This window comes from Loxodonta africana, chromosome 13, assembly GCF_030014295.1.
Source record: "Loxodonta africana isolate mLoxAfr1 chromosome 13, mLoxAfr1.hap2, whole genome shotgun sequence".
Taxonomy (NCBI): domain Eukaryota; kingdom Metazoa; phylum Chordata; class Mammalia; order Proboscidea; family Elephantidae; genus Loxodonta; species Loxodonta africana.
In genome coordinates, this window is record NC_087354.1 from 41,965,550 (window position 1) to 42,033,056 (window position 67,507).

The window sequence follows — 67,507 nt, forward strand, 5'->3', positions numbered from 1 at the left end:
AGAGGGCCCAGTTGCTGCCAAGGGCCTTGTGGCAAGGATAGCATCAGAGCCAAAAGATACTCCCTCCTTACAAGATCTCTAAGTGTAAATGGGCTGTAGGGAGTGGGTGCTGACCCCTGTAGCTCACTCAGGGCCCTCCCTGCAGCAGTAGCTCCTTGGCTGTCCACGGCAGCCTGTGAGCCAGGCAGAATATTTCCACTTATTGACCAGGAAACTGAGACCCAGAGGTATAGCACGGCTTGCCCGAAGTTACATGGCCAGTGAGCCGGGGAGTTGGCCCTGAAGCCCAGAGCCTTGGTTCTCAGCCCAAGACTCTTTCCCTCCAGGGAAGTGTTTCTCATTAGTGTTACTCCCCTGGAAGAAAGGATGCTGGCAGGAGCCAGGTGGATGCCGAGGAATCCAGAGGGCTTGTGGGAGGGGAAGGAAAAGGGCAGATGTCCTGGGCCTCTGTGGACACCACAGCCAGGGCAGGAGAGTGCAGCTGCAGCAGCCGCGGGGCCTCCCCCATCACTCACTCCCAGCCCCGTTAGCCTCCAGGCCCATCTCGTGGTCTCTGCTCAACGCTGTCCCCTCTGCCAAGAATACTAATCTTCCTTTCTGGTCAGACACAACTCCCACGTGAAGGTCCCGCCATTTCTCCAGTTAAGATGAATGGCTTACCCTTTAGAGCCCCACGGAGCTTTGTTTTCACCTCTTCCAGGTGCTAACTCATGAAGCTTGGTTGTGAGCTCCCTGAGAGCAGGAACTACGCCTGACCCTCCTGTGTGTGCCTGGTATTCACTAGGCACTCAATATGTGAGTAAGGGAATAAGTGGGCGGTGGAGTGAATGACTAAGTGAGAGAGCCAGCAGGGAGGCCCTTGATCTGGTACATGGGAGTGGGAGGCTGCAGGCAGGTTCCAGAAGGGGGCAGTGAAGGACTGGGTGATGAGCTGGTGGTGAGTGGGCTGAAGCCTCCACCCCACCCTGCAGGGAATCCCACACCCAGTGGGATGTGGTCCTCCTCCCATGCCATAGGCTTGGCCCTGGGTTTCTACAATGGGCGTGAGGCCCTTGCGGTCTAGCTGTGTCCTGGACAGGAGTGGTGGCTGCTCTCTTCCCCTGTTTCTAGGGAACGATGAAGCCAAAGGACATCCCCTGAGACCAGCCTAGCTCTGGCCAGCCCAGCCGCAGGCCACATGCGGATGCACAGAGTAGAAAAACCTTGTTTTATTCAGCCCAAACCTGGGCAATCTTGCTCTGTGGTATGGCCAAAATATAAAAAACAAAAACCAACAACCAACAAAACAAAGTTTCAGAGAAAAGTTAAGTACAAAAACGGGGTTGGCATCTGGAATCCCTGTGGGTTTGGTCCACGTGCGCTCCCTGAGGCCGGCGGAGAGGGATGCCCCTGACGTCCAGCTTCCCCTGCCTGTGGGTTGGGGGGCTGGGCCCCTTGGGCCAGGTTTATTCTGGCAGGAAGCTGCCTGGGGAGTAGGGCCTGCTTTGGGAAGGGGAGAGATTGGTTGTCTGTCCGTCCGCTCTGAGATCAGGACCTAGGGAAAGAAGACAGCAGGGTCAGTGGCAGGCTGTGCAGTACGTGTTCCGCCCCAGCTCTCAGCAAGGACCTCTCTGCAGCTTCCCCAGCTGGGGCTTCCCCCCAGTGACCCCAATGCCATATGGAAGGGCGGGCGCGTGCTGCCACTTTCCTCGGTAATCTGGGCTCAGGGGAAGAGGCCGCCCCTTGGGCCTGGCTCTGAGAAGAGGTCTCGCGATCTCTCAGGCACCCGGACCCCGGTCTCAGCACACCTCCTCCCCAGGCCCTGAGTTGCAGATTATTTTCCATGCCATTATTAGCAGAGCCACTACTGTCTGGAAGCATATTTTCTTCTTTTTTCTAACTCAGTACTTTTTAAAAAAGCCTGCCCTTTCCTCTTCAGAAACATGATCGAAACCCACAGGCGTCAGCCCCTTGGCCTTTCTGGGAAAGCTCCGTTGGGCTTCCTGTGCATGCTGGCCGGGCTGCCTGCCTGCGGTCAGGGCCACAGAGCCGCTGTAGTAAACCCCTTCCAAGCACTTATGTAAACGGCTTGGAGGAAGGGCCTCAGCCTGCCCTGCCGCCCACAGGCCCCAGGGGAGCCAAGAGGTGGGGCTGTTTCTCAAGCCTGGCCAGCTGCAAGGGGCTTCACGATTGCCCATGGTGGCGCCTGAGAAACGGGGCACTGTTTCCATCCACCTTTCCCAGCCGCAGGCAGATGGAGGCCCGAGACAGATGCAGGCTCCCTGCCTCCCTTAGCCCCCCTTTTTTCCCCTGCCTGCTCTTTCTTCCTTCCTCCCTCTCTTTCCCTAGAATTGGTTCCCAGAAAACGTCCACTGAATGTTGAATAGCTGATGAGACAGGCCCTGTCAGCGTGGGAAGGGTCCTGATCCAACCTAAGAGCCAAGCTCCCAGGGATGGGGCAGGAGTCAGTAGTTCTAATGCACTCTGTGACCTAGAAAATTCTGATCTAATTCTATTTCTGAGGAGCCTAATCTCTGTATTGAACTAGAGACTATGGTCCTTGTCTCTAAATATTCACGGAGCAGGGAGAGGCTTGTGAGCCATTAGGGTGGTGGTAGCAGCCGAGGCTGAATGGGCTGTCTCTAAATGGGCCCTGGCCCTGGTCACAGGCTGTCTTGATCCTGGTCACACATTGAGTCCTGACCCTGGTAAGACTGAGCCCTGACCCTGGTCACACCCTGAGCCCTGACCCTGGACAGACTGAGCACTGATCCTGGTCAGACTGAGCACTGATCCTGGTCACACACTGAACCCTGACCCTGATCAGACTGAGCCGTACCCTGGTCAGACTAAGCACTGATTTTAGTCAGACTGAGCCCCGATCCTGGCCACACACTGAGCCCTGACCCTGATCAAACTGAGCCCTGATCCTCGTCAGACTGAACCCTGATCCTGGTCACACACTAAGCCCTGACCCTGGTCAGACTAAGCCTTGACCTTAGTCAGACTGAGCTCTGACCTTAGTCATAGGTGAAAAGCTCTCTTACTACTCATAAATACATACTTTTAGGGAAAGATACGTTTCTGGGCCTCAGAATCTCTACTTTTTGGAAAGGAGTTGCTTTGACTTGAGCGAACATTTTATCTGGAAATGTCTTAATTTCTCCTTCATATTTAAGAGACAGTTTTGCTGAATATATGATTCTTGGCAGGCAATTTTCTTCCTTCAATTTTTAAAATATGTCATCCCATTGCCTTCTTGCCTGCATGGTTTCTGCCGAGTAGTCCAAGCTTATTCTTATTGGCTCTCCTTTGTAGGTGACTTTTTGTTTATCCCTTGCTGCTCTTACAATTCTCTCTTTATCTTTGGTTTTGGCAGTTTGATTATAATATGTCTTGGTGACTTTCTTTTAAGATCTACCTTACGTGGAGTTTGATAAGCATCTTGGATAGATATCTTTTCATCTTTCACGATATCAGGGAAGTTTTCTGACAACAAATCTTCAACAATTCTTTCTGTATTTTCTGTTATCTCTCCCTGTTCTGGTACTCCAATCACTTGTAGGTTATTTCTCTTGATAGAGTCCGACATGATTCTTAAGGTTTCTTCATTTTTTTAAATTCTTTTATCTGATTTTTCTTCAAATATATTAGTGCCAAGTGATTTATCTTTGAGTTCAGAAATTCTAACTTCTATTCGCTCAATTCTGCTCCTCTGACTTTCTATTGAGTTGTCTACTTCTGTAATTTTATTGTTAATCTTCTGAATTTCTGATTGCTGTCTATGGATTTTTCCAGCTTATTAAACTTTTCATTATGTTCCTGAATAATCTTTCTAATTTCTTCAATTGCTTTATCTGTGTGTTCCTTGGCTTGTCCTGCATAATGTGTCATTTCCTTCCAGATGTCTTGAAGGGTTCTGTATTTTAGACTTTTGTATTCTGGCTCTGGTAATTCTAGGAATGCACTTTCATCTAGAAGATCCCTGGATTCTTTGTTTTGAGGCCTGTTGAGGTGATCATGGTCTGTTTCTTTATGTGACTTGATATCGACTGTTGTCTCCGAGCCATCTATAAGTTATTGTATTAGTTTATGCTTGCTTACTGTGTCGTATCTTCTTGCTTTGTTTTGTTTTGGTATACCCTCATGGGTTGCTTGACCGAGCTAGCTTGATTATTTTCGCCTTTGGAGCTCTGATGTCCTGTCCCCAGCTGGCTAGAGCTATTATCAGGTATATCAGTCTAGGAGTACATTCAGTTTTCTTGTATGAATTCAGCTCAGGTTTCCAGGTAGCTGATATCAAGTGTGTGGTACAGGCTCTGCCCTACAGTCTTAGAGGGGCAGGGGTGATTGGCGTATATACCAGTATCTGGTTGCAGCAGGGGGTCACGCTCTGAACAAGGCGGGGGGCTGAGAACCGACCCCCGAGTGTCTCTGAGAAAAGCATGTCCCTGTTCCCTAGAGCGTGCAGGTGGGTGGGTTCTGCAGACGGACCATGGGCACCCAAAGTTTTGGGTTGTAAGGACTGGGAGGTACCAGTTATCTTTGGACCTCTGCTGCGGGTGGCTGGGTGACCTGAGTGGAGCTACCAGTCCTTAGGTCCCTGATGTGGGTAGGTAAGGACCTTGTTTAATAGGCAAAGCAATGTCAAACATCAAACACCCACCTCTCCACCGCACAGCTGAAATGGTTGGAGTCTGTCAACAAGGGCCTATTCTCCCAAAATAGGCCCACACAGGTCCATGTAGAAGGCAAAGGTGCTCTAAGTCCATGGACGGTTTATGCCTGGACAGGAGCCGCTTCTGTCCTGAGCTCCCCCGGTTAATGGAGCTAGCAAATTATCTTTTCCCCCAACTGCAATTTTTTTCCTTCCCCAAGGCTGGGAGGATGGCTCTAGAGACTTGAGCAAACATTTTAAATCCACACTGAGTGGGGTGGGGTGTCTCTGTGTATGTTTGTAAGCAGGGGGCCCCCTTTGCAAAGTATTCCACGGAGGGAATTGGAGGGTGACTGAGAACAGCCAATCTGAGGTAGCTCTAGCTGAGGGGCCTGGTCAATTTATGAGCTTCATCTACAAAGCGGGCCCAGGGCCTGATGACAGTTCATTAAAACCAGCATGGCTTCTAATCTAGAGTGCTTAATTCCATCCACTTGGTAATGTGCTGTGATCAGAGCTGCCATTCATTGAGCTCCACTGTGTGCCATGCCCTAGAACATGCATAGAAGTCAGGCCTTTACTTCTTCAGAACAAGCCTATGTGGGAAGTACTTATAGTTGAGAAAAGCAGCGAGGCAGTCACAGGACTGGGATGTCAGGGCCCATGTGCATCCACCTAATTATGCTGCCCCCTGCAGGCTTTCACTTGAGAAATCTTAGGGAGCTGAACACTTAGGCCCCAAATCCACACCACAGACTGAGTCCCACCACATGTTCTCAGCGTGGGCCTGGTATGGGGCAGGTTCTTTCTACCAAGTGGTGGGCTGTGCCCAACTGCAGCTGTGTTGGGCCATCAAGGTGACACAAAGTGCAAGTATCTTCTGTGTTTCCCAAGGGTCTGCCTGCTTCCCAGGTAGAAAAGGGGCTGCGCCAGGAAGGAGGCAAGCACTTACTGGACAATTTTGCAGTTTGTTGTCGAAACGTAGCGACCTGTATAGTGGATGTTGCATCTCACCACGTTGTTGGTGAAGTCTGACTCCAAAACAATGTACTTAGGGTTCACGTGCACCTGTAGGAGGAGAGGACAAAGAAAAGGGATTTAGTTGGGGTGGGGGTGCGCTTCACCTGGTCACCTTGGAAGGTGGTGGACAGGCAGACAGACAGACCCAGAGGAGGGATAGAGAGAGGGAAACAAGAGATACTGAGATAGAGATAGTATACAAAAAGGGAGATGTGGAGAGATGCAGGAAGCAGAGAGGGGGAAGACAAGACAGCACATAGTCACAACATCACCGGGCACCCTCACAGAGGAGCTGAGGGTCCTCCAGAGCCAGAGCCTGTGTCGGGGGGCCTTCCCTGGGCAGTCAGGGTCAGAGAGGCTGGCTACTACCCAGAGGACACAGCTGTGAGTGAGGGACTGAGCAGAGATTCAATGCCTACCCTGTCCAACTCTGAGATTCACATCCTTTCACCAGGCAACCCATCTAGAAGGCCCACTGAGGGGCTGTCCAATGCCAGATGGCATGCCCTGTCTTGGAACCCAGAGCACCCACGACACTTAATGAGATGATGGGCCTAAGCTCTGCCTGTGAATTTTATCTGAAAAGGAACTGTTGGGACATATTGGATAATGTCCCCCCAAATTCATGTCTACCCAGAACCTCAGAATGTGACCGTAATGGTCTTTGCAGACATAATTAGTTAAGGATCTTGAGATGAAATCATCCTGGATTTAGTGTGGGCCCCAGATCCAATAACTGGTATTCTTAGAAGAAGAGGAGGGGACACAGACAGAAACATAGAGAAGAAGGTCATGTGAAGAAGAAGGGAGAGCTTGAAGTGACGTGTCCATAAGCCAAAGAATGCCAGGGATTGCTGGTAACCACCAGAAGCTAGGAGAGGAACAGGTTGGTTTTTCCCTCAGAGCCTCCAGAGGGAACCAGCCCTGCTGACACTTTGATTTTCGACTTCCAGCCTTCTAAACAGTCAGAGAATAAATTTTTGTTGTTTTAAGCCACACAGTTTGTGGTAATTTGCTAGAGGCTAGGAAACTAATAGAAGACACAAGGAAAACCTTTTAAATGTTTCCCTAATTGAGGTAGGACCTCATGGGGCTAGGGATCAGCTTTATTTGCAAAACATTTAAGGATAGATGTAATTATGTTACTTTTAAGTCCTAGGAGATACTCCTTAGGAGCCCTGGTGGTGCAGTGGTTAAGCGTTTTGCTGCTAATCCAAAGGTTGGGAGTTCAAATCCTCCAGCTGCTCCTTGGTAACCCTATAGGGCAGTTCTACTCTGTCCTATAGGGTCGCTATGAGTTGGAATCAACTTGACAGCAATGGGTTATGGGTAGATGCTCCTTAATGGCAGGACTGTGTATTACTTACCTGGTTTGTAGCAGCAGTGCCTAGAACTAGAACTCAGAGGGCCTTCATATGTGTTTGAGGGCTGGATGAATGAGGGACAGGCATACACCTGACAACCCAGACTGTGGATGAGGCCGGGCAGAGGTCACACGAGTCTGCTGAGAAGGGCTCGGGGGGGCTGCACAGCTGATTCCTGGTCATTGTGTTCTGAATGCAGCCTTCCCAGGAGCCTGCGTTTTATGCCCCACCTTCCCTGCTCTATCTCTCCTGAACTTCTACGTGGAGCCGGTCCAAGGGAACCGGTAGAATGATCACCACCTTTACTTTGCACCTGTATTGAGGAGTCTGAGGTTTGCCTTTCCCAGGTGAGGTCATGACCAGCAGGCACCTGCACAGCCTGCACAGCTGGAACAAGTTGGGCTGTGTGTCCTGAACATGCTTTTCTACCTGTGCCCCCACCAAGGGAAGGGGAAGGAGTGAGCATACACTGGGGTAGGAGGGACTCGGGCTAGATGGACTCTTAGCCACGGAAGTCCTCAGCTTTGCAAGGGTCAGTGTGAGGAGCTCTTGGGGAAGAGCTGTGTTCTCTTTCAGATGGCCAAAGCCTGCCTTGCCTGGAGACAGGGGACGGACCACATGGACTTTCCAAGTCCTCGTGTGCTCTCCACTCCTCTATTGTTTAGAGAAGACAGGGTCTCCATCTCCTCCATCATCGCCAGCTGGGGCCGAAGGCTCCTTGGTGTCTTTATGGAAAGAGAGGCTGTGCCTACCTGAGGCGAAGACCTTTACTGGGGAAGGGTATACCCAGGATGATACCTCTGCTCAGCAGCTGGGGATGAGGAAACTTGCCCAGAGGCTGAAGCATATTTCAGAATTGGGGGGCCATTGAGCAACATGTCCATCTGGTTGGAGGAAGTGCCCCAGCCCAGGAGACCCACCTTGAGGATGTAGTTTCCGGGCTGCACGTCAGTTATGTCAATCCACTGGCAGTCGATGTCTGCATTGTAGGTGTCATAGCAGCCTGGGCTCAAGCCCTGGGAAAAGGCCCAGATAGAGAGGCTGGAGAGCTGCTCACCCCTCAGAGCCGCCCCACGCCCACCTCGCCCGTCTGTGTCCTCCTTCCTCTGGACAAGACAGGCTGCTCAGTGTGGGTCCTGCCACCTTCCTAGGCCCACTGGGTGGGTGGATGAGGGAGAAGAGAGAGAGAATAGCCCTATGGGAGGAATAAAATGAAGGAGGGAAGGGTGCTTGGGATAGATGGATGGAGAATGGATAAAGAGACAGACAGATGGACAGACATTTTGTGGATGGATGGACTGATGGAAAGACAGATTTGGGTGGATAAGTGGGCCCATGGGACATCATGGCATCCAGACTTTATCAGAACGTCCTTTCTTTCCATGAGCAGACCCCTCTGGGCAGGATGCACAGGAAGGGCCTAGGCAGCAGGGGGCAATCCCAGCAGGGCCCTGTGGTGCCATGAAGGCTGGCGAGAGGACTCTCACTCTGACTGGAGTAGGCAGGAGCCTTGGCAGTAGCCTGTTTCCAGCTGGGCTCAGCCCAGGCGTTGCTCTCCTCCCCGCAGGCTGGGCTTAATCCCCAGCACTCCTGTGCTGTCTGCCTTGCCTCTGTAGCCCAACCTGGGTATGAGAGGTGCATGCGTAGCGCTTGAGGTTGCCAAAGTCACAGGTGCTGTCCTCCAGGCAGAAGCTGGCCTTGTGACCTTCGGCCACCTTCTTGCCCGTGGCTGCGTCCAGCAGGTCGTAGTGGCTGAACTCGTCCATGCTATGGTAGTGTCTGGAAAGGGGGAGGAAGAGGAGAGAGATGAGGGCCCAGTCACCATGGGCCTCCCATCCTGACCCACCCTGAGGTGGGTCCAGGTGACCCTGCTGTGACACAGCCTCCTGACCAGTCTGGGCTCTTCCATCCCCTATGTCCCATAGAGCAGCAACTTTGATGTTCCCCACCTAGCCAGGCCACCCTAGGACAGCACCTCTTCAGGACTTCTCACTTCCTTTTTGGGTTCCCCACCTGTACTGGCCTGCCTTGGGCAATGCCCTATATTCCAGACATTTCCATCCCCTATCAAGGCTGATCCATCCATGTCCCATCTTGTAGGCCACCGTTTTTGTAAGACTTCTTCAAGAAAACTCCTGCCCCAGTGACGTGTCCTTGGCAGAGAACACCACACTGGGGCCTTCAACCAGCACCTACATTTTCCAGAGCTCTAATGGGGGCAGGGAGGCAGGCCCCAAGGGCCCCTACCCAGAAGAGGAGCGGGAAGGAAGCTGGCTGCCCCCTGCCCCCTACTCACTGGTGACAGCTGTGCCACTCCCAGGTGTGCCGAGGCCGGTTAGGGAGGAAGTCCGCCGTTCCCTGGTTCTTGACGCGCTGGGGGAAACGTAGCAGCACCCGCACGTCATAGTCAGTGGCCTCGGGGGCGTAGGCTGTGCTGTGGGGACAGGTGAGGAGACTGAGGAGATGAGTGAGTGGGGTTGGGCTCCCACAGCCCTCACCCCCAGGCTCCTGGCCTTGGGTCCTGCCCGCTCGGCAAGCCTCTCACATCTCACCCCTCCACAGTGACTGAGGCTCAGGTCTCTCCCTCTCCCTCTTAATCCCCAGTGGTTCTGGCCATCCCCTCCTCTTTGGCCTCCACCATGAAATCCTCCTAAAGCAGGTGTCCATCAGGCCTGGGGTGACCCTCTGAGGGCCCCTGATGCCTGTAAGTGACTCTCAGGCAGGGATAGCCCATTTGAGGTGGGGAGTGGGCATAGTAAAGTCTTTGGAGGGCTTTTTAAAAACAGCCCTATCCTGGGAAGTCTGATAAATATTTCCTCCTGCAGACAAAGACCCTAATTATTGACCAATGTCTGTCTGGCACATCTTGAGTGTGGGCCTAAAAACCAGGCATGAGCTCCTCAGTGTCAAAGCCTCTTCACTTTCCTGGTCCCCATACACCTGGGCTCCAGCTTCACACACAGGCCCTCAAATAGGCTTGGCTCTTTCTCTGGGACATACTTTTACCCATGTAGTTCGCTCCACCTGGAACTCCAAAGCTCACCCAACCTCCTAGGTCCATTTCAGGTCACCTTCCTCCAGGAAGTCTGCCCTGGCTGCTCCCCTTAGAAGACTCTTGACTGCGTGGGAGCCCCAACGAGGCTGCCTGCAGCACACCCTGACACCACACGTGCCTGGCACTGGGCGGGACGGGACCAGGCCACCTCTCCCTGACTACGTGCTCACGGCCAGCCACCCGTGCTTTTCCATTGAGCAAGCACGGTTCTAGGGCAGACTGCCTGCTCACATTCACTTGCTGACCTAAAATGCCCAACTGAGACGTGCCTCGTGAGAAGGGGAGAAGGGAAAGAGAGGAATGAGGGGAGGCAGAGAGGGAACACACACACACACACACACACACACACACACAGGTGTGCCAACAGGAGGGCTGGCTGAAGGCTCCTTCTTGGCTCAGGGGCGGTACATTGACACTCACTAAGTTCTGGGTCCTAAGGCCAGAGGAAGGAGGTGGCTAGCCATGGGGATTAGCCTGCTCTCTGAGAGGATGTCTGGACAACAGGCAGCTCAGACTCCTGTCTGCCAGGACGAAAGGCCCTCAGCCTTGTGTGGAGGAGGGCTGGAATCTGTCTGTGTCTGGTTGGAACAAAACATCTTCTTTCCCTCTGTTCATTTAAATCCTACCCTTCTGTTCAGCTCAGCACACCGTGGGAAACCACCCGGGTCTAAGTTCTAGGCCCAGCTTGGCCACAAACTCGTGGTGAGACTTGGAGCATTTCCCTTCCCTTCTCTGGGTTCTGTGCACAGTGTGCAAACTGGCACCCGTTCATGGACCACACTTTAGATGATCTTGGAGGGCCCTCCTGCTCCAGGACTCCAGTTCTGTGGGTTTTCTAGGTCTGCAGTCCTGTGCCCAGCCTCCTTGGATGCCTCGGCCCTTGCCAACCTCTCCCTCCTACTTCCCACAGCCCCAGCCTGTGAACCCCTCATTTTAGTTCTTATCTCACTCCGCATGGTTTGATTCTGCCACTGGGGCATGAGTGAGGGGCCACTCTCTCCACCCAGACCAGGAAATCCCCCGGGACAGACCCCAGACTTCCCCCTCCTCACCCCATCTGGAAGGTCATGTCAGGGCACACAGGATGTTCCATAAAAACGTAGTGATACTTTGGCTTTGTCTCAAGCTCCTCAGAACTGGACGGGCTGCCATTGAGGTTGTAAGTTCCTCATCGCTGGAAGAATTATAGCAGGAATATTATGCTCTCTTCCCAAGGACAACTGAGATGAGACAAGACCTGAATAGGTAGGCAGACTGAGTGGTTCTCAAAGTGTGGTCCCTGGACTGGTGCCAGTTGATACACTGTTTGTTGCCAGTCTGTGATGAGATAAGAAACTTGCACTAGAATGTAAATCAACTACATCACTAACCACACTGTTTAGTTCAGCTGACTTTTTTTTTTTTTTAAGTAAGACTTTCTCAATGAAGGAAGCAGTGAGTTGAGTTACATTCTGGTGCAAGCTCCTTACCTTGTTACAGACAGGTAATGAAGAGACTGTGGCAAGCTATTCTCGCTTTGGAAAAGAGGTTCTATATATGAGAAAACGAGATTCTAAAGGGCTTCCCAGACACTAAAAAAGTAAATGTAGAGTATGGATGTTAAAAAAAAAAAAAAAAAAAACCAGTAATTAAGAAAAATAGGTGATTTTAACACAGAAAGATATCAACAAAAGAAGTACGTAAATGTGATCTTTAACTAGTTCTTTTAGTGCAGGGAGATGTCCCCAAAGCACACACATCTGAGCAGAATATCAACTGCTAATAAATTTAGAAGCGAGCTCTACAGGAGGCAGATTCTCTCACAAATAATGGAGAGTTGGCTGTGCTCAGTTTCTGGGTTTGCGTAAAGTGGTCTCCTTCGCCTCTGGTACAACACATAACTGAGGCCTCTTTGTCCCTTGTGCTTTCTGCCCCTGTTGTGACCCAGGCAAAGACAGCCTGGGCTGAGTTGGGCCAAAGCCACAACTGTCCTCTGTGGAGATACTGCCATAATCCTGCCCTCTATCCTGAAAGTTTGTCCATCCTACAGGACTTCCCTGGGTCCTTGTGTGAGCACTGGAAACCTAGGCTCCTTGTAAGGAGCCTTCTTGTTAGGCAGCTCCTACCTGAAAGATTTCAAATCCTTTCACTGTTCTTCAGTTTTCTCTTCTTGTAAATGGGAGCAATACATACCTTCAGGGCTGGCAAGGAGATCAAAACGCCGCAACAAAAGTAAAGGTCCTTGTACTGTGGTACATACAGAAAATGCTCAATATTTACTTGTTCCCTTCCTGACTTCTGGAGCCAGGCAAGGATCATAGATAATAAGGTCAAGGTCCTGAGAGGCTCAGGCACTTGGCCAAGGTCATGCAGCTTGTGAACAGCCTGGCTGGCATGAGCAGTGGTTCTGGGTGACTCCTGGGGTCTGTCTCAATGCTCTATGCTTCAACCTCAGTTCCTTACCTGGCCAGACACTTCTCCTCCGCAGCACAGCGCAGGGAATACAGATGGGCTCTCTGGACGTATGTGGAAGCTTGCACATAGTTGGGATCTGGGACCAAGTCAGGAAGACCTGGAGTGGGGAGTGGAAGAGAGGGAGGAAGAAAGGAAGAACATGGCATTGGAGGAGGTCAGGCTGGCCAACGCTAATGCCCAGAGGCTTCTCTCAACCCCAAATAGCCTTTGCCATTCTCCTTTCTCTATGCAGGCTGTCACCTCCTCCAGGAAGCCTCTCCACCCTGACCTAGGTATGCAGTTTGGACCATTTCCCCTGGGCGCTTGGTCCTGGGCTCAGGTGTCGCTGGATGACAACAGAGCTCCATAATGTAGGAGCTCCTGAGACCTCCTGGAAGAGCTGGGGCAGGAGCAAGACCTGGGAGATTACACAGACTTTGGAGAGCAGAGTGAGGTAACGGTGTTCTCCACAGGGCGAACAGCATAAGCAATGGCCTGGGGGCAGGTCTGAGTGAACCAAGTGATTTCCTGATAGACACTCCCCTCCACATCATTTATTCCCCAGCCTCTGGCCACCAGCCTCTAACTGCCTTCTCCTCTCACCCCAGGCAGATTCATGAACCACCAAGAAAGCCCTGGGCTTCTGGCCTGGGGTGGGTGGCAGAAGGCTCGTGGGCACAGCCAGGTGAATTTTGGTTGGCAGAAGTCAGAGTGGGCAGGAAGGAAGGGGCTGGAAGGAAAACACTTCCTCAGGCAGGCTGCTGACAGAGCAGAATCCTCAGCTGGGCACCCAGCCCGATCCTCTTAGGGCTTCTCTCTGCCTGGCATGGTCCCTCCTCCCCGACTTCCTGCCATGGGCCCCCCAGACCTAAGCACACCCTCCCATGTCTGCATCCTCTGCCCCTGACCAGGGAGGGCCTCGCTCTCTCCCCTGCAGGGCCCAGGGTCAAGTGCCCTGGGAAGGTCTGGAGACTGCTGCAGCCCTCGTGGACCACTCATTCCCTGGGCTGCGTTCACCCTGCTCCCTGCCCCGCTCCCCATGACAGAATTGGTCCAAATAATTAGGAAGAAGAAACCAAACTCGGGTGTCCAGGCCCCTTTCAGCATGGGAATAAAGGCGCAATTGTCTTGATGTTTGGGAGTGATGGGGCAGTGGTGAGCCAGCAGGTGGGCACGGGAGACTCCAGAGCCCTGGCTCTATCCCAGTTCAGCCACTGACTTAAAGGGGATTGAGCCTGGGGCATCTAAGTCACTTCCCCTCTCAGGCCTCAAGGATTCTGGTAGGTAAATGACAGGGTAGGGTGAAATGAGTTTGTAAATTCCTCTTAACTTTTTTCAAGTGCTCTGCTCTTGGGAGGCAGGGGGAAGGGGAGGGCAAACAATGGGGTGGGGGTGGGGGGGCTTGAGGCATTCTGACACTCTTCTACCCCCCTCCCCTGGTTTGTCAGCATCAGGTTCAGAGATGAGGCAGAGGAGGTGAACTCTGGCTTTGAAGGCTTGGTCGGAGGCATCTGCCTGCACCCCTAGCTGCCCCCTCACACTACACACCTTGGGCCCCCAGACTCTAGCCTTGTTCTCCCTGGGTCTGGGCCTCATGCGAGGGCCGGGTCCAGGCAGCCAGCATGATCTCACCTACTCGGAACGAAGCGGCAGCTTGGAGTACAGGGTTGGGTGAGGATGAGGTGGTTCCTGGCGGATGGGGGCCGTCTTGGCGAGCCTCGGCCCTATTACCCAAGCCCCCAGGAATGCCTTCAGTCATTTCCCAAGGGCTCTCAGGCCCTCAAAGAAAGAGGCCACCTTGGTGTCAAGCTGGGAGCTGGTTCCCACCCTTGGTCCTGAACAGCCTCTGGAGAGGGGTGAGGAAGAGAGACACACCCCATTTACCATCATCAAAGTGCTTTTTTCTCAGCAACATGTGGGGGTGGGTCAGCTGGGCCTGAGCCTCCTGGGACCCAGCATTCGGCACCAGACAGCTTGCCTTCCCTCCTAGGCCCGGTTTCAATAAACACTGCACAGATGGCTCCACAAAGCTTTTCTGGCCCAACCCTGCCTGTCTAGGCCAGTCCATGAGCTGTGCAGTCTAGGGAAGTTGGGTGAGCCAGATGAGTAAGAGGCCAGGGGTCCTCAGGGCCAGTGAGGGCCAGTGGTTCTGGGCTCTGAGCCGTGAGCCTGCTCACAGAGGGAGCCCTGATCCTGGCCGTGCACTGAGCCTTGACACTGGTCATACACTGAGCTCTGGCCCTGGTCACACACTCAGCCCTGACCCTGGTCACACACTGAGCCCTGACCCTGCTCACATACTGAGCCCTGGCCCTGCTCACACACTGAGCTCTGATCCCGGCCATACACTGAGCCTTGGCCCCGCTGACATCCTGAGCCCTAACCCTGTCACACACGGAGACCTGACCCTGGTCACACACTGAGCCCTGATCCTGGTCACACACTGAGCCCTGACCCCGGTCACACACTGAGCCCTGACCCTGGTCACACACTGAACCCTGACCCTGCTCACATACTGAGCCCTGGCCCTGCTCACACACCAAGCTCTGATCCCGGTCACACACTGAGCCTTGGCCCTGCTGACATACTGAGCCCTAACCCTGTCACACACAGAGACCTGACTCTGGTCACACAATGAGCTGTGGGCCTGCTTACAGAGGGAGCCCGGGCCCCAGTCACACACTGAGTCCTGACCCTGCTCACACACTGAGCCCTGATCCTGGTCACACACTGAGCCCTGACCTGCTCACACACTGAGCCCTGACCCTTGTCACACACTGAGCCCTGACCCTGCTCACATACTGAGCCCTGACCCTGCTCACATACTGAGCCCTGACCCTGGATACATACTGAGCCCTGACCCTGGTCACACACTAAGCCCTGACCTGCTCACACACTGAGCCCTGACCCTGCTCACGCACTGATCCCTTACCCTGGTCACACACGGAGCCCTGACCTGCTCACACACGGAGCCCTGACCCCAGTCACACACTGAGCCCTGACCCTAGCCCTACACTGAGGCCTGATACCTGTCAAGGACTCTGAGCCTTAGACTCACTGCTGTTTGTCCACAGATGATGGGCTAAATCTCTGTATTTAAAAAAAAAAAAAAGTCTTAAAAGGAGTTGCTTTGACATCATCAGACTTTCTTAATTTTAACTGAGCGGGGTAGGTTTTTTTTGTAAGCCCAAACCTGGGATGGGCGGGAGCATTTGTAGAGCACCCCATATGGGGAGTCAGCAAGAAGAGACTGACAGCTTGGGGCTGCTGGACACAATCTGAGGCCTCAGCCTGGCCATAGATGATCAACTTCTCCTCTTACTGTTGACGAATTGCAGGGCCAGGCGGGTTCCCTCTGTCAGGGAAGCTGCTTTAAAGATTAACGGCTTAATACATGACTGTTCCAATCCTCCACATGAGTGCTCCAGGCCCTGTTTCTCCAAGACACCAGGAGACCCCATGCCTTTGGAAGTGCTGGAGAAAATGTGGGCTCAGAGAGGACGATGAATTTGCTGAGGGCCACAAAGTGAGTTGGGGCAGCCCCAGGAGGAGATCCCAGGTCCTGACCTCCTTCCGGGACTCCTCCTATCATTTTCTTGATATAAAAATCAACTTTTTGGGGGGTATAACCTATACACTGTCAAATTCACAGATTTCAGGTGTACAGTTGGATAAGTTTTGACACATATATACACTTGCTTTACTACTACCACAATCAAGCTACAGATTGTTTCTGTCACCCCAAAAAGCTCTCTCCTGCCCCCTCCCATTCAATCCCGCTTCCCCTTCCACCATTCCAGGCAACCAGTGATCTGCTTTTTAATCACCATAGATTAATTCCGCCTCTTCTAGGACTTCATACAAATGGAATCACTCCTACAGCTATTTAATTTTTTCTTTGCTCCACCATCTCTGACCATCACTGGGGCCTTCTGTGGCCCCCTAATTGCCCCCCTCCACAACTACCCTCTCCCTGCTGTGTTCAGCCCCGTCCCTGTCATACCCTTATTGGCCTGGGAGGCAGCAGCTCTGGAAAGCTGCCGGAAAAGAGGGCAGCCTTGGGAGTTCAGGCCTGTTAGGGATCCCCTGCTGAGGTCCCAGGGAACAGCGGCCCCCTCCCTCGGCTGGTATGTTTTTCCAGGAAGGAACAAGGCCTCCTTCTCCCGGCCTGCTCTCCCAGGGGGCATTCCGTCAGCAGCCAGGCCTGCAGACTTGGGCTCGAGGCCCCCTTTGTCATCGTCATCAGGCTTGGGCGTAGTAGAGGGGGGAGGCTGTGTGATGCTGGGAGGGAGATGAGGGAAGGCTTGAGTGGGGAGTTGTGGGGTATAGGGGCAGGGGTGTCATTCTGCTGTTTTTGGCTTGTGGGGTAGCCAATGTTGGGTGAAGTCCAGTTGCAGCCAGACAAGTGTCATCACCCCCATCCCAAGAAGTGTGCATTTTAAAGAGAGATCCTGGAGGGAGGGTAATGCTTATCCCAAAGGCAAGGAACCAATGAAGGGATTTCAGCCATCAGTCATGGGGATGTCATTTTCACGGGGGCAAGGGTCTCTTTTCAGCATACACAGATTCATCTGGCCCTTGGGCCTGCAACTGTAGACTCTGTAAAGTGGGGTCCATTGAAGACTCCTCCCAGATCCTCCCCATTTTTATAAATGCAGAGAACTGAATTCATCACAATTCATTTCAAGGCAACTACCCATTATCATTGGTCTATGCAAGGCTCCCCTCTTGTCTTATTTAAAACATTTTCACCTTGTTCCTAACTTCTGACCCTTAGACACGTCCTTGAACATTTGTGTATCTGTATAAAGTTTGCAGTGCATTTGGGGTGGGTGTGTGTTTTCAGGATCCCCTGGGTGTACAAGGAGCCCTAGTGGCACAGTGGTTAGGAGCTTATCTGCTAACCAAAAGGTTGCCAGTTCAAAGCTACCAGCTGCTCCTTGGAAGCTGTAGGGGGCAGTTCTACTCTGTCCTACAGGGTTGCTATGAGTCGGAATTGACTCGACGGCAATGGGTTTTTGGTTTGGGTGCGCAAATGGTTAAGCACTTGGCTGCTAACCAAAATGTTGGAGGTTTGAGTCTACCCCGAGGCGCACCAGAAGAGAGGCTTGGTGATCTACTTCCAAAAAATCAGCCCTTGAAAACCCTAAGGAGCACAGGTCAACTCATCAGGATACACAGGGGGTCCTGATGAGTTGGAATCAACTTGACAGTAACTTTTTTTTTTAAGTAAATTATATTGCCATATTGATCTCATTCTGTTTCCTGATTTTTTTAAAGTTAATATAAATATTTAAAATATATTTATTTCACTGCTTGTCGTTGCTAAATAGGATTCCACAGTTCACATCTGCCATGTCCCATCTACCCAGTCTCCTGATGATGGGCCCCGGGCAGCTTCCAACTCCTCGCTCCACAAACATGCTGCAATGAACTGCTTGTGCGTGTCCCCTGTGTACTTGGGTGAGGATATACATCTAGCTCCCTTTCTAATCCCTGGTCCCCTCCAGTCTTATGCAGCTTTCTCCCAAGCCCCAGCTCCACTGGAAGGGGGTGGGGTGATGGATGGGTCTGACCATCCGAAGGGTGGTTGGAAGGTCTTGCTCAGGGTACCTAGGGAGGCCCTGGTCAACATCAGCATCCTGCCTTCTGCTCCCAGGAGGTAGACAGGATCCTGATCTACTCTGCCATAGACCTTCTTTGTGACCCTAGGCAAGCCTGACCCCTCTCTGGGCCTCAGTGCCCCCATTTCTTCAGTCTAATTGCCCTCCACCCCACTCATGACCTGCAGCCCTGTGCCAGCCCCCTGTGGGCATACTTCCCCAGGAGGAACATGCTGACCAGGGGGGTCATGCACATAGGGGTTCAGGCTACAGAGATCCAGGCCAGAGGTGGGGTGGGGCAATGAGTCACAAAGCAGCAACGGACCCTGAGATACCAAAGCCAGGCTGTTGTGCTGAGGAAGGGCTGGATGCAAGCAAATCAGGTCCCAAGGCCATTCCATAGGCAGCCACTGACCTGGGGGTGGCCCCTTTGGCCTTGACTTGCCTTTTCAGTCCCTCCAGGGCAGTGAAGACTCATACCTGGGTAGAAAGAACCCGGGCTGTGCATTCCTGTTCCGGCCCTGGGGCTTCCCTTTGAGGGATCCAGGGCCTCAGCAGGGCCACAGACTCTTGGAGTCCAATGTACTCAGGACAAACCCCTGTCCTCCGGCCCCAGGCTGGACTGGAACTGAAGAAAGTTCACGGGCCAACCTGTGGGAACCCCAGATCAGCGACTGTCTTCCCGTCCTGGCAGGACCTAGCTGGTGCTTTCTCATGGGTAAGACTTTGGCAGGCCGGTTCGCCATCTTGTCCACCCTCCCCATTGTGCAGTCCCCTCCCCTTTCTGGGGCTCTTTAAGCCCATCCGGATGATGGGGGAGCTGGACAAACTGTTCTTTGAGCACAGGTTTGGTGGATCAATACATGCTTGGAGATTAAAATACTGTTTTGGAGCTATTTAGTCCATCTCCCAGCCTTGGGCAACAGCCGGCGCCTTCTTACAACCTCTACAGATACTACTTTAGCAGTCAGGAAATTCTCCCACTGTCTGACCTAAATCCTTCCTGCTTCATTAGAAATCTGTTCCCTCCTGCTTGGCGGGTGCTGGAGGCTGCCCTGGGAGGAGCACCCTGTGGTTACATTCCTGCCGCTGGCCCACACCATCACCTGTTTCCCTCCTGGCTTCCCCTTTCCTGTGGGCTCAATAAACCTCATCTCCTTCAAAATCTTTCCTCCCAAGCCGGCTGCTCACGAGAAACAGATGATGGAAAATGGAATGCAAAATAGCCCTAATCTCTGGAGCCCAGGGCTGGAGAATAAACACAGGCCAGCAGGAACCGGTCAGTCGGTTGTGAAATATGTGCTGAGCGGGACGTTTTGGCTAGCGCCACCAGACTCCAGAGGAGCCCCCAGGTGGAGAGAAAGCAGAAAGCCCTCCTGAGTGCTGCCTGGAATAAACACAAGCCAGAGAGGGCCTCCCGGGCTGGAGCTGGCAGCTCCTCGCGCCCCACACAACTATTATCTAATAATCAGGACATTACATTGTCAGCGTCGGCCCCGGTGGTGCCACACCTGGTTGGTGAGCAGGCAGGACAGGGGGCCATAGAATTCACTTTGCTCCATCATGACGGGGCCATGCCAGCCCGGACCAATGAGCTATGGTGGCTGCAAAGCTGGCTCCAGAAACTTCCAATGGCTCCCCGTTGTCTACAGAATCAAGCCCAGACTTCTCAGAGTGGCAGCTAAGGCCTTCTGTGGTCTGGCCTCAACCCGTCCTTCCAGATCTCCTCACCCTGAGGATCAGTGGCAGTTCCCCAGCGCAGCCCCACCTTTTCTATCCCTGGCGTCTGACTCCATGATGCCCTTGTCCTAGAATCCCTTGCTACACACAAACACACACACACACACACACACACACACAATCTTTAGGCCCCAAAGCCCACCTCTCAGTCCTGATCACCCCTCCTCCATGGCCCTGGACCCCTCTTACAGCACACATCTGCCACCCCCCCGCCCTGGACTGAGAAAGGCAATTCAATGGCAGTGATTCCGTCCTCATGTCTGGGCTCAGAGAGGGATCTGTGAGCATTTGTTCAATAGAGCAAACGGCGCGACCTTTGAGGAGGCAGTTACCTTCTGTCGATATGCCGCCACCTCACACTTCCCGCCCATGCGAAGGCAGCCCCTGCCCCTCCTCCCTCACAAGCCTTGTTCAGGGCCCCCTACCCTCATCTCTGGAAGCCTTCTTTGACACCCAGCCTTCTCCCCCAGGCTCCGTCCTAGCCCTCGCAGGTCCTTCACAGGGATCTGAGTTTTATCTTTCTCACAAAACCCACTCTGCCCACAGTCTTTGCATCCCAGTGGATGGCAACTTCGTCCTTCCGGTGCACAGGCCACAGACCTTTGTGTCACCCTGACCCCTCTCTTTCTCTCACACCTCACATCCGATCTGTCAGGAAATCCCATCAGATTGGTCTCTAAGATATATCCTGAATCTGACTTCCTACCACCTCTATTACTACCCTGCCTGGCTCTCTGTAACAGCCTCCTCACAGTCTCCTGGCCTGCTTCCTTACTGCCCACTCCCTACATAGCAGGTGGAAGGTCCTGTTTAAATGTTGCTTGTTGCTCCCCAGGGCACAGCCTGGGCCCTGTGACCTCTTTGACCTGTCTCCTATTACTCCCCCTCTCACCCCCATTCTGTTCCAGCCACACAGGAACACACTTAAAAATGCCAGGCATTTCCTGCCCCAGGGCCTTTGCACTGGCCACTCTCTCTCTGGAATGCTCTTCCCACAGATAGCTGCATGGCTCACTCATTCACCTCCTTCAAGTCTTTGCTCAATGAGGCCCACCATGACCACCTTTTTAAAAACTGCAACCTCCTTCTGCCCCCTCCTCCTGTGTTCCTGATTCCCTTATCTAGCTCTAAATCTTCCAGAGCACTTACCACTTTCTATTATTTGCCTTTTTATGATGGTCATGGGTTATAAATAAAAAGATAAGACCCATAAGGGCAAGGATTCTGACTTTCTTTTCACTGATGGAAACCCTGGTGGCATAGTGGTTAAGAGTTATGGCTGCTAACCAAAGGGTCAGCAGTTTGAGTCCACCAGGTGCTCCTTGGAAACCCTATGGGACGGTCCTACTCTGTCTTATAGGGTTGCTATGAGTCGGAATCGACTTGATGGCAATGGGTTTGGTTTCTGGTTTTTAATGAACGCCCAGCTCTAGAACAGCACCCAGAACACAGGCACTCCATAAATGGTGAATGGATGAAGTTCCTCCTGAGATGCAAGAGCCCCTGAGGGAGGGGTGGGTGCTATCTCCTCTGCCTGCCATGCAGTTGCTGGCCCAGGTCTGGGTGCAGCAGGTGAGTGTCACCAGAGAGGTGGGGGAGATGGAAGTGGGCTTGGATCACTCTGTATCCCAGGTGAGGGCAGGGACCAGTCTGGGGGGCCCTGAATTCCCCATACCCAGCTGAGGGCTGACACCTGTATGTCCTCAGCGTGCCTGCAGCCCGCCAAGGGTCTGGTGTCATCTGTCTGGATAAGCACAGGCTTTATTGTCAAGCAGAAGCTGGAATTGATTCCAAAGTTCTTTGTTTTGAAAAAGGATTACCTTTAGGGTTGGAAAGCCCTGCAAGCAGGAGAGGATGGATTGCCTCCTGAAGCTCTGATACAAGGGCCTCTCAGGCTTTACCTTTCCCACCTGAGTCCCTTCCTATGCTGGTGTTCTAACCCCCTTGCTCCCAATTTTCAGGTGATATTGAAATGCCTGCTTTCTGGGGGTGCCCATAAGGAAGGCAAAAGGCCCAACCCTCACCCTGTAATCCTGAACCTGGACACAAAAAGGGCCTTTTGCTCCAGCTGCCTGTGGCAAAGAGGGTTTAGCTCAGAGTCTGGGGAGGGGACAAGCCAGAGTCTCCCTTCCAGGCTCTGAAGCCCTGAGCACTCCTACACAGGAACGCTGGGCACAGGAACTGGAAGCAGGGGTGGGATGCTGGGCAGGCCGCCGCCGCCGCCGCCTCACCCTCTCTTTCCCTTCTTCTCCTGCCCATTCCTGCCACTGCCCTGGAGAGTTTTCCATTTGTTATTGGCATGGACAGGAGGTTTGGTGGACTCTGGCTGGGAGCTACTGGGGAGGAGCACCCCTTCTGAGACCAGAGGACATTGAGATGGCTGCCCCCAGGGTCAGAGGGACCGGTCTGGCCAGGCCTGGTGCCAGTAAGGCCCTAATGACTCCCCACCCTGCCCCCCAGCACCACAAAAGACTTTCGACATAGGTTTGCAGAACATTGAAGATAAATTAGGTAACGTTAGTTAGGTTAGGTAATATAAAAGAGATTATATCTGGGGAGAGCAAACAAAAGATGCTCAAAAGACACCTCAAACTGGAGGCAAAATCTAACTTTTGGTTTTTCAAGGGGGTTAGAGCCCTTCCTGAGGGGCAGGAGCAGGGCAGGGTTGAAGCAGCCCAGCCTGGCCATTCATTAACTTGGAGACCTTGGGGGCGTTACTTGACTTCTCTGAGCCTCTGTTTCCTCATCTGTAAAATGGGAATGCTAGTAATACCTATCTCACAAAGTTGTTGAGGGCATTAAATGAGAAAATGGAAATGAAGTGCTTAGCATAGTACTGGTGCATAGTAAGTATTCAATAAGTACCAGGTCAGAATTAACTCAATGGCAATGGATTTTTTATTATTATTACTAACAACAGGAGAGATCTCTTCTTGCAAGAACAGTCCAGTTTGAGGCCAGGGGAGAGAGGAGGAGGCAGGGAGTCTGCCTGGATGAGGCTGCCCAGGGCACGGTTGGGTTGTTCACACACCTGCGACCCTCGACAGCCAGGCAAGGAGGCAGGAAAAGGACCCAGATCCCTCTGTCACCCCAGCTCACCTAAACCTCTAGCCACAACTTTCTCAGCCTGAAAACTCCATTTCTTTCTGAAGGAACAATCTGAGATAACTTCAGGGAAGAGAGGAGGTCTGCTGAGCTGTGAAGCCGGACTCCCTGGCGTCAGATTCTGGCTCCAACGCTTACCAGTTATGTGACCTTGGACAAGTTGCTTAACCTCTCAGGGCCTCGATTTCCCCATCTTGAAAATGAGGATAATGACAGTACCTACCTCATAGGATTGATATGAATATTAAATGACTCTAATTGTAAAGTTCCAAGAACAGTATGGACAGGGGGCAAGCACGATATAATTGTTAAGTAAGTGTTGTGGAGTCTGGAGTGAGAATGACAAGGCAACCCTCTAAAAGCACATTGGGGAGGGCCTGTGTCTCCAAAGCCCTCCACACCCACTGTCCCACTTCACCCCACCACAGCCAGTGCCCAGAGTATAGCAGACAGTCAAAAACTGCTGAATGAATGAATGGGTGAATGAATAAAGTGTAGGGTAAGTAATAACACATAAATATTTTTAAAACAATGAGTGGTGGTAAAGAACTCAGGATGGGAAGTCACGCAAACTGAAATCCTGGTTTCACGGTTAGAGCTGTGTGACAGCAATGAGCTGGCACCTTATCTATTGTTGTTGTTGCTACTTAATTCTGCTCTACTCATGGCGACCCCATGTGTGCAGAGCAGACTTGCTCCATTTGGTTTTCAAGCCTGTGACCTTCCGGAAGCCAATCACCAGGCCTGTCTTCCGAGGTGCCTCTGGGTGGGTTGAGCTAGTGGTTGAGCAATTAACCTTTTGAGCCATTCAGCGACTCTTGAGTTTATCTATAAAAGGAGACTAATAAAAGTGCTAGAGCCCTGGTGGGCATAGTGGTTAAAAGCTTGTCCTGTAACCGAAAGGTCAGCAGTTCGAATCCACCAGTAACTCCTTGGAAACCCTATGGGGTATTTCTACTCCGTCCTATAGAGTTGCTATGGTCAGAACTGACAGTAATGGTTTAATAACAGTGCTTGGCCCACGGGTTGTTGTGGCAATTAAGGGAGATTATGTGTAAAGTGTTCAAAAAACGTGAGTGTAATTATCTCCTCTGAGGCACAGAGAAGAAACGGTGTTGGAGAAGCCCTGTATTCACGCCCTGGCCTGCCTGGCTCCCTCCCTGGACTTTGTAGCCCAAGCTTCTGACTGAGCACAGGTACCCTGGGTCATTTGGATATGATGCAGAGGGCACAGGCCCTGTCTGAATTCTGGCTGTGTCATGTCCCGCTGAGAGGCCTCCTGAGACCTCAGTTTTCTCATCTGTAAAAAGAGGATGATAATCCCCACTGTGCTGGGGGGAGGAATGAAATAGCTCATTTAAGCCACTAAGCTCAGTAGGGTTCCTCAGCAAATGGCCAGAGCTGTCATTATTATCCCTGCCTCAGGGCTCTAACTCTGGGAGCTCATTGGGTGGAGGACTTCTGTCCTTCCTTGTATCTACTCCAAGCCTCGTGGCCCGGGTTAGGAGGCAGGCCCAGGAGAGACAGGGGCCCAGGCACTGGGGGTCGAGGCAGGGAGCCAGGGTGGCTCTCAGGGACTGAGGGTGCAGATCTGACCTCTTGGGTCCAGAGGCTGGACAGAAAGAGAGGTGCTTGAGAAACACTCTTGGGAGTGCATAAACCAGTTGCCATTAAGTCAACTCCAACTCATGGGTATGTCAGAGTAGAGCTGTGCTCCATAGGGTTTTCAACGGTTCGTTTTTCAGAAGTAGATTTCCAGGCCTTTCTCCTGAGATGCCTCTGGGTGGATTCAAACCTCTACCCTTTTGGTTAGTAGCTGAGCACATTAACTCCTGGGTGTGCATAACCCATGGCCGTCAAGTTGATTTCAACTCATGGTGATCCTATGGCGGCAGGAGATGTAACACCTAGGTCCAGGAGCAGCACAGTGCCCATGGGGCTGGAGAGGCTCAGGAGAGGAAGGAGCGGGAGAGGAGGGGAGGTGCTTCAGGCTCTGAAGTGGTAGCTAAGGCATTTAGGTTTTGTCTTGAAGGCCTTGGGGAGCCACAGAAACTTCCTGAGCAGGGGAGTAACATGGTCAGCACATGTAGGATGTAGAATGGACTGGAGAGGGAGAGAGAGGCCAGGAGACCAAGGAGGACGCAGCTGCAGCTCACTTCTGGCCTCCAATTGGCTGTGGGAGGACAGGGATGGAGGACACATGCCAGGCAAAGCTGGCTCAGCCACCAGAGATGCCCGGGCGGATAGCCAGGCTGCCCGTTCCACGTTACCTTGGCAGGGTTGCCAGAGCGGTGAATCAGGCCAGGGTGGGATGAGGCCCAGGGAGGAGAGAGGTGGTTTTGGGGGGCTGGGGGTGATCTGACTTGGCACCGAGAGGCTGAGGCTGGAGGAGCAGGGGCAGAAAGGCTGAGGGAGCAGGGCACGGAGGGTGGGGGAGCAGGGGCAGGGAGGCTGGGGGCACAGGAGCACAGAAGCTGGGGGAGCAGGGGCAGAGAGGTGGGGAGCAGTGGCAGGGAGGTGGGGAGCAGTGGCAGGGAGGCAAGGAGTGGAGGGCCTGGCTGTAGCAGAGCTGCTGTGGGAGCTGGCACAGCGCAGAGGATACTGCAGGCCCGGGAAACAGAGGACCACCCTTCAGGCCTTTCTGTAAGGCTTTGCTGTGAGAGCTGGGGAAATACCTGGCCCTCTCTGGGCCTGTGTTTCCTCCTCTCATCCCTTCCCTTGCGCATTTCACAGCTGGAGGCAATGGTTTGGAAGGAGGCCTTGGGAAGCCCTAGCACCCAGGCTGGGGAGGAGGAGGGTGCACTCACCCAAGAAAGAGACAGGGCTCAGGACAAGTGCTGGGAAACCACCAAGACATGGAGGGCCAGGGGTGGTGCTCACATGTGTTTGGTGTTGTGAGGACATGTCCACGCCCACGCACACTCACAGGCTGCCAGCGCCCAGCCTCAGACCCCTTGGTGGGAGGCCAGCAGGAATGAGGTCAGTCTTGGGGAATCCGCCCTACGCTCCCATACCAGGTCTGGGGGTCTGACTTCAAGCACAAGGCTTGGCCTTCCCTGGGCTGGGATTTTCCATGGCCTGGGCCTAGTGGTGGGGAGGGAGAATCCATGATGGGGGGAGATGGTATTCCTCCCTCTTGGGCCTCTTCGTGAGCTCCAAACTAGCCTGCCCATACCCCCCCGCCCCCACACATACCCTCCCACCCTAGACACCATCACCTCCGAGACTAGGGGAGGGTGCTGACCCATCATCCCTTGTAGCTATTCTTGGGCCCCTCTGGGAAGTCCTCCCTGACTAGGGAGGCCCCCTCTTCTGGGCTCTTATAACACCCACTTGCCCAATCACAGCACTGAAATGCCCCCCTCTGCTGTGTGTTCCTTCAGGGCAGGGTTGGATTTGATGCATATCAGCACACATGACTTGGCACTGAGTATACTACATCCAAGGGAGAAACGTCTTTGACCCTAAATGAACTCTGGGGCTCTGGGGGCCTTGGCCAGAGGCCTGCCTAAGCACCAAGCCCTCCCACTTCAGAAGCAGCCTTGCTTTTGCCCATCCCTCTCTGAATTAAGTGGCTCCCTTAAGAACTGGCGGGCCAAAGAGGGGCCCTAGAAACCTCACTGGCCTGGAGCCCAGAGGCCGAGTCCCAGGCCTGCCGCTGCCAACATCATGCTGTGACATTTGAGGCCTCAGTCTTCTCCTCTGCCCAGGGTGGGGCCCTTCTGGCTGAGCCCCACTCTGAGGTCTTGCATTCTAAGAAAAGCTGCTACAAAAGTCTAGCCCCCTTTGGATAGGGCTCTAGGAGCAGCCGATGGCTGGCCATAGCACACGCTGTGTAGGGAGGCTTCAAGTCCCTGGGGGAGGACCAGCTGGGTCGGGGCCAGGGTGGACCGGATGATGCATCCCTCACGCATCACAGAAGGCCCCTCCAGCTGGTTCCTGTCCTGAGCTCCTCCTGCAGGTTCTCAAAGTGGGATTCAGCACCAAACTTGAGTGCTATACCTTGGATGTGGGGGGGCGGGGAGGGAGGGGTACCAGTGGGAACAGTCCTCTCCCTAGCCTTGGGCTCCAGCATCTGCCAGTGAGACAGAGGACCCTCAGCAGAGTCCCATACAGGAGTCAGCATGGCTGGAGACAGGCAGCAGTCCTGCCTACAGACAAAGGGGCAGAGGCTGGGGGGCAGTACCTGGGCCCCTGGACCCCACACGGCTCACCCCTCACCTGGTGACCTGGCGTAGTGACCTCAGTATGGAGCAGAGAATCATGGATAGAGGGCACTGATTATAGCCTGAAAGCAGCAGGTCAGGCAGGGGTGGAATGCATGTCTATGGGGAGCTGAACAGAAGACCCTGAGCAAACTGACTGCCCACAGGGAGAGAGCAGAACAGGGAATTCTAAGAAAGCAGAGGATGGGCAGATGGCTGCCAGCCCTGGCCAGACCGCCAGTTGGCCTGTGTTTCTGCTGCGGTAGCTCTGCCTGCGAATAGCACTGTGGAGTTGCCCATCCGAGGACTGCCCTCTCCACTGGCTCCTCCTGGGCAGACGATTTGGGCCTACCCAGGACTAGGTCATATCTTCACTCTTCACCCCCTAAATAAGTGAGAGGGAAGCGCACCCAGGCCCACAGCTGCCTCCTGGGACTCTCCCCCAGGGCCAGGACTAGGGTGAGAAGGGTAAGGCACTAGCCTGGGGCACAAAATTTAATGGGGTGCCAACAACCTCAGTAATGAAGGTAAGTGATACGTTAATGCAATATTTTTAAGAAATCAAAATTAAGGCAAAAAACCCGTGATGAACAAAACATCAAATTTTCAAATAAAGACAGGATCAATACTGCTGATTTTCCCTTTTGCCTTCAGCTGCAATGTGGCTCCGCATAGCAGTTACTGATTCTATTTAAAATCTTGGTATTTTGTTCATCACAGACGTTTTCCCATTAACTTTGGTTTTCTTTTAAATATGGTAGTAAATATTACTCATTGTGATCACTGAGCTTGCTGGTGCCCCCTTAAACTTTATGGCTCAGAGCAAAGGCTCACTGGCCTCATGCTAGTCTCCACCTTGCAGCCTCCCCCTTTCCAAAAACCAAAAACCAAACCCATTGCCTTTGAGTTGATTCTGACTCATAGTGACCCTACAGGACAGAGTAGAACTGCTCCATAGGGTCTCTAAGGAGTGGCTGGTGGATTAGAAGTGCTAATCTTTTGGCTAGCAGCCAGCTCTTAACTACTCAGCCTCCCCCACAAAAAAAAAAAAAAAAAAAATTAGGGAGCTCTTAATCATCTAGCAGGTTGTCTAGCCTGGACCCCTGCTTGGGGTGGAAGCCTCCTCTCTAACCTCCTGCCCTTCAGACCAAGCTCACTATGCTCAGTGATGGGGAACTTGCCACACCTCCAGGCGCATCCCCTCAGGCCTTTCTGACCCTGAAGACCCAGGTGTCTCAGGCTTCCTACCTCACCTGGCATGGGGACACCTCCAAGGGTGGAGGACTTACTTGCAATGAGGGAGAGACAGGGAGAAGGGCTCCTTTCCCTCTGTCCCCAGATGACCCAGGCCAGGTCAGGAAGGCGCCTCCTCCAAAGCCCAGCCAGGCCCTCCACTCCCTACCCCCAAAGCTAGGGTCAGGACCAAAGCTTGCCTGGCCAAATCCTGGCACCCATAATACCTGGGGATGGGGAAGTCTGGGAGGTGGGGCCCACTAGGGATGTTGGCTGGGGGCAGTGGGTCCTTAGCAGCTCAGTGGAGGCCTTTGGTAAAGGATGAAGGAGGGGCCTGGCCGCCGAGAGCAGTTCATTAATGACCCGGCGGACCGACAGAGAGGCCCTGGGCACCAGGGCTTTGGGGGCCGATACTCACCGCGACCATTCTGGTTGGGTCTGTACACACTGCCCACACTGAGGCGGCCCTGCTGCGCGCCGTTCCTCTCCCCGCCGGGCGGGGGCGCGTCAGAGCTGCGCACGGGTAGGTAGGGCGGCTCCAGCACGCGGAAGGGAGGCTGCGGCTCCACTACCCGCGGCGGGACGTAGGCCTCGGGTGGCACGTTGGCGTAGGGCGGGTACCAGCCAAGGCGAGGGTCGCCGCCGTAGGCACCGCCGTTGCCCTGCGCCGTCGCGTCTGGGCTTGGGTCCGGGTAGGCCTGCTCGAAGCCCACGGTGCCCTCGTTGTACAGGCTGTGCGAGTAGCGGCGGTCCAGGCCGTCGGGGGACTGCGGCTGCAGCTGCGGCACGTAGGGCCTCTCTGGGGCCGGGTAGAAGGCCTGGGGCGGGTACTCGGGCTGCTCCTCGCCGCCGCCGTACTCCTCGTAGCGCACCCGGGGCTGGAAGGGGTAGATGACCCCCGCCGAGGCCACGGCCGCCGCCCCCGCGCCCACGCCGCCGCCCGCGCTGCGGTAGTACACGTAGCCCTGGTCGTAGGTCCGCGTGGCGGGGTCGTAGTTCTCGTACTGGCTGACGAAGGGCGCCTGCGGGTAAGGGAACTGCTGCGGAAAGGAGGGCGACTGGCGGTAGGTGGTGGCGAAGGCCGAAGCCGAGGCGGAGGCGGAGCCCCCATGCCGTTGCTGGGAGACGGAGGTGCGGGCCCGGGCCATGCCTGTGCTGTCCCCGACGGCCACCTCGCGCCAGTTGTCGGGCACCTGGCCGAAGCCGAATGGGTGCCGCGCCTGGCCGCGCACAGTGTCCGAGCCGATGCGCCCGGGCAGGGGAAAGGACGGGGCCTGCCGACGCCGGGGGCTTCCATGGCGGCGCCGCTGCGAAGCCTGGGGAGCGCCTGCCAACAGCACCCGGGAGCTACTTTCGGCGCCATGAGGCTCGGCCGGCACGTACTCTGAGCCCGAGTTGAGTAGGCTATACACCTGCCCGTTGTTCTCCCACTGGATCAGCTGCCGCCAGCGCCCCGGGTCTGAGCCCTGCCCCGGCTGCATCTGCTGCCCGTGCACCAGGACGCCGAGGCAGGTGCCCCACACCAGGGCCCCCAGCGGCCAGCCGGCCCGGGCCAGAGCCATGGTGGCCCCTCTGCAGAGGCCTGGTGAACAGAGAGGCTCTCAAGAGTGGCCTCCTGTGTGTGCTTCTCTTCCAACGACCTCGAGGACAGGACGGCTCCGTGCCTGCCCCAGCTCTAGCTTTGTCCATCCTGGCCTTGTCCCGAGCGGGACTGCTCCTCCGATGACAGCATTTCGAGGCCAAGGGGTCAGGGCAGGGCAGGGGCGGTGCCCAGGGCTGCACGAGGCTCTCTGCAGGGCACCGGTCGGGGCAGGACCGCCTGGGGGCCTTACATGGCCAGCCCAGTACTGGCTGGCCGCTGGGCTGGCGCTTTCCCACTCTGAATGAATAAGCAACAGGCTGGGAGAGTTGGGAGGTTTCTAGCAGACCGGTCTGCCTGCTGGGGCTTCCTCCGCGGGGCCCTATGGTCCGCCGGGTTTTAGCTATGTGGCCTGTCCCACAGCTGCTATGCTGTCCCAGTCCCTAGTGCGCCCAGTCAAGCCACAGACCTGCCTCTGAGGAAGGGAGTGAGGCAGGGAATAAGCCGGGGCCTCTGGGGACTCAGACCTGGTAAGTGGGGCCCTGGCAGGCAGATCCTGACCATTCCTTTCTTTGGAAAGAACAGGACCCAACATCCCTGGTCTCCACCTTTCTTACTGGCTTCTTGTTTAGGTTTGAAGGGTTCCCTGACTCCTGTCCACTCCAGCTTCTCCCCAGGACCCCTGAATTCCCTTTTCCCTTGTTCCGTGAAGCCAGTGCTAAGAGACACTTTCCCTTACTGGTGGGCCCCCTGGGGAGATGCGGAGCCAGGTCCATCCTCTAACTCCTGACCACAGGAATGGATATCCAGCCCTTAGCCCTGAGCACAAGGTGGCTGGAGCTTCAGCTTTTTTCCTTGCTGGCATACCTCTGGGCCCTACTAGCACAGTCTGTAGAATGGGAGTATGCCCCTGAGCTGAATAGGACTTGTGAAATTATGAGGGAGACCAACTTCTTATACATCATGTGTGATTTCCGTCCTGCATCTCTTGATTCTATCTAGCTTGGGAATAACCGAGTGTACACATGGATAAAATGAAACCCGGAGGCTGTTACCTTTGATCTGGGATGGGGCCACTGTGAAGCAGAGGTACCTGTCAGCATACAGGGAAGAGGGGAATTCAGAGCTGGGGCCTGGTCCTGTTGCTGTGATTAAGTCGCTGGATGATCTTGGGCAAGTTCTTTCCCCTCTCTGATCCAGTTGTCATATCTGATCAGTGGAGGATTAGGCCAGATGGCCCCTAAGGGTGTGTTGAGGGATTCTCTTTTCCCTCTGGGCTCAGTGGAGGTGGGAGGGATTCCAGAAGTTTGAACATTTTGCCCCCTGAGAAATCACAATCTGAGTGCTGTTTTTCAGGCCTCACCTAGGCTGCCTTCTCCAACCTTGTGCCTGGGACCCAGAGGGCAGAAATTTCCCTCTTGTGCTTATAAGCCAGTTAGGAAGAACCTGCCCTTAGCTTGGGCCCTGCAGATTTCCCCTCTGCTTTGGAAACTCCTGAAGCCCAGGGGAGACAGCCAGAGTGGACTTTCCTCGGGCCCAGCGCCCTGCCCCCAGCCCTGCCAGGCAGCCTCTGTTCACCCATTGCACTGTCCTGCTGGACTGACGCTTGCTTCAGTGACACAGGGCATGCATCTAACCTTCAAAGCCTCCTAATCCAGCCGGGGACATGGGGGCTTCCAGCAACACCCCTGGCCAGCAACCAATCAACACTGACCCCTCAGCTTCGTGGCATGGGGTTTGCTCTATGACCCCAGACAGGACTCCTACAAGGAGCAACTAGTTTTGCTCAAGACACCATAATGGCATGGGGGCAGGCTCGCTGAGGGCCGGGACTTGGAGGGTTAAGCCTTCCCTCCTGCCTGCCTGCCCCCTGCAGCGCTGGCCTCAGCTGCTTAGAATCCCTGGGGTCCTGTAGGGCCCTCACGCCAGATGGGCAGCAGCACCAGGAGAGGAGGAGAAGGAGAAGTGGAAACAGGCCTCAGGGTACCCCCAGGAGGGGAGGGGAAGAGGAGGGATGGGGGGACAGAGATGGCTGCGAGGTAGTGGTGCCCCACTGGCCTATAATGGAGAAGGAGGACCCCTCTCCTGGTGTCTGGCGGGGGGCAAGGGTTGCCCAGGGACTTGGGAGCTGTGGGGAGATGTCCACACCATCAGGGCACCGCTGTCCCGCTCAGCCGCACAGCCCTCAGAGCCAGCTCTTTGCGTGAAACCCTAGCCGATGCTGGCTCCCGCTCCTTTTTCTTTTTTCTTAATAAGGTCGAATCAGAGTGAGTCAGAGAGCCAAGTTTCCTGTTAGGCTCTGTTTGAATAAACTCTGCTCTGAACATAGCTTGGGCCTCTAAACAGGCTCCCCCGGCCAGGGCTTCGGCCCTGCCAGCCGTCCCTGCTGAGACCCAAGACCTAGGGTCCACCGGATAACTGTAGTCCTGGCCACTCCCAGGGGGAAGCCTGTTCCGCTCTCAGAACTTCAAGGTCTTCATCTGTCACTTGGAGTAATAATACCTTAGTACTTCTCTTGCAGCACGTTTGGGAGGATGAAATGAAAAGTACCCAGCGCAATGCCAGGCATCCAGCCGCTGTTTTCTTTTCTCTTAACTCCAGAGAGAAGAGAGGGCTTTGTCTCCCGAGGGTGCATTTCTCTCTTTCCTGTTTTTATCTCTCTTCTGTGTTCTTCATTGCTGGGGTGGGCCTTGCGCAGCCCAGAGCCTGGGAAGGCTCCTCCGCCTGCCCCCTGCCCCGCCTCCTCCCTCCCCTCTGCCCCTCCCTTTGACCTCTTTCTCCCTTCCAGTCTGGGTCTCCCGCAGTGGCTGACAAGGCCCAGCTGGGGCAGGGCCAGTGGCTCTGTGAGCCCAGGGGAGCCTGCCTGTTTCCTCCTCTCCACATGCGGGGTGAGGCACCTCAGTAGCTGGAGGTGGCCTAGTGTTCTTAGGTGGAAGCCTGGAGAATGCGGGTCTGAAAGAGACCTGAGCAGGCTGTGGAGGGTACAGAGCCTGGGTGAAATGAGGGCTGTACTCTCTCACACCAGGCCAGGCAGGGCCTGAGCTGACTGGGAGGGCAGTGGGGGAAGCAGCCCTGTCCCTACAGGCTGGATTCATACTTATATTTTTAAGACCCAGGCATGTGGTTGAGGCTTACCGCCAGCCTCTGCCACTAGGAACCAGTTTCAAGGAATCCTAGGAGGGCTCATGATATGGGGCTGAAGGAACCTGTTGACAGTGCACGACTTTATTATACACCTACTGTGTGCTTAGCTCCGGGCTGGACTGCCCTGTTGTTGGGACTCCTGTGGAGCAGCCAGCATATGCCGTGATACTGTGATGGAACTCCAAAAACATCCAAAGCCAAACCTGTTGTCCTTGAGTCAATTCTGACTCTTGGTAACCCTGTGTGTTACAGAGTGTACTGCTCTGTAAGGTTTTCTTGACCATAATCTTTACAGAAGCAGATCACCAGGCCTTTCTTCCACGAAACTGCTAACCTTTCAGGTAGTAGTCGAGCACGACTGGAAACCATTTGGGCCAACATTGGAGCTCCAGGCTCTGGAAAATCATGGGGGAGAGAGAGGCCAGCAGGCCTGACTGGCAGAGGTTTTGGAGAGCAGAGAAGGGACCAGAGCTGTTGAGTCTCTCACTGCTGTAAGAGACCAGGAGACCCGCTGTGAGTCAGAAAGGTTCTGATGGGGTGGGGGATGAGAACAGGCCCCAGGGTGCCCCTGTCCTCTTTCACCCAGGCTGCAGCGCTGGGTCTCCACCCTAAGACCACAGACTGTGGAGCCCTGGCCTAGGCACCTAGGTGGGTGGCTCAAGGCTGCGAGTGGGATTTGTGCTGAATTGGACATTGCAGCCCCAGCCTGGGCAGTGGAGGATGTGGACCCAGCTGCTGCCTCTGGGATGTGGGGCTGGAGGACGTGCTGAGTGAGGAGGCAGGGTGAGCTGGCACAGAAAGCGCTGACTATGCAGGGACAGGACCACCAAGTGACCACTGCCAGCTGGGCCTTGAGCACACCCCTCCCCTGCAGCCACATCTGGTGCAATGGCGGAGGAGGAAGGGGGAACTTGGGTCCCCAGAGCTAAAGCAGCCGTGGAGGGGGCCCGTGGAGGGGGCTGGACCCTTTGGTTTGGAAGTGTCTCTCTTCAGGGGCGGAACTCAGGAGCAGCCCGGAAGTGGGCGGGGGGGTTGAGGTCAGAGCCTGTGTGAGGGATTGATGGGGTGGGGGAAGGGAAGCAACCCACCCTTCCTAGGACCTCGGGAATTCGATGGCTCTGGCCACTTACCACTCTGTTTTCTCTCCTAGCTATCCAGCCCCTCCCCCAAAGTTCCCTGGGGAATTGGAAATACCAGAACTGCTATAATAGTCTGGGCATGGGGCAAGGCTCAGTGGAGGCAGGAGGCCCCTACGGCCCCCTCGGCCACCAGCCCAGCCAGCTTCCCCCCTCCCTGACTTTCTCTCCCCCCAAAGAGTTTGGTGCAGGCGTGGCTTTGGGGCCTGCTCATGGGTAACCTTTGGATGCGGCTCCCCACCCCGCTCAGTGAGGGCCGGGGTGGGGGGGGAGCTGGTGGAAGCAGGGAGCACCCTTATTACAGGATTGGGACAGAGAGGAGAGGCGCCTCATCCCAGGGACCTTGCCGGGTGGAGGGTTTGTGCTGTATTTGTTGGGTGGTGATGGGGGTCCTGCAGCCCTGCCTGCTCAGACTCAGGCAGGGGAATGCTGGGCGGGAAGGCCTCTTCTGTTAGGTAGCTCAACCAGCACAGGACGGGGAGGAGGCAACAGAGTCCCTTGCCCAAGGGAGGAGGGTGGCAGGACCAAGCAGGATGCCAGTCCCTTGGGCCGTAGCCCAACAAAGGCCTGGAGAGCGAGTAGGAGAACGAAGGCAGGACCACAATGGCTTTGACAAATAATAACCTGGTTAGACTAAGGGAAGACTCCTTTCTCCTCTCTCTCTCTTTTCTTTTGCCAGTAACACCCCCCCATCTTTTCATTCACTCATTCGTTTTCTCGGTCTCTGTCTCCCTCAGTCTGTCTTTGCCTCCATCCTGTCTTGCGGTCTCCACCTGTCTCTGTGTTTCCGTTCCTGCATATCTCTTTCTTTCTCACTCCTTCACTGTCTCTATCTCTACTGCTGTTTCTTCCCGTTACTCATTCATTAACCCATTCACTTGCCCAGTCACCTCGTTCCCTGGGTGCCTGCTGGAGTTACTGAGAAGCTTGATGCTAGCTGCTGGAGTTACTGAGAAGCCAGACCTGTCAGGGCCCCACAGAGCTCACGGACAAGACTGCGTTACAGGTCAGTGAACAGGCACAGGAGTCCCGGGTGGAGGTGATGGAATTATGCTGACTCTCATGACCTCTGAGAGGCATTTCTATTTCCCTCAGTCTCCATATCTGTCCATACATTCCTCCATCCACCTCTCTCCATCTGCGACTCTATCCTTGTTTCACCCTCATGAGGGAACTTGTTTCCTGCTTGCTGTAAGGGGGAAGGCAGTGGAGCTGAACAAGGGCAGGTGATCTGGGGGAGAGGATGGAGGTGAGCTACTAAAGGAGCAGGGCCCTGGGGGACAGTCTCACAGCAGTGCCTGTCCCAGGGCTGGGGACAGGCTGTATTCTCCAGGATGCCGTCCTACCCCAGGGCACTGTGCCTCAGTAAACTTCTGAGTCACAGCAATTTCCCAAGTTCCTCCAAGTCACCTGACACTTGAGATTCTCCTCAAAGAGGAATCCTTGCAGGCAGTTCTTGGGTGTGATAAGGACTGCAGTCACGGGTATAGATTAAGCTCCTCCTATATGAAACCCTGGTGGCGTAGTGGTTAAGTGCTACGGCTGCTAACCAAAAGGTTGGCAGTTTGAATCCGCCAGGCGCTCCTTGGAAACTCTATGGGGCAGTTCTACTCTGTCCTATAAGGTCGCTATGAGTCGGAATCGACTCGACGGCAGTGGGTTTGGTTTTTGGTTTGTTATGCCAAGGCACTGGACAAAGTAAGGTTCTTTATTGATGGTATTTCTTTAGTGTATGTGACCACCATCTCCAGCCCCCAGGAGTGCTTGTAGAGTCTAGGTTTGTCCCACTGGGATCTGGGAGAGGAAGGGGAACTGGGTGAAGGAAGAAGAATGGAGATAGCATATCAGAAATCTTCCCCTTAATTTTTTAAAAATAACTTTTAATTTCAGATTACAAAACAACTATGTCAATTACAGAAAATTTAGAAAATACAGAACGAGAAGAGAAAAAACAGCCCTCTGGCCGCCCCGTTCCAGGCTTTTTTAAAAAATTGGAATTGTATCTCCTATGTTGTTGTATGTTGTATAACCTGCTTTGTTCATGTAATAACATTTCATGAACATTTTCCCACATTAGGGTAACTGCCATGACCCACTGCTTTCTATTTCCCACTGATCACAGGAGCTCCCGCTGTCCAGAGGAAGGGGTAGGTGGTCAAGCCTTTGTTCCTCCAGATGGCCTCTATGCAGGATTGGGGGCGAGGGGCTGGCTCAGGAGGCTTCCAGCCTGCTTCTTTCCTGTTAGAGCCACATCCCCCTCAGGCCTGGACCTGGATCCTGAGCCCACAGGTCTTCATTTCCATTCCCCTTTGGTGGGTTTCACTCTGGGAGGTGGGATTAGCAAAGAGATCCAAGTTGGGGCATCTCAGCCCACTAATTGAGATGGGAAGGGGTGGTGGGGTGGCTTTAATTCCTGTCTGCCTAGGAGGCCAGCCACTTCAGGCAAAACCACTTCCTCTTGTGGTATTGGAAGAACCAGACTTTCTCCGGCCATAGAGGAAAAAGAAAAAAAAAAAAAACCACCCAAACCAGTTGCTGTGGAGTTGATCCCAACTCATGGCGACCCCACGTGTGCCAGAGTAGAACTGTGCTCCATAGGATTTTCAGTGGCTGATTTTTTGGAAGTAGATTCCTAGGCATTTTTCTCTGAGGTGCCTCTGGGTAGACTTAAACTGAAAACACCGCCCAAAGACTCCTTCTGAGCCGGGGAAAGTTCGGTAACAAATGCTGCTCCCTGGGGCAGGCAGTGCCTCTGGTGTTACATCTACATAACTAAGAAGGAACTTTCAGGAACTCTTCACTGACCCCAAAAGACCTCTCCAAGAACCTCTTGTATTGCCTAAGGAGGAGAAGCATCTGTGAACTTATATTAAAAAAAAAAAAAAAAGCAACTTTAAAATTTTAGCATCACATACATACATAAAGGCGCACAGATCCTAAGGGCTCTGCTTGATGAATGATCCCAAATGCACACACCCAGGTAACTGCCCACCCAGATCAAGAAATGGAGCTGCACGGTAGCGGGCAACTTCTGACAGGAAGCTCCTTAAAGTTCTGCCTATGTTGGCAGCCGGCTATTTATAAAACTTCCACTTCAAGATTTTCAGTGAATGAATTATGTGGATAAATCATAATTGAATTAATAACCTCCTCCCTTTGTTGATTTTAACTTTTTTTTTTATTATTATTATAAATGGTGCTGTAATGAGCACTGTATTAGCTTCCCAGGGCTGCCGTAACAAATTGCCACAAGCTGGGTGGCTTAAAATAACAGAACTTTATTCTCTCACAATTCTGGAGACTGGGAATCAGAAACCAAGGTGTCTGAAGGTTCTAGGGGAGTCCTTTGGTGGAGTAAATGATTAAGATAATTAAGTGCTTGGCTACAAACTGAAAAGTTGGTGGTTCGAATCCACCCAGAGTCGCCTGGGAAGAAAGCCCTAGTGACCTACTTCCAAAAGCTCACAGCCATTGAAAACTACGGAGTCCGGTTCTACCCTGAAACATGTGGGGCAGTCATGAGTTAAAGTCAACTAGACAGCAATTATTTTTTTTTTATCGTTATTTACACTAATGGCAACTGGTTTGGTTTTTGGTTTTCTCCCCACTAGAATGTAAGCAGAGGAACCCTGGTGACGCCGTGATTAAGCACTTGGCTGCTAACCAAAAGGTTGATGATTTGAACCCACCAACAGCTCTGCGGGAGAAAGCTGTGGCAATCTGCTTCCACAGGGATTTACAGCCTTGCCAAGGTCATGGAAGCTCCACAGATACATCCAGACTCCCTAAGGGACCGAATTACTGGGCCGAGGGCTATGGGGACCATGGTTTCGGGGAACATCTAGCTCATTGGGCATATTGTAAAGAAAATGTTTTACATTTTACTTTGGTGAGTAGTGTCTGGGTTCTTAAAAGCTTGTGAGTGGCCATCTAAGATGCTCCACTGGTCTCACCCCATCTGGAGCAAGAGAGAATGCAGAAAACAAAAGACACAAGGGAAAGATTAGTCCAAAAGTCTAATGGACCACAAGTACCATACCATAGCCTCTGCCAAACTGAGCCCAGCACAACTAGATGGTGCCTGGCTACCACCACCGACTGCTTGACAGGGATCACAATAGAGGCTCCTGGTCAGAGCTGGAGAAAAATGTAGAACAAAATTCTAACTCACACACACACACAGAAAGACCCTTACTGGTCTGATGGAGACTGGAGAAACCCGAACTGTAAGGCCCCCAGGCATCCTTTTAACTCAGTAATGAAGTCACTCTTGAGGTTCACCCTTCAGGCAAAGATTAGACAGGCCCATAAAAAGAAATGAGACTAAATGGGCACACCGGCCCAGGGGAAAGGATGAGAAGGCAGGAGGGGACAGGAAAACTGGTAATGGGCAACCCAAGATCGAGAAGGGGTGAGTGTTGACATGTCGTGGGGCTGGCAACCAATGTCACAAAAACAATATTTGTACTAATTCTTTAATGAGAAACTAGTTTGTGCTGTAAACTTTCATCTAAAGTACAAAAACAAAAACATTTACAGCCTTGGAAACCCTGTGGGGGCTGTTCTACTCTGTCCTATAGGGCCACTATGAGTCAAAATCACTTCAATGGCATACAACAACAGAATGCAAGCTCCATGAGGGCAGAGATCTTTGTTTTGTTCATGGCTGTGTCTCAAGTACCTAGAATCATGTCTGGCACATAAACCAAACCAAATCCATTGCCGTAGAGTCAATTCAGACTCATAGTGACCCTACAGGACAAGGTAGAACTGCCCCATAGGGTTTCCAAGGAGTGGCTGGTAGATTCGAACTGCCAACCTTTTGATTAGCAGCTGAGCTCTTAACCACTGAGCCACCAGGGCTCCGTCTGGCACATAGGAAGTACTTAATAAGTATTTGTTGAATAAATAAATACATGGTGAATTTCCTGTTCATTTTCTTTGACTGTTTTCTTTGTAATGTTCATCTTTTTAGTATTGATTTATAAGATGTATTACACTTTTTTTTTTTTATTACACTTAGCAGCTTTTTCATATATCACTCTTTGTCATATATTGTGCAACTAATTTTTAAAACTTGTCACTTGCCTCACGTTTTAATAGAGTTTCTTGATGTACTGAAGTGCTTCATTTTTAGGCTGTCAAATTATTAATTGTTTCTTTATGGTCTCAGACTTTATTGTTTTACTTAGAATGACCTTTGCCCTCACCAAGGATGTATAAATTTCCAATTAAATTTTCTTCTATGATTTTATGATTTCATTTTACTTTCTTATATTTAACTACTTTATTTCTATGTATGATGAGAAGTAAGAACTTAACTCAAAAAAAAAAATTAAACTACTACTATCCCAACATGAATCATAAATGAATTGTCATTTCCCGGGGATCTGAAAGGCCACCTTAACCATATACTGAATATTTTTTTCTTTGGCTGGGCTTTCAATTCTGTTTCATTAGCCTATCAGATCATTTTTATTCTAGTATTGCCCTATTTTAATTATTGTGGGTTTTTAATAAGGGCTAGTAACTGAAAGTACCCCACAACCAACCAACTCATGCCCATGGCTGTCAAGTCTATTTCAACTCATAGGGACCCTACAGAACAGAGTAGAACTGCTCCCTAGGGTTTCCAAGACTGTAGTCTTTATGGAAGTAGACTGCCACGTCTATTTCCGTCAGAGTGGCTGATGGGTTCGAACCACTGACCTTTCCATTAGCAGCCAAACACTTAGCCTTTGCGTCACGGGGGCTCCTTAACCAACCAACCAGTTACCGTCAAGCTGATTCTGGCTCACGGCCGCCCCATGTGTGTCAGAGCAGAACTGAGCTCCCTAGAGTTTTCAGTGGCTGATTTTTTTGGAGTAGATCTCCAGGCCCTTCTTCCAAGGCACCTCTGAGTGGACTTGAACCTCCAACCTTTCAGCTAGTAGCCAAGCACGTTAAGTGTTTCCACCATACGAGTCTCCTTTATTCTTTTGAAACATTGTTCTTGGTTATTCTTCAAGACGAACTCAGGGTTTTTTTTTTTTTGTCAAGTTAAAAAAATCTTCTGGGAATTGGATTAAATTTATTATTTTAGTGGTAATCAACTTCTTTGCGACAATGAGTGTTTCCATTCAGCAACAAGGAAAATTTTCTGTCACCAAAGCCTTTTTTATTGTTGTTCTTCAGTGAAGTTTTGTTTTAAGGATGAATATATGTGTTGGGTGCTTATTTTCATGAAATATAGCAATGGCATCTGTGGTAGGTAGACTCTGAAATGGCTCTCAAGGATCCCCACCTCTTGGTAGTCTGTCCCTTATGTCATCCCATTCCTGTGTATGTGGGCTGGACCTAGTGACTCACTTTTAATGAACAGAACATGGCAAAAAGTGATGGGATGTTACTTCTGAGATTAGGTTATGAAAGACTAATTCGGGTCTTGCTAGCATGTTATCTCTGCCCCTTTTGCTTGTCTGCTCTAGGTGGAGGCAGCTGTCATGTTTTGAGTTGTCCTATGGAGAGTCCCATGTGACAAGGAACTGAGGTTGTCCTCTGGCCAACATCTAACAAGGAACTGAGGCCCTCAACAACCCATGAGGAACTGAATTTTGCCAACAACCATGTGAGCAAGCTTGGAAGCAAATGCTTCCCCAGTTGAGCCTTCAGATGAGACCACAGCCTTGGCTGATACCTTACTTAATTGTAGCCTGGTGAGAGACCCTAAAACAGAGGACCCAGCTAAGCTGCACTCAGATTCCTGACCTACAGGGATCGTGAGATAATTAGTGCTGTGGTCTTAAGTCACTAAGCTTTGAGATGATTTATTATGTAGCACTAGATAACTAATACAGCACTTTCTTTGTAGCATGTTTTCTCACAGGTTGTTAAGAAATAGAAAAGCTGTTAACTTTCTGTAGTTATTTATAACCAGCCACTTTACCGAACTCTTTTATTCTTGACAATTTTGTGTTTATTATTTTTTCTAGGAAGACAATCATATTTGCAAATAATTATAATTGGTTCTCTCTCTCTCTTTTTTTTTTTCTGTCTTAATTGCATTAGCTAAGACCTTTAGAACAATGTAAAATAATGGGATAGTAGAAATCTTTGTCTTGTTTCCAGGTTTAATGGGAACGGTTTTTGTGTTTTACTCTTATGGTATTAGCTGTTGATTTGAGATTTAGTATATATATGTATTTATATATATATATTTAATCATGTGAAATAAGTATATTTTAATCTCCAATTTATTAGAGCTTTTTTTCTTTTTAAATCAGGAATGGATGTTGAAATTTACCAAACATTATTCAGTGTGAAAATCATCTTTTTCTCCTTTGACCTGTGCTGTGGTAAATCGGTTTACTGTAGTTCTAATACAGAATCATCCATGTGTTCCAGGAATGTTTGCTCACAGTTTATTCTTTTAATATATTGTTGGACTCATGTCAGACTTAATATGATTACATTTTCATTAGGACTTTATGTCTACGTAAATGACCGTGGTGTATGATTCATTCATTCATTCATTCTGTCTGTCTCTTAGTACCGTTTCTCAGGTTTTAGTTTCAGGGTTATCCTGGCCTTACAAACAGAATTGGAAAGCATGAGAGTCAGGGTCCTGGCAAGAAATGTAATTCACCCAAGATGGTCTAACTAAAGAGACTTTAATGAAGGGATGACTTCGAGAAGTATGGAAATGGTTAAGGAAATAAATGAAGTCCCCGGGTGGCACAAAAGGCTAAGCACTCAACTTTTAGCTGAAAGGTTAGTAGTTTGAACCTACCCAGGGGCACCTTAGAAGATAAGCCTGGTGATCTGATTCTGAAAGGTCACAGCCTTGAAAACTCTATGGAGCAGTTCTGCTTTGTACACGTGGGGTCACCACGAGTTGGAACTGACTCGACAGCAACTAACAACAACAACAAGAACAAGGAAACGAGGCTTGATCAGGCATGGGGAGCTATTACCATCCCTAGAAGGAGCCCGGTGACACAGTGGTTTAGTGCTCAGCTGCCAACCTAAAGGTCGGCAGATTGAACTCACCAGCCGCTCCTCGAGAGAAAGATGTGGCATTCTGCTCCCGTAAAGATTACAGCCTAAGTAAGCCTATGGGGCAGTTCTACTCTGTCCTATAAGGTGGTATGAGTCGGAATCGACTTGATGGCAACAGGTTTGGTTTGGTTCCAGACATTCCTAAGGCTGCATGGACAAGGGGAGGAACCCGCGTGACTGAGGCCAGAGAGAGAGCTGGAAACTTGGAGAACAGGTTGAGGCAGGAGCTGAGGTTGTGGAGGAGCACAGCTACCTCCAGAGGGAGGCACTGAAGTAGTGAGAGAGCAGGCAGGATACACCAACCCTCTCTCCACCCACCCTCCAGCCTCCTGCCCATGCCTCCTATTTCAGAACCCAACCAGAAGCTAGAGGGCTAGACAGCCTGGGTGATGAACACAGTTTGTAGGGGGTCATCTTCCTGGAGCACCAAACCCAAGAATCAAACCATTGCTATGGAGTTGATTTCAGATTCATAGTGACTCTATAGGACAGAGTAGAACCGCCCCATAGGGTTTCCAAGGCTGCAAATCTTTATGGAAGCCGACTGCCATGTCTTTTTCCTCTTCCGGAGCACAGGACTATGCATTAGTGGACAAGACTGGGGAGGTGGGAGTGAGCAGAGCTTAACCAGCAGAGGAAGCTGTACATCCTTTTCTAAGTTCTGGTACCACTCAGATAGCAGCCATTCTGAGCAAATTTGCTTGTAAAATTATCTAGACCTTGTGGCTTTCTTGGAGGCAATTCTTGACAACTTTAAAATGATCTTTTTTTTTTTTTTTTTTATCATTATTAGTCTTTTCAGATTTTGGATTCACACTTAAGTCGATTTTGATCATTTATACTTTCTCAGCAAATCATTCATTTGTTGAGAGTTACCAATTTAGTAAATAGAATTATAGTTGACATTTACTTGTTATCCTCTTTGACACAATAGTTATTTGGAAGAGCGTTCTAATAGAAGAATGTGGCCTATACGTTTTCTGAGTTTTGAAATTTATTGAACTTTTTCTAGGTGGCCGTGTATGTAATAGGCATGCACTTTTTAAAGGCTTCGCTTTAAAAGGTATATTCTGTGTTTTTAGGATATAGCGGTTTATACATACTAAGCCAACCACATTAATTGTATTTTTCACCTTTTCCAGTTGAGGAAGTTTAATACTTTAACGTGTGAAAGAATCACCCATAGGTTTTGTAGAAATGCACATTACTTCCTAAATTCTTTACCTCTGTGATGCTTCAGATATTTTCAGCTCTCCCGTTCCTGGTGAGCAATTATTTATAAGAAGTTCTCTGTGTTAAAATGTCTGTTGTGATCTGTCTCCTGACTAAACCCCGACTGAGGCAGACATAATTATGAGTTTACCTGGATTTTAATACTGACTTGACTAGCCGTAACCCTAACCCTGGGTGGTGCAAAGCTAACATACTTGGCTGCTAACCTAAAGGTTGGAGGTTCAAGTCTACCTGGAGGCACCTTGGAAGAGAGGCCTGACAATGTACTCCTGAAAAATCAACCACTGAAAACCCTTGGAGCACAGTTTTATTCTGACACATCTGGGGTCACCATGAGTCATAATTGTCTCCATAGCAACTGTTTTTTTTTTTTAATATTGACTTCCAGGTCTTTTATATAATAACTTTTCCATATGGATTTTTTTGGTTTATTCTGATTTTGCTTATTTTGATTCTTGCTTGCTAAGAGTGAATTCTGAGTATTTTTTTCCCCTAGGAAAGGTAGTGTCCTGCATGGCATAGATCCTAATTCTGGCAGATGTGGGTCTCTTTCTATTGTCTTCATGTGTGAATGCACCTGGCAGATTGTTGAAATTTCAGGTCCTAACTGTGATCCCTCAAAATACCATAGAACAGTGGTTCCCAAAGGGTATTCCCTTGAGTACTAGTCTCCCTGCATACTCTATGGAAAAGTGTTTCATAGTCAAATAGGTTTGGAAATCTGTGTTTACTAATACTGCTAATTTAACAACATGTTTGAACACTTTGGAAAGTCCTGAGAAATCCTCAGTATAAGGGATTCTGTCTTGACTTGGTTAATTTAGCATTTCCCAATTTTATTTTATGACAGAACCTTTCTTTTCCAGTACAAGTACTTACCAACATTCCATGGAATCTTCCAATTATACGTTTTAAGAAGTGTTATATAAACAGGCACTTCACCAAAGAAGACATTCAGGCTGCTAACGGAGACATGAGGAAATGCTCACGATCATTAGCTATTAGAGAAATGCAAATCAAAACTACAATGAGATTCCATCTCACCCCAACAAGGCTGGCATTAACCCAAAAAACACAAAATAATAAATGTTGGAGAGGTTGTAGAGAGACTGGAACACTTATACGCTGCTGGTGGGAATGTAAAACGGTACAACAACTTTGGAAATCAATTTGGCAGTTCCTTAAGAAGCTAGAAATAGAATTACCATACAACCCAGCAATCCCACTTCTTGGAATATAACCTAGAGGAATAAGATCATTTACACAAACAGATATATGCACACCCAGGTTCATTGCAGCACTGTTTACGATAGCAAAAAGCTGGAAGCAACCAAGGTGCCCATCAATGGATGAATGGTTTAATAAATTATGGTATATTTGCACAATGGAATACTATGCAGCAATTAAGAACAACGATGAATCTATGAAACATTTCATAACATGGAGGAATCTGGAAGGCGTTATGCTGAGTGGAATTAGTCAATTGCAAAAGGACAAATATTGTATGAGACGACTATTAGAAGAACTAAATAAAGTTTAAACACAGAAGAAAATAATCTTTGATGGTTACAAGGGCGGGGAGGGAGGGAGAGGCATATTCACTAACTTGATAGTAGACAAAAATTTTTTTTTAGGTAAAGGGAAGGGCAACACATAAGATAGGGATAATCAATACAATGGGACCAAACCAAAAGCAAAGAAGTTTCCTGCATACAACCAAATACTTCGAAGGCCAGAATAGCAGGGACAGGGGTCTGGGGACCATGGTTTCATGGGACATCCAGGTCAATTGGCATAACAAAATGTATTAAGAAAATGTTCTGCATTCCACTTTGATGAGAGACGACTGGGGTCTTACACACTAGCAGGTGGCCATCTAAGATGCATAAATCGGTCTCAACCCACCTGGAGCAAAGGAAAATAAAGAACACCAAAGACACAAGGTAAATATGAGCCCAAGAGATGGAAAGGGCCACATAAACCAGAGGCTTCATTAGCCTGAGACCGGAAGAACTAGATGGTGCCCAGCTACCACTGATCACTGCCCTGACAGGGAATACAACAGAGAATCCCTGATGGAGCAGGAGAACAGTGGGATGCAGATCTTAAATTCTCGTAAAGAGACCAGTCTTAATGGTCTGACTGAGACCAGAGGGACCCTGACTGTCATGGTCTCTGGACCCTTTGATAACCCCAAATTGGAACCATTTCCGAAACCAACTCTATAGACAGGAATTTGCCTGAACTTTTTTTTTTTTATAAGATAGACGATTATGCTAGTAAGGAGTGAACTTTGTGACTCAAGTAGACACATGAGACTATATGAGCAACTCTTGACTGGCGGCGAGATGAGAAGGAAGAGGGGGATGGAGCTGGCTGAATGGATACTGGGAATATAGGGTGGAGAGGAGCAATTTGCTGTCTCATTAAGGGGAGAGTAGCTGGGAGTACATGGCAGGATGTGTATGGCTTTTTGTATGAGAGGCTGACTTGATTTGTAAACTTTCACCTAAAGCACAATTTAAAAAGAAAATGTTGTAGATGTTTCCCCCTTTTCCCCTTTTTATAGGTGCTTATAAAAAAAAAAAATTTTTTTTTTTTTTTTTTTATGGGCGGCAGTGGTAGCTCAGTGGTAGAATTCTCACCTTCCGTGCAGGAGACACTGGTTCAATGTCCGGCCAAAGCACTTCATGTGCAGCCACCACCCGTCTGTCAGTGGAGGTGTGTGGATTGCTATCATGCTGAACAGGTTTCAGCAGAGCTTCCAGACTAAGACAGGCTAAAAAGAAAGGCCTCGCAATTCAGTTCAGAAAATCAGCCGATGAAAACACTGTGGAGCACAACGGTCTGATCAGAAATCCCAGGACAGGCCAGTGTTTGGTTTTGCTGTACATGGATGGGATCACCATGAGTTGGGGGTGGGCTCCAGGGCAGCGAACAATAACACAAAATCCTCATGGTATTTGCAAGTATTTCAATTCTTTTTTATTAATTTGACTTAGATAAGCTTCAGGCTTTTCATCAGCTCAGGAATATTGCTTTCTCCTTTCTTCTTTGGTTCTTGCATTTGTTTCATTTGTCTCTTCTTTAGGCCTAGATATCTATCCTGTGCTCTCTTTGTGTTTATTGCTTTGGGCAATTCCTCTGCATTCTCAGAGAGCTTCTCATATTTGTCCTTCATGTTTCCAGATTCAATTTTCTGTACTTTCAATTTTGTTCTTTACCATTTTAATACAACTTTAAATTCCACTGCTGCCTTTTGAGTTTCTTTACAGCCTTTCTTTCTCTTATATGGTTTGCTTTTCATTTCCACCTGCTCCTCAGCCAACAACCTTCTCATTTCATTCTTTCCATCTTGCTTTTCAACTCTTGTTTTTTAGAGTTTGTGTTTTAATGAAATGAACTGAGTACAAAGCAGATGCAGTCTGGAAGTTATTTATGTTTCTGTGATAAATCTTTTTCAAAGGGATTCTTTTTTCCCTGCCCTTTTGAGTGCTACACTGTCTTGCTTTTATGATACGGAATCTTTCCAAAGGCTCTGTGTTTTAGCAAGTGTATCTGTGTGTGTGTTGGGGGGTGTGTGCATGCGGGCGTAGGGGGTATGCATGTGTGCGTGGGGAGCATGCATGCGTGCATGGGAGGGTGTGCATGCATGTGTAGGGGGGTGTGCATGCGGGCGTGGGGGGTTGTGAATGTGGGTGTGGGGGTGTGTGCATGCTGGTGTGGTGTGTGTTTGCTTTCCTGTGCACTCCTCCTTAAAAAAACGAGCCTTTTATAAAATCTTGTTTTTCCCCAAAACAAGGAGCAAAGAGGTGGATTCTCTCAGCTCGCCATCCACCTGACGTTTCCCTAATTGTCCTGTCATATTTTTGGCTGAAGGACTGGTTAATGCCAATCCACATCACCAGTTAGTGGCGTCACAGTCAGGCTGTGACATATGTCTGTTCCCCGCTCCCCCTCCCCCATAGTCAGAGTTGAACTGGAAGTCTAGCTGGCTGGCAGGGGAGGGGGGTTGTTCTGTTCTTTCCCCGCTCCAGGCTGAACCTCCCAAAAGCCATTACCAGGTCGTGAATCTAGCTGGGGGAATGGGTGGGAGTCTGCTGTGGGCAGGCCCAGTGGGTAGCCTTGCCTCTGCATTTGGCGAGGCTGGTGCCCCCGGGGCCAGCTGTCTGTGCCCACTGTTCTGGGTTGCTAGACTGCGCCTCTAGGTAACTGATGTAGCCATGACCAGTCTTGTGCCTGGTGCTACTGTCCACCCTAACAGGGAAGGAGGAACGAAGTATGAGGGAGAAATCGCTTTAGGGAGGAGCTCCCGCCTCACCCCCAATTATCCACTTGGCATAGCAACCATGTGCACCCCAAGTCTTCCCAGTTAGCAACTTCCAAATTCTGTGGATTTGCAGCATTGAAAGGGCTTCCAAACGATGGATTCCCTGTCCCACCCCACACAGATTCACGTCCCACCACTTGGGGCAGTGTGGAGCAAACTCTGCCAGGTTCTCATCTGCTCACTTCCATGGTACAGGTTTGCTTTCTCAGAAACGAACTGTGAATCAACTCTTGAGGTCTCCCTTCAGTCTGGAGCTTGCACGTTTTACACAGCTTGCCCAGCCTCTCTGGCATGGGGATTTGCCTTCCCAGGTTGCCAGGGCTGACACAGCTTTCCCTTCTTTCATATCCTTTTGATCATTTCAGCTGGGAGGGAGAAGAGAGGGAGGAGAGGCTGCACCTGTCTAGCAGGATGTTGTGTGGGACTTTTCCTCTTGCTCTGGATTGCAGCTAAGACCTAAAGCTGAGTACGAAAGGCACTAGGGGCCCCACGTTCTATGTTGAGAGAATTGCCAGTGAGCAGCCAACAGCTAGTACCATCTCCCCACTGCAAAGGGGGCTGGCTGGCTCTTCCCATCAACCACCGCCACCTCCCACAGTGAGGGGCTGGGAGAGGTGGAGTAGTCATTTGTCATGAGAGGAGTGCAGTGTTTGTGTCCAGGCCACTTCCTCCCCTCTCCATGGGGGAAGATGGATGCTTTTCCTTTACTGAAGCCACAATGGAATCACTTATAAACAGAGACAAGCATTTCACCACCAGATCGGTGTCTGCTTAGTCTGTGGTCCTGTGGTCTACGCTGAGCTGTCTGAGCAGGGGAGAAAAGAAATAGGATGGGATAGGTGGGAGTTAGCCAGAGAAGCAACGACAATCCACCAGGAGAGGACGGTCTTGACACCTGCTTCCACATCTCTCTCCTGGCCCCGCAATCCCAGAGGTGCCTAGAAGAGAGGAAGGGCCTAGAGACAGAGGCCCCTCTCCCTCTGGGCCAAGCAGCTGGGGGGCACAGTTCTAGTCTGAGCGGGGATGGGGCTGGTGAGAGGGGTGGGCCAGGACAGAATCCTGATTAATGAAATGAGACTGTTCCAATAGCTGAAAGTGACAGGGGAGTTGTGGGAGGCAGCCAAGTTGTCATTAAGATCCCCACCACTCAGCAGGAAAGGGGATTTCAACAGAGCACAGTTGGGGGGCAGTTGCTAGAAAAAATTTTCATGTTTCTACCCAACGAATTGAGCCTCTATAATAAACTTGTTACACTTGAAAAAATCTTTCTTAAAAGCGAAGGAAATAAACAACTCTGGGACTTGTTAGTGGCAGAGGATGGGCCAAAACAAGGAGTTGGGAGCATCTGTGAGTAAAGATGGATGGAGGAGGCTATCAGCATGGGGAGTGACTAGGGTCAAGGAGCAAGTCCTGTCCTGTTGCTTGTAAGTGACAGAAGTCCAACTCATGGTTGTTGTTGTTAGCTGCTATCATGTTGGCCCTCGACTCATGGTGACCCCACATGCAATGGGATGGAACCATTTTGATCCCACAGGGTTTTCGTTGGCTGATTTTCAGAAGTAGACTTCCAGGTCTTTATTCCTAGTCCATCTTGATCTGGAAGCTCCAGTTAAGGAGCCTGTTCAGCATCATAGCAATGTGAAAGCCTCACTCAACTCATAGTCAAAACCAAACCCGGTGCCGTCGAGTCGATTCTAACTCATAGCGACCCTATAGGACAGAGTAGAACTGCTCCATAGAGTTTCCAAGGAGCGCCTGGCGGATTTGAACTGCCGGCCCTTTGGTTAGCAGCTGTAGCACTTAGCCACTACGCCACCAGCATTTCCCAATTCAGAGTAGCTTTTTTTTTTTTTTTTTTTTAAGCAAAAATGGGGATTTATTGGAAGGAGGGAGTCCCTGGGTGGCGCAAATGGTTAACACACTCAGTTGCTAACTGAAAAGTTGGAGGTTCAAGACTACCCAGAGATGCCTTTGAAGAAAGGGCTGAAGATCTACTTCCGAAAAATCAGCCATTGGGAATCCCATGGAACACAGTTCTACTCTGACACACACGGGGTCACCGTGAGTCAGGGTTGACTCAAGGGCAACTGTTTTTTGTTTGTTTTTTACTGGAAGGATCCTGGAGCATCTCACAGGCTCTAAGTAGGAGTCAAGTAACTGAGCCTGGAGGAGGGCAGACGGACGTCAGCAACATCTGGATCTGGGGACCTGCGAGCCACAGGGACCGCTAAGCTCAGGATTCTGCTTCCTGCTGCAGGTCAACTTTATTCTTTCCTCTCACTGCTGGTGGGTTTTATCCAAAAGACAGAAAACATAGCCACCGGCTTCCAGGTTTTGTACCTTGGAGGTTCTGTTGTGAGACAGAACTGACTCTTGATGGTCACAAGTCTAAAAATACTGGAAGAGGGACTCAATGGCTGAGCTCCGGCCAGATGCACAGCCCTGGGTCGGGGCAGTCAGGCAATCTCAACTGACGTTCCCTACAGGATTCTGTCTGACTCTGTGGCCCAGGCTGGCCTTCTGCAGACATGACTCCGACAAGCCCAGCAACCGTCTGTCTCCCAGGGCACCAGGTGAGCTGCAGAGGCTCTGATGAAACTATGCACTCCCCGCCTTGTGAAGCCCATGGCAAGGGCCGGCCTGTAACAACAATAACAGTAATAATAGTAGCCAGCATTTATTGTGCACTTACCACGTGCCAGGCCCTGGGCTGTGCTCTAAATTTTTCATTTAATCCTCACAGCAGCTGTATTCTTTTGCCCGTTTTGCAGATGTAGATGCGGAACCTTGGTGAAGGTAAGAATCCTGGGCCACCCAGCTACGGAGGGGCAGTACTGGCATTCTGCCATCAAGCTCTGCTGCCTCCAGGATTGAAGGCCTGGGCCTTGGCATCTCTGGAGAATGCAGAAAAGACTTTGGGGCCTGGGGTATGGCTCTTTCGGGGTGGACTTACAGACACCACTGCCAGAAGCCTGAGAAACCCCGTGGGGCTTGTGCCCCTCACCCCACCTGGCTTTGTCCCCACGAGGCCTCTAAGGGTCATTATGGGCAGCTGAGGAACTGGCTGTCCTGTGAGCAGGTGCTACAGTCAGTGGAGTGGGTACATGTCCAAATCCTCCATCCTGGTGGCACTGGGGACAGAATGGGTCTGGGTTCTCCTCTTCTCGTCTCCCTTCATCCCCATCTCACTTCCCTCCCCGCTTCTGGCTTTCCCTCTCCTTCCACCAGAAAGGGGGTCCCCAGGCATCAGGGCTTGCTGCTACATTGGCGCTATCTGGGCTGGATTTGGGCGGAAGGCAGTGCTGCAGCCAGGAGAGGGCGCCAAAGCCTATTCACACACCAGGGCCGGGGCCTGGCCCAGGAGGGGAGAGCAGAGGGCCAGGTGGGTCAGGCTGGACTGTTTCCTTGTGCCTCAGTCAGCCCATGGGTCTGTGTGCCTACACTCTGACCAAGCAACATGTACGTACCCCCGTGTGTGTATGTGTGTCTGAGCCTGCATGGCCTTGTGCATCAGTAATCTAGTCGTGTCCATTCTGGTGTGTCTTTTTGAGTGTGTGTGTGGTTGTCTGCATGTCCTGGTGAGTTTGTGCATGCCTGGATGTGTCTTCTGTGTTTGTGAGTGTGCCTCTGGATTGGTAAGTATCTTGGAATGTATGTGTGTTTGTGTGAGTTGGTATGCCTTTGTGTGTGTTCCTGTGTTCATGCGTGTGTGTGTGCATGTATGCGTGCGTGTGTGTGTGTGTCTGGCTCACCCAGGAAGCACATCTTACAGCCCTGCAGTGTCAGAGGGAAGGGGCAGGGCCACAGTATATGGGCAGATACTGTGTTCATTGCAAGCCACTGGATTTACAGACCTCAGTAAAACCGTTTTCTGGGGCAGACATCATAACTCTAGTTTCTGTTCTATCTGTGGAATAAGAAAGGAATGACTTTCTGTGAAGCAGGGGGAGCTAACAGCCATCAAACTCTCCCTCTCTGCCAAGCCTTGGCTAGAAGCTTTATTTATACCTACTCTCTTGGTTGATGATCCCAGCAGTCCTGTGAGCCAGGCAATGTTAGTCCCATTGTACAGATGAAGACGATGAGGCTCAGGGAGGTTAAGTAACTTGTCTGAGGCCACATAGCTGGGAAGTGGTGAAGCTAAGATTTGAACCCCAGAGTCTTTGATTCCAAAGTCCATGTTGCTTTCATACCTTCTTACCTGCTCTCTCAATCCTGTGTCCACCTGGCATGCACACTCCACCAAAGATGGGCTTGAGTGCTGCCCAGTCAAGTTCCAGGAGCAGCAACTGGCTCACAGCTGGAACGACTAAGCCGAGGAATTAATGTTGATGGACAGTTTGTGGCCAATTTCTAGGAGTCAGGGAATAAAGGGCTATATTTAGCTGTTTGCTGTGGGCTAGTTAGGTGGTGGGGAATGTGTGTCCAGATTGTACTGGAGGAGAGAGAGAGACCCAGCCATCCGGACCAGAGTCCTCCCCTCAGAGTTGTGTCTCTGCAGCCAGTTTTGGAGAACTTCAACTCCTTCATGTAGAACTGTTGTTGGTGAGGGTCTCTTTATGAAGAAAAAGCCTGGCCATACCACCAGGCTGGGGGGACAGAAGGCAAGGTTTGCAGAGGAAAGTCTCCCACGCCTGAGGGTCTCCTCTCTTCAGAAATGAGATCTGTCTCTGATTCATTGTATGCTTAGGGTACTGGGGCTTTGTAGACGAACAGTTGGCATAGCTCAGAGCCAGTAAAACAGTTTCCCAGCTCTGCGAATGTGTCTTGGATGGGGTTAGAAGTTAGGTTTGTTCCTTTGATTTACTTGATCTCAGCCACCCTTCCTCATGGGCCAGGACCTGGTACCTCCCTCATCTGCCTCACAAGGGTAAGTTGAATCACATGCTCTGGAAAGTCTTGGGGTGGTTTTCCCTGAACAAGCCACTTACCAGAAGAGCAGAGGGGTGAGGACCTGCCTTCTCCTCCCACAGAGGTCTGTGGTTCTGCCCCAGCTTGACCTCCTCCACAAAGTACTTTGTCCCCTCCACGTGCAACCAGTGGGTCTCTCATACTTCTCTTCAAACTTCCACCATCCTCCCTATCTGAATTTCACTCGCTCAAAAACATCAATGCACGAGGTTGAATTTATTGACAATTTGGAAGGGAAGATCAAGTCTAACACTCCACAGTGACACTTGACATTCTTTTTTGACATTTCTCTCAGGCCTCTCCCTCTCCTTCTCCCCACTTAAATCTCCCTCCTCCCCGGCTCCTCCCCTCCCTAATTTGCCCACTCATATCCTACAAGGTGGGTGACACAAAGCACGAGGAGCCACCAGGACTTAACTTCCTGAGAAGGCAATGGAGAGTTATAAATAACAGTGAAATAACAGCAATCAACTTTCTGGAACCCAAGTCTAAGCAGCTTAGACTAGCCAAAAGGACGCTAACTGAAGCCCGGGAGACCTGCCTAGGCTCACCGCATCCACACTGCTGTCACTTCCCAGCCTCTTTCCTTGCTGAGCCTGTTTCCTTGCCTGAGGTTCAGAGATTCTCCTAGCATTCAGATGGCAGCAATTCCCTCCAGTCCATACTGCCTTGAACGGGAGGCACCAGGGTCCCTGGGACAGAGGCCAGGGAAGGGTTCTTGCATATACAGCTTGGCACCATGCTGCCCAATTGGCCCCCGCCTCACCTCCAAGCTCATTCTTCCCTTCCCCTCGAGGGATGTTCAGAGCCAAGCCTGGGGCAAATACTGTAGACCCACAGGCATGCTCAGGTTTCACAGCATCTGGGACCCAAAGATTGGAGAGGGGCAAGGGAGGTGAGTGAAGACAGCCGTGACCGTCTCTGAAGTAAAAAAAAAAGGAAGCTCCAATTTGTAGCAGTTGCCAGTTTCCATGGTGTAAATACTCCCACCATAGCTGATTTCAAGCCACCAATATAATGTCACTGAACACAGAATTGGGAAGTGGTTTGCACATTGGTTCCTGAGAGCCTGTGCAAGTTGACTTCAGTTCTCCACTGGGCAAGGGAAAGGGCCTGAATCTGGGAGCCCTAACCTCAAGGATATGCTGAATTCCTCCAGGTAGAGCGTCCCTGCAGACCCCTAAATCTGTGAACCTCTTAATCTATCGGTTGATTTAAGAAGGGAGAATAAAAAGCTCACAGGAGTGTTATGAGGGAATTTCTTTCAGAAACAATCAAATCACTTAGCAATTTAATTGCCTAAATATTTTTTACCTAATTTAAAATTGCTCTTCATGTGAGTAATTGGGCAATGCATTATTGAATTACTGAGGGAGTCAGTGTCTAAACTGAAGAAGCAATCAAACATTTGCATCTTGAATCCAAGTAATTGACACCTAAGGAGGTATACACATAATGGCTGGGCGTGGGGGGCTCCAGAGACCTTGTTCTGGGTGGGCTCTGGGCCTCTCTCTGGAGCTATCAATGCAGCACAAGGTGGCATGCAGTGGAAGCAGGGGTCACTGGACCTGGCCTGGGCACCCTCCCGCGCCGTCTCCTGCTGCTGCTGTCCTTGCTCGTCATTCCTCGGTTCTCACTTTGGTCATTGGATTCTTTTCCTCCTTCTGCCCTGGGCTCTCTCTGTTTCTGTCTGGCTCTTCCTTTCTCAAGTTGTCTTGCTTTCTGTCTGTTTCTGCCTCTGTGTATTTCCGTTTGCCTTGTTTCACGCTGTCTTCTTCCTTCCTTCGGTGGTTTTTGTTTTATTTGTGTCTGCTTTGTCTCTCTCTCTCGACTCTCAATCTCTTCCTTGGTGTATCTGTTTCTCTTGGTCTCTGTCTATCTCTTGGAGTCTCTCTTTTCTGTATGTGCGTGGATGTGCGCGCGTGCGCACGCGCACGCACACACGCGCACCTCTGGCCCTTGTCCTCCAGTTCCATGCCCTGGTTTCCACCTCACCCAGTTACACTCTGGCTCCTGAGTCCTGCCCCCATCAACCCTGGCACCATGCTAACCAGTTGACCACCCCCTGACGCCCACAAGCTGATGCTGCTCTGCCCCTTGACGGAGGCTCAGAGGTGAGACCTGGAACAAATGCAGTAGACCCATAGACACGCTCAGGGTTTCATTGCACCCGGTGCCACAGGTTGGAAGGCGGGTGGGCAAAGGCAATGGTGGCTCTCTGAACAAAAAAGAAGCCCTGATTTGTAGCGTTTGCCAATGTCCGTGGTATAAATATTCCAACCATGGCCAATTTCAAGCTACCAACATGATGTCACTGATCGCAGAATTGGGAAGAAAAGCACACAGCTGGTTCTTGAGAGTCAGTGTATGATGACTTAAGCCCACTGCCTGGCAAGGGGAAGGGCCTGCCCTGTAGGGCCCAGGGAGCTGTCCATAGGGCTGGCCACAGGGCTGCCCACCACAGCCTCTCCAAGGCGAGGTCTCACTGGGCCTTACAGGGCTGGACACTGGGCCAACACCCCACTCCATCCTGGTTAGTTCTTACTTGTAGCTGGCTTCAAAACCAGGCTCACCTTAAGGACTGACCTCCATACTTGAGAAGGAAGCCTTCCCAGGTGAAATGCCTGGACAGAGACATAAAGCAGAAGTGCAGAAGAGGATGCAAGGACATTTAGGACAGAGGCCAGGAGCCAGGTTGTGGAGGGGGCATAGCTGTTGTCGTGGGTAGTGGTGGTGACCACACGCAGTTCAGAGTATAAAGCATGAGGCTCCCAAAGGTCAGAGGTGGTGCAGAAGACACAGTCAAGGGCTAGATCACTGACAGCCTTACTACTGAGTGAAAGGGCCTGGTCTTTTCTTGTGGGTAATGAGAGTAACATGATCTGATAGGTTGCTTTAGTTTGTTTTTTTCCCCCAAACAAGCCTTTTGACAAAGATTTAGGTGAGGTCATTTGTTTGGGAGGTGATCCCAAGGATCACTTGAAGGAATGGGGTAGTAAGACAGGGAAGAGAGAAAAGACAACATAGGGTGTGTTAAGGGCACGATACTGCTGGGACTCAGTCCACTTGGGACACTTTGAGGTGGTGTAGAACACACCTCAGGATCGTCCCATTGAGGGGTGAGGAAGCTGGTTGTTCCTGGGGTGTTAATCTCCCTGGCCTTACACGCATGTGGGCCAAGTTCATTTCAAGGTCAGAGAATGCCCTCCTGTGGACAGACCCACGAAGCCAGAGAGCATGGCCACCAGGGTCGGAGGCAGCAGAGAGGCTTAGTATGGTAAGGACTGAATGCCCTTTGGTTTGGGCTGCAAGGAGGTTGTTGGTGACATTGAGGAGGGTGGTTTCAATGAGACAAAGTGAGTGATGGGGAGAATAGAGATGAGGAAATAGAGAGTATGGGCTATTCTGAAAAGTATGAGCAAGGGGAGAACTGTTGGAAGGTGCCTGGGGGTGGGGAAAAGGTGAGCTGGGAGCTGGTTGTGGAGTTGCTCAGAGCCAGGGTGAGGAAGCAGGTGGCCCTGTAGGAGCGGAGATAGGTCACCCCACCAGCTGCTGGACCTGGATTGGTGGAAGGGGAGGTAGGGCCCTTCCCAGAGCACCCCAGCCTGCATGAATGCAGACTGAACAGTCTGGGCACTGTGCTGCCACCAGGTACTTCTGTCTTCCTCCTCGGCTCAGTATAACCCAGTTCTGCGAGCATTTATTTGACTGATTGGAAGCAGACAAAGCCTCCACTGTCCAGGGGGCAGACCCCATGCTAGGTGGTAAAGGGATAAGAAAATGAGACGGGCTTGGTCCCTATCATGGCAGTCTCTATCATGGCAGTCTAGGGAGGACATACAGATGCAAGGGCAGACGCAGGCAGCAGGCTGCAGGTGTGCTCCAGTGGAGGCACCAGCAGGTGTGGTGGAGGCCAAGAGGAGGGAGCTGTTGAGTTTGGGCCGAGGAAGTCTTCTTGAAGCAGCCAAGTCTTGGAAAACTAAGACACCTTTAAAAAGGAAAAGGGGGGCAGGCATGCCTAGCAATGGTGCCCAGCCTGCTTCAGCCTTCCTGGTAGCTGGATATTATATACCCTCAGGATTGGGGGTGCACCCTGCCTCCAGAGACACCCGTTCCATAAGCAAAAGCAAAAACAAAAAAGCACCCTTGCTGTCCAGTCGATTCCGACTCATGGCGACCCTCGCTGTTACAGAATAGAAATGTGCTCCATAGGGTTTTCTTGGCTGTAATCTTTATAGAAGCTGGTCGCCAGGCCTTCTGCAGCACAGCTGGGTGGGTTAAAAATGCCACCCTTTAGGTTAGTAGTTGAGAACAAACCATTTGTGCCACCCAGGGACCTTCTTCCATAGTTGTGCCCCACCTACTGCCTTTTGATGGAGTCCCCTTGACCTTGTTAGGGAGGCGTCAAAAAGAGGATACTTGGGCCCTGGACCCCATTTTAGCTCAGTAGTGAAGTCACTCCTGAGGTTCACCCTATAGGCAAAGATTAGACAGGTCCGTAAAACAAAATGAGACTAAATGGGCACAGAAGCCCAGGCACAGGGACGAGAAGGCAGGAGGGGACAGGAAAGCTGGTAATAGGGAACCCAAGGTCAAGAAGGGAGAGTGTTGACATCTTGTGGGGATGGCAACCAATGTCACAAAACTATGTGTATTAGTTGCTTAATGAGAAGCTAGTTTGCTTTGTAAACTTTCATCTAAAGTACACTTAAAATATAATAATAAAAAAAAGAGGATGCTTGGAAGACAAGGAGGAATGCCACACTGGGCACCTAGTTAAGGGGCCAAGGCTGCTTTCTTAGGTTAGGTTCCTTGGTGTGGGAGGCTGAATAATGGCACCCCAAGATATCCATGTCCTACTCCTCGGAACCTATAAATGTTACCTTATATGGTAAAAGGGACTTCACAGATGTGATCAAGTTAAGACTCTTGAGATGGGAGGATTGTCCTGGATGATTCAGGTGAGCCCTAAATATAATCACAAAGTCTTTCTGAGAGGGAAGCAAGGTCAGAGGAGAGCGTAAGAGATGTGACAACGGAAGCAAGAGGTTGCAGTGACACAAGAAGGGGTCACAGCCGAGCAATGCAGGTAGTCCCCGAAGCTGGAAAAGGTAAGGCAATGGACTTCCCCCTGGAGCCCCAGATGGAACCAGCCTGCCGACACCACGACTTTAGCCCAGTGAGGCTGATTCGGACTTCTGACCTCTAGAAATGTGAGAGAATAAATGTGCATTGTTTTCAGGCACCGAGTTTGTAGAAACTTGTTACAATAGCCTTGTAAGCGGATGCACTGGGAAGCAGACTCTGCAACGCAGACTTGCACGCAGGCACGTGAATGGGAGGCTCTGGGGTCACACCTGCCATCTTCGGGAGTGAGGGCAGCGGAGGTGTGTAGAGGGCCAGGTGAGCTGCAGTGCTGTCACTTTTGATTCCATGGAGCCTCGGGGGCCGTGATGCTGCCCTGCAGAGCTGCCCCAGAGTGAGGCAAGAGGGCCTCGCCGGTGTACCCACCTGGAGTGGACATTGGATGGGGCTGCCCCCAGGGAGGGGATGTGAGCTTCTGTAAGGCAGTCTTCTTTGGCCAGGAGCAGTTTAGGCTGGGAGTCCTCAGTGGACCACAGCTGGGAGCTGAGAACCCTGGTCCACAGGGGGCGCTGCATGGCACAGCTCAGCAGACCCCACATCTGTGGAAGGTGGACCTCTCTGGCCTTCTTACTTTGGTCTTCAGGCCTGTACTCTGATGATGCTGTGTTTCCTAGGCCTGCTGTAACATATTACCACAACTTGGGGGCTTACAACCACAGAGGTTTATTCTCCCACTGTTCTGGAGGCCAGAAGTCTGAAATCACGTGTCGGCAGGGTCATGCTCCCTCCGAAGGCTCTAGGGAAGAATCCTTCCTTACCTCTGCCAGCTTCTGGTGGCTCCAGGCATTCCTCCGCTTGGGACTGCATTGCCCCAATCTCTGCCTCTGTCTTCACGTGGCCTTTTCTGTGCTTCTCCTCTTGCCTTATAAGGACACTGGGCATTGGGTTTAGTGTCCACCCAGATAGCCAAGCTGAACTCCCTGGGGCCAACCACAGAAGGTCACGTGTGCTCTTGGTGCCTGCCCAGAGCATTTACTTCCTCCCCCATCTCGCCGTTCCCAACCCTGTCTATATGGGCCCCAGATAATGTGCCTCAAACCCTATGCCATTACATTACATTCCCAGCTCGGAGAACTTCAGTGGCTCCAGGTCATAGAGACTTGGCATTTAGCAACACCCCCCACCTCCACCCAGCACCTCCAAGGCCAACAATGGCTAGCTGTCTTTCCCCTGGATCCCCCTTGGCTCCCCATCATCTCCTGTCCCCCCAATCCCACCTCCAGAACTTTGCTCACACTGTTGCCTTCCTGGACCCGTTTCTCTCACCCCTTCCTTCCTGTGATCTAAATACTGACTCCCCTTTCAGGCTGTACAAATTTCCTCCCATCATGCAGGCAGAGGCCACCCCAGCCACCATAAGGGGCATGGGCCAGGGCCAGCAGGTCTGGGGTGCAGATTGGGACCTGAGGAAGGGATGTGAAGAGGGCACCTCATGTCCACTTTGTAGAAGACTGCTCCAGACGGCAGCTTCCTGTGAGATGGTAAGCCACCCCTCACCCCAGGTGGGAATTTGTGGCCCTGTCTAGCTGTGAGCCAGGGGTCTCAGTTGAGCCTCACCAATTCCCCAGGAGGTTCCTAGGGGTGCCTAGCTGGAAGGGTTATGGGCTGGGCTCTCAGTAGAGGACCGAAAGCTCATCAGACCCCTTAGCCACAGTTGCTAGAGCATTCCTAGGGGGACCATCAGCCTGTAAATCATACAGTCAGCACGCATTTGTTGAGAACTGGGTACCAGACCATAATAAGTGTGAGTGACATAATAAGTCTGCACCGTCCAATATGGGAGCCACGAGCCACATGTGGCTACTGAGCACTTGAAATATGATTCACTTAAGCGAAGATGCCTTGTAAGTATACCCCAGTGCCCAGTGCCGTCGAGTCGATTCTGATAAGCATACGTATACCAAATTTCAGACTTAATGCACAAAAAAGTAAAAATCTCAATAATTTTTATATTGATTACATGCCGAAATAGCATTATGAATGTATTGGGTTAAATAAAAAAAATTATTAAAATTTCACCCGTTTCTTTTTACCTTTTTAACGGTGCTATTAAAAAAACTTTACGTGTGTGGCCTGTATTTGTGGTCACATTACGTTTCTTTTGGACACTGATGCTTGGATGATTTTTCACACTGTGAGCAGGTAATGGTTGGAACTGGCTCAAGAAGACAAAGGCAGCCTCTGACTCCAGCCCCCTGTTGAGCCCTGGTCACAGCTGTGACAGTGCTGGCCCCATGGCTGACCCTGTGTCGGGAGTGCATGGCTTAGTGAGGCTGCTCCCTATGCCTGGCCAGGCTGTGCCCTGGAGCGGAGCCTCTGCTGGTGAGAGGTGTGCCTGTGTGATGGGTGTGATAAAGACCCTAAAAAGGCTGACAGTCAGGCCCTTTTGTGTGTGTGCGTGTATTCATTGTTCAATGAGAAATTAATATGCTCTGTAAGCCTTCATCTAAAGCACAATAAAACAACAATACACACCCACACCCTTCTCCCCTTATTGCTTCAAACTATCATAGTCGAATAAAAGCTCCTAGACATTACAGAAATAACAAAATTGTTTTAAAATATTAGACCCATCATGAATTTAATGGAAATCGCAAGTAGGAGCCTACCATGACTTCAAGCCTTAATATACTGAAAACATGCAAAATGTGGCAGCGATAGGTACCTCATTACCTTTTGAAGAAATGGCTCATCCAAGGCCCCCACTCTTCTCAGGCTACCCCAGGAAAACATGGGCCGTCCTCTGGGCCATTAGGATGATCAGCATAGTTCACAGTGAAACACGCCGGCCTGCAATGAGTGTGTGTGTGTGTGTATGAGAAAAGAAAGGGAAGGACCCTGGGCCAAGGAAGGGGGCGTGGAGGTGGGGCATGGTACACCCCACACCTGCCCACAGAGCTCTGAGGCTACCAAGAGAAGCTTCCAGGGGGACCCAAAGGCTCCCACATTCCCAAGCTTCCTTCCCGGCAGGGTCCCCAACACAGCCATGGAGGGTTTCTGTTTGCTGGTAAATCTGCAGCCAGAGTGGAAGGCTTAGGACCCCTGAGAACCATGAACAACAATGGTCTCCCCCAGCCCCAGCCAGAGCTCACACAGAGCATCTCACAACCTGGGCAGGTGCCTCTTCCCAGTGGAGGCCTGTGCTGTGGAGGAGGAGCACCCTCTGCAGGATGTAACATGTAAATGCAGGTTCCACAGGAAGGAGGAAGTGGCTCAGCCTAGAGGCTGGACTTTGTGGTTGTAGGAAGCACTACAGTAAGGTCCTGGAGAGGCCCTCTCTGTGGTGGCTACCACTTCTCATGTTAAAGATTAAACCATAGTGGTACATCTGACTCCTACAGTGTCTGCCTGACAGCTGCCAGTTCTTTGAGTTTTGAAGTTTTCTGGACTAAACATGCTATGCACATATCCACACTACAACTTGTAAGGTAGGTATTTTTATTTCTAATTTGTAAGGGAGAAAATAGAGGCTCAAAGAGGGTAAATATATTGTCCAAGGTCATATGGCTATTAAATGGCAGGGCTGGGGTTTGATCCTACGTCTGTCTGTCTCCTAAGCCAATGGACTAAATTCTGCAGCCTGCTTGGGGTTGGGCCTCTGAGGAGGGAAATAGAGCTGTGAGGACAGTGTCAGGCAGGACAGCTCTGGGGACATTCATTGTAGCGTCCAAGGTAGATTAAAATGAAAGTGAGGGTGGTGGAGAAGTGGAGAGGATCTGGGCCATAGGGTAGGGGTGACAAAAGGCCATTTCTGATTTCTCCTGATGTCTTCCAAGTCCCAGTTACTATATGCCTTCTATTTCCTGATATTTGCCCTACCACCACCGCCACCAACACACAAGGCAGCTTCATTCCACTGCACATATGCAGCCAAAGGGTCTCTGTGGATAAGACCTCTGCTGCTCCAGAAGGAGAGGACAAGCTCACTCAGTCACTTGGTTGTCACTCTTCCTCCCATTTCATAGAGGGGCAAACTGAGGCCCGGTGGCAGACCTACAGGTCACCCCTGAAGTCACTTGAAGACCTCAGGCCTGCCACGCTCACTGAGTGGAGCTGGGGTAAGTAGCTGAGTCTTTATCAAGGAGAGAGAAGTTAGTCTCTGAGTTTTCTTTAGGTCTGTGGTTGGGGGCCTCAGTCCTCTTTGCCGCACCACAAACAGACCTTGTATCTCTTCTTCAAGTTCCTTCCCCCTTCCCCTGCCTTTGTTCTGACAGGTTCCCAATATCCTCCCCTATTGAGCTTAAGAATTTTGAGAACCCACCTTCAACAATTCCCGCTCGCCACCTTTACCTTCTCTGTCGCTTCACCACCCTCATCTCTTCTTGGTTACTGCAGTGACCTTCGCCCCCAACTCTATCGTTGCCGATTACTTGTACCTCCACCATCATCTTCCCTATCACTGCCATCGCCTTCCATTGCCATTATTTCTACTGCCTGTATCATTCTCATCATCAAGGCTTCCACCACCTCACCTCCATCATTGCCATCCTGCCCACATTTACCATCATTAATATTAACTCTATCATCTCCACCTTCATCCACAGCATCACACCCAAGATCACCTCCATCATCACTATCATCACTGCCACCACTACTATTACCCCCATTACATTTACCTTCATCGCCACCATGACAACCATCTCCTCCAAGCCCATTTTCACTTCTATCATTACCAATATCCCTATTGTCCATGTCACCCCCATTATCAGCACCTTCACCACCCTCATCTCCACTTCTGCCATCTTCTCAATTATTTTCAATCCTACCACTTCCACTATTATCTCTACAATTTTCTCTACCATCCTTAATACCACTACTCTCTCCCCCAAAGCTCAGTGCTGCACATTGTACCTGGTACCTGGGGATGGAGCCCAGTCACAGAGGTGAACATCTTGCCTGGCTGACAGACACCCAATCTCAGATTTCTCAAAGCAGAGCATCAGCAAGCCACGTGTCAGAAGGATCCCTCCTCTTGCTCCAAGACCTGGCCCTTCCTCAGGATGCTTCTGACAGGAGAGAACCCTTGCCTCCCTGTCAGCCATGCCTATACCTAAAGAGACAGCTGCTGCCTGGTTGAAGGATGGAAGCCATTAATCCGGGGCTGCCCTTGTTTGCATAATGATTGCATATATTTACATATCATTTGATCCAGCAGCCTCTGGATACTGCACCCTGGGTGTTTGGGTACCATTTGCATATCGCTGCAGGTGAGGGTCAGGCCTTTGGGACTCAGGCACTTAATAATTCCCTAAAGAGATTCTTTTATGTGCTGGCTCAGAAAAGAAGTTGGAATGCTTAATTCTGCAGTCATGTGGTTAAAGAGCTCTAAGGAGGGAGTTGGGGAGGTTCAGCTCAGAGCCCGTGGGGAGAGGGCAGCCCAGGGCTTCGGTGTGGTCCAGGGTTGAGCATCAATGTGTGTGTGTGTGTGTGTGTGTGTGTGTGTGTGTGTGTGTGTGTGTGTATAGGGTGTTGGCTGCAGAGACAAGCTTTACTTCTCACTGTCCATTCAGGACAGCGGTCAGCACAGCCATACCTGTCCTCTTCAGGCCAGAGTCCACTGTCTGTGTGACCTTGGGCAAGTCCGTCCCTGTGCGGACCTAGACTCCTTTTGTATAAAAGGAGGGGGGTCAGGCCAGTTAATTACTAATCCTCTCCGTAGGACTCTTGCTCTGAACTCAGAGGTTCTCAGCCCTGGCTGCACATACAGTCACCTGGGGGAGCTTTTCAAAAATACCAGTGCCCTGGCTCCACCCCCAGATATTCTGTTTTAATTGGTGGGCCCTGGGCATTGGTATTTTTAAACAGCTCCCCTGGAGATTCTAATGTGTAGCCAGGATTGAAAGCTACTTCATGTGACTCCAGCCTCCTGCCCCTTCCCATCCATCCGCTAGCTTCCTGCTGTCTCCCTTGGCCTACCTCCTTCATTTCTGGTTGCTAATCTCTTCCCCACTCCAGGCTCGCCTAGCCCCAGGGCTGGCAGTACAGTTGGATGCTAGTGCTTTCGTTTGAAGTCTTAGAAATAAATCTTTTCCCCTCCTGGGCGATGTGGCCCATGGTCAGCCTGTGGTGGGGCAGCACTTGGCACTAACTGGAATTCCCTTTTCTCTGCCTTGGTCTGGCTCCACCCCATCTCCCAGCTGGTCCAGAGATGGGTGTGTAGGGGCAGGGATGGGGAAGGAGGCAAATCCTGCATTGCTGTCCCCAGCTCCACATCCCACCCTGCCCCTCACCCCCTTCTCCCGGAGCTAGTGTCCGTCTAACCTGGCACCCCTGGACTTTCCACCCTCCCAGACTTGGCTGCTCCGTTACCATGCCTGGATTGCCTGCCCTATCACAGCTCCTCCCTCTCGACCCTGCAGACTGGTCTCTTTGTAACCCTAGAGCCCCAGCCCAGCCCCAGTCCAGGAGAGAGAGTGCCCAGAGCCACCTGAACCTTTTTTCAAAACAAGATGCAGTAAACATGGCTGTATGTTGGCCTTCCCCCAGACTCACTGGGGTCAGAACAGGACTAGGGAAGGACAGGGAACTAAGACAGAGCCTTCCCCCACCTCTCCCCATGGTCCCATCCTGGGACATCTTGGCCTCTCCTGGATCCTCAGTTGCCGAGGGCAGGAGTGACCTGTGAGATGACAGTCTGCCCTGAAGAAGACCAGGCAGGATATTTGGTGTGTGCTGGTACAGGGGGATGGCAGACCCCAAGTGAAGTGTGGACAGGGAAAGGGGTGAACACCGGGGCTGCCCCAGAACCAATAGTGAAGCATTAACAGCGGCGGCTCTGGGGCTAATCTGTTGGAGTTCAGATTCTGGCTTAACCACCCCCAGCTGTGTACTCCTGAGTCTTAGGTTCCTCAGCAGTAAAGAGACGGAAATCACTGTGCCTTGTTGAGGAGTCTGAGGATTATGTGAGAAAAAACCTGAAAGGTGCTTTGTTGTTATTAGTTGCCACCAAGTTGATTTCAATTCATGGCCACCCCATGGGCAGAGTAGAGCTGCTGCATAGGGTTTTCAAGGCTGTGACCTTTCAGAAGTAGATTGCCAAGCCTGTCTTCTGAGGTGCCTCTGGGTAGATTTGAACCACCAACCTTCAGTCAGGAGTCAAGTGCTTTGCCATTTGTGCCACCCAGGGGCTCCAAACAGGGCTTAGCACAGGGCTAATGATTATTCAGCCATTGCAGCTCTGATTATTATGAGGGTGGGGTCCACAGTGCCCTTGTTCCTGACCCCTGGAGCTCTGGCCTCTTTCCTTGTCCTTCCAGTGTCCTCCCCCCGGGGCTTCAGAGCATTAAAGGGTCAGCGAGAGGGTGGGATTGGAGAAACCTTGCTGCCTTGCCCTTTGGGACTGGGCAACTCCATATTGTAGATGCCTGAGGCTTCTCAGGGAGTCTGGTGGTGACAGTAGCGGGGGCAGCAGGGTGGAGCAGCAACCCGAGGCTTCCACCTTAGGGAGACAGCTCAGGCCCACTGCTAATGAGCTCTAGATGTGCAGAGCCTGTTCTGCATCCACCCTGAGGGGCAAGGGTCCAAACGGCATGCTCAAACCCCTTCCCTCCACTAGGAGTTAGAGAACCAAGCAACTGATACATGCAGGGGTAGAGCTGGCAGCATTTGGTGACAAATTGAAAGTGTATGTGCGTGTGTTGGGGGGGTGCAGTAAGGGAGAAGGTGTTTCTTTGGTCTAAATGGACTTGAACATCCATTTTCTGAAAGGCAGGCAAAAGAAGGAGTTTCCAACGTAGTTACATTTTAGTAGAGTGAATAAGAAAACCATCAGGGATACCCAGAGGCTAAAGTGTGATTGTATAGGGTGTGCGTGTGCTGGGATTGGGATGGGGGAGTGCTTAGGGAAATACATCAATGAGAAGCATCAGCCTGAAGGTCAGGTGCACAGGTATCACTGATCACTTTGCCACATTCAAGCAACACTAGTGGGCTCTGTTGATGATCCCTAATGTGAGTGACAACCTTCTGTTAATTGAGAAAGGAACCTCACATTCCCTCCTATCTCACTACCTTCCAAAAATGTCTTAAACTTCCCCCTTTTCTTCTTCCTCCTCTCCGCGTACTCCCTTTCCTCTTGTGAGGCCAGGGCTCCAAACTTAAAGTCTGGCCACATCAATGGGGTTGGGTCCTGGGCAGTAGAGGCCCCTCCTGATAGCTATGTCCTCCCCTCTACAGATGGGGAGTGTCCCTTGCCCTTCATTGGTCACAGGTCTAGCTGACTACAGCCTGAGTGTGGGCGTGGGGGGGGGTCCAACGCAGAAACCCACGTCCTTTCTCCTTCTCTGAGGAGAGAAATATAGACCCTGGGGCCCAGAGAACTTGGAGCTTTCTACATGGTGCCTCTGTGAAGCTGTTCATGGGTAGGGAGCCATTATCCTGACTCCAGTAACAAAGAGTGGGCTTGGGAGCATTCAAGGTAGCCAGGGAAGGCAAAAGAAATGTCCTCCAAGGAAGAAGCTTGGAACAAGAAGGAAAGGAGAGGTGGAGGTGAGGTCATGGAAGGGACAGGGCCAATTCAAGCTTTCATAGCATGCGCAGGATCAAGATTTGGAAAGTTTGGATGGGTCTTGAATGCTTCCATTTTCTTTATCTCCACACTCATGGCCACTGTGACTCATTTAAGAATACTATGTTCTTGCTCATTGAAAGTATCCTGAGTACTAGTTTTTCCAGAATGAATTTATCATTGTTTTCACCTCCACCATGATTACCATCTCCACAATCATCATCATAAACATCAATACAGACACTCAGGAAGTTTTTGTTGACTGAATCAAAGTCAACACTACCACTATCACCATTACTGACATCATTATGATCATCACCACCAGCACTGACATCACACTTCCGTCACTAAGGCTACCACACTGACATCACCATGACCACCACCTCCACTATCATGAATGACATCACACCTGTGCCACCCATATCACTGCATCATTGATATCACCACCATCAGAGACATAGCCACCAACAGCATCACTGACAATAACCATCGTCATTGACATCACAGTTGCTGTCGCCACCATCATCACTAACATTTCTACCAGGGGCAGATTATCCAATCGGCAAGGAAACATGGCGCTTATCTTGCTTACCAGATTATCTGTAGTGAACAACTTCACATTTTTCCACCACACCAAAGATTCTGCTTCTAGGTACCTCTGGCATCTATCTTTCTTCCAACACCATAGCACCTTCCTACAGAATCAAAGCCTCTTTTCACCATCACCACCACCATAATCATCACTGACGTTACTAATGTTATCATCACGGACATCACTACCGCAATCACTCACCACCATCTGTAATGACGTCACAACTTCCCCTCGTCATCACCACCATTGTCACTGCTACCATCATCATTGACATCACCACCATCATTAGTCACCACACCCCCCCACTACAGCCGCTACTAATTTATCTTCTCTCCTAGAGCCGTGTTCCTTTCCTGCAGACCACAAAAGAAAATTTGCAATTATACATTCTTCAAGGTAATTATCTGATCCCCACTCAACTCCAAGTGTCCTGGAAACAGAAATTGTGTCTCTTTTCCCCTGTTATTGAAATCTCAGGGTGCAGATCGTGGGTAATGCAC

General features: G+C 51.1%; 1 protein-coding gene and 1 long non-coding RNA gene across 3 annotated transcripts; one reads left to right on the forward strand and one right to left on the reverse strand.

The window, feature by feature from the left end:
- Positions 1-1,193: 1,193 nt before the first annotated feature.
- Positions 1,194-29,956, reverse strand: LOXL1 (lysyl oxidase like 1). Its single transcript, XM_010593738.3, has 7 exons — positions 28,813-29,956; positions 12,518-12,626; positions 9,317-9,454; positions 8,643-8,799; positions 7,941-8,036; positions 5,589-5,704; positions 1,194-1,534 (listed from the first exon to the last, which is right to left on the reverse strand). The coding sequence occupies exons 1-7, from the start codon at positions 29,954-29,956 to the stop codon at positions 1,528-1,530; spliced, it is 1,767 nt and encodes a 588-aa protein (XP_010592040.2). The 3' UTR covers positions 1,194-1,527.
- Positions 29,957-30,298: 342 nt separating this feature from the next.
- On the forward strand, positions 30,299-39,760 carry LOC104846231 (uncharacterized). 2 transcript variants are annotated; one of them, XR_010317407.1, is made up of 4 exons: positions 30,299-30,503; positions 30,976-35,259; positions 36,331-36,400; positions 37,865-39,760. It is a non-coding gene; the product is annotated as an uncharacterized LOC104846231 (long non-coding RNA). The 2 variants fall into 2 exon arrangements; XR_010317408.1 differs by having other exon boundaries at positions 35,140-35,259; positions 37,865-39,753.
- The last annotated feature ends 27,747 nt before the right edge of the window (positions 39,761-67,507 follow it).

Excerpts from the sequence above, each read along its gene's own strand:
- LOXL1 (XM_010593738.3), bottom strand. The coding sequence starts at position 29,956 with ATGGCTCTGGCCCGGGCCGGCTGGCCGCTGGGGGCCCTGGTGTGGGGC. Across the intron at positions 8,800-9,316 it reads GAGTGGCACAGCTGTCACCA|ACACTACCATAGCATGGACG; the intron begins GTGAGTAGGGGG and ends CCCCCTTTCCAG. Across the intron at positions 5,705-7,940 it reads CCGGAAACTACATCCTCAAG|GTGCACGTGAACCCTAAGTA; the intron begins GTGGGTCTCCTG and ends CTCCTCCTACAG.